At 47.3% G+C, this 70,684-nt stretch overlaps 2 protein-coding genes across 8 annotated transcripts; one reads left to right on the top strand and one right to left on the bottom strand.

The window, feature by feature from the left end:
- The first annotated feature begins 34,589 nt into the window (after positions 1-34,589).
- Ppp1r1a (protein phosphatase 1 regulatory inhibitor subunit 1A) lies at positions 34,590-41,440 on the top strand. Its single transcript, XM_057791352.1, has 7 exons — positions 34,590-34,810; positions 37,867-37,927; positions 38,803-38,840; positions 39,153-39,216; positions 39,776-39,931; positions 40,774-40,880; positions 41,332-41,440. Exons 1-7 carry the CDS (start codon positions 34,727-34,729, stop codon positions 41,335-41,337), a joined length of 516 nt encoding a protein of 171 aa, XP_057647335.1. The 5' UTR covers positions 34,590-34,726; the 3' UTR covers positions 41,338-41,440.
- A 153-nt stretch (positions 41,441-41,593) lies between these two features.
- Positions 41,594-69,572, bottom strand: Pde1b (phosphodiesterase 1B). Of its 7 annotated transcripts, none has more exons than XM_057791345.1 (16): positions 69,476-69,572; positions 68,936-69,058; positions 51,770-51,883; positions 50,486-50,668; positions 50,250-50,316; positions 49,835-49,954; positions 47,745-47,885; positions 47,298-47,398; positions 47,083-47,208; positions 46,864-46,965; positions 45,646-45,766; positions 45,322-45,403; positions 45,024-45,132; positions 44,475-44,605; positions 43,869-43,991; positions 41,594-43,425 (listed from the first exon to the last, which is right to left on the bottom strand). In XM_057791345.1, exons 2-15 carry the CDS (start codon positions 69,043-69,045, stop codon positions 43,888-43,890), a joined length of 1,611 nt encoding a protein of 536 aa, XP_057647328.1. In that variant the 5' UTR covers positions 69,046-69,058; positions 69,476-69,572; the 3' UTR covers positions 41,594-43,425; positions 43,869-43,887. The 7 variants fall into 7 exon arrangements, with proteins under 7 accessions (XP_057647328.1, XP_057647327.1, XP_057647329.1 ...); XM_057791344.1 differs by lacking the exon at positions 69,476-69,572 and adding an exon at positions 69,155-69,404; XM_057791346.1 differs by lacking the exon at positions 69,476-69,572 and adding an exon at positions 69,155-69,404 and having other exon boundaries at positions 49,835-49,951.
- Between the last annotated feature and the right edge of the window lie 1,112 nt (positions 69,573-70,684).

The following is a 70,684-nucleotide window of genomic DNA, read 5'->3' as shown; positions in this document are numbered from 1 at the left end:
CAACAGCCAAGAGTGTTGTGCACTCTTTTCATCTGCATTTATATTACATGAGACCATGCCCAAAGTGGGCTGGTATCTTAAAGGCTATTGGCTGAAGGAGTTCCCAAAACATCTCCACCTTTTGTCTAAATGAGAGAGTTCTAAGTCTAATACAAAACTATATACAATAAGAACAAATATCAAGTATCAACCAGGGAAAAGAAGAAGCAAAAGCATACATAAAAATCAGAATTACAACAAGCATGAACAACTTCAAACAAAAAAACATATGCTAAATGTTTCAATAGTTACATTATCCTAAGGAGTCTAAATCTTATATTAAAAATCACTTGACTAAGTCATGAGAAAAAAGTAAATATGACTATCTAGTTTTCAACCCCATTAAAGACTGAGGAGGGAAATAATATTACCTGAGTAAATAGGAATGCTATCAGGCAACTTCCAAAAGGTGAAAGAAATAACAGAGACAATCGGCTACCTGAGCAATCACCCAAAGTCTCATTTGCAACATTATATGACAGACCATTTTCAGAGGCAGGGAAATTTGAAATGCTGTCTTGGCAGGTTTGGCAGTCTTTGTGCTTGTATCCTGTTTGTGCAGTTTGGACACCATGCATTTTGTCAGTAGTCGAGGCAGGGGCAGTTCTTTGACCAAAGGCCAGTTTTGCCAAGAAGAAAACAAGCTCTAAGTGGAGTGACTTCGGTGCCCAACATTCTCTCAGGAATAGACCAGTGATGCCAGGGCAATCATGTCTCACATTAACACATTCCTAAGCTATTTAAATACCATATTTTACAGTTCTTTGAAGTGTTTGAAGATTACCTATTTATGCAAAATACAATCTCTCTACATCTAAAGAATCTGACTAGTCTAACTATGGGTATGACAAACTTGGATAACTATTGACCCATAATTCTTAATACCTATATATCTTAAAGACAAAGGCTTCATATTTAAAAATTAAGCAATCTTTAAACAAATGTGCAGTAAATGAGGAAATGACCTCAAAATGTAATCTGTGTGTGTGTGTGTTTGTGTGTGTATGTATGTGTATGTGTATCTTGGTCAGGGTAAAACTTTATAATGAACTATGATAAATATATTCTAAAACTTCATCAATATATGAAATATCTTAAGCAGAGGTAGAACCATGCATGCATACAATGTGACGAAATAGCTTTTCATAGATGCACAAATATTGTAAACAGAAATAGGAGCATATTCAATATAACAAGTATAATTTGAATTTCTATAATAAACAAGAATCTATACCAACGTAAATTGTCTATAAATAATATCTCACAAGTAATAATCTACTCTACCTATTACCCCATTCCATCCAATCCTTTTTTTTCTTTATCAAAAGAGATCCCTGAGCCTACTTCATTGCCACCCCCAATCCTATACCACTTATAACCAACCCCTAGTAATGTTTCTAACTGTGAGGACAAATTTTGTTGGGAGAGGGAACATTGTTTTCTAGAATTACTTCCAGCTGTCACAAGGGTAATGTTATTTCTATGGGACCCTGTAAAACTAAAATGATGGTTAAGTTTTAAGATTATTATCTAGTACAATTGCAGACAGTCTCTGAGTAGTTGATAGGGTTTTTCTGAAATTCTTATTTGAAGTTCTGGCCAGAACATTGTAAGAAGGTACACCATCTCAGCTAGCCAAGTTGGAATCATCTTGAGCAATTTTAATCCAAAACCAATTTTAAAGTGATGCTATCAGAATAATGACATTGTATCAACCAGGTTGAATTGTTCCTGTGGGGCCCTGGAGACTTCAAAGAATAGTGTCAGGAAAATTTTTTGTTCATTGTGGAAAACTTAAATGTTATTCATATAGATATATATTCAAAAAAAGGTAACAATTGGTATTGGGAGACATGAAATTTTGTGAAAGCAGAGTTTTGATAATAGTAGTCCCTATATCTTCCTTCTGTCCCATATCAGGTGGCTCCTGATATAACACAGAAACTCTGAATTTTTCTTTTAACAACATGCTTGGATTTAGAGAAGGATAGCCACTATCCAAGTCCAAAATGAGCTTTGATTTTTTTAATAAATGACAACTACTATTATATGTTCATCAATAAAATCTTACCCTGCAGAAGATATTGGTAACATAAGTCAGATTTCTCTTTGCTTGGTGATACTTTCTGGATAGCTATCATTTTTTTCTTTAAGCATCTAGATGTCCAAGATCTCTTGACATTTTGAAGATGAGTATTTGCCTGCAAAGACAAGAAGAGAACCCTACCCCAACCCTTATAAGGTTTCTTACAACTTATGGATTGTCATCTCTGTGGACGAGCTATCATTTCTCTTTCTCAAGAGGTTTCTCCTTTACAAACCTAATCTTTATTAATTTTGATGGTATCCATAGCTTTTCTTCTCCTGTGGAAACAAGAGCAAAGCCCCTTCCCCAATGTAGCATATCTCCTGGTTTCCATTCTGAGATCAACACATCCTTGAAATACATCAACTGATTTAATTCCCCTCCCCCTTTTGACTAAATAAGAGAATTCCAAACCCAGTATAAAACTATATACAATAAGAACAGATATCAAGTATAAAAATTAGAATTACAGCCAACATAAACAATATTAAGCAAGAAACATATGTTAAATGTTTCAATAATTCTTCTATCCTAAGGAATCTAAGTCTTGTATTAGAAATGGCTTGGCTAAGTCATAAGAGGAAAGAAATTATGACTATCTAATCTTCAACCCCATTAAAGGCATAAGAAGGGAGATAATATTACTTGAGTAGGCAGGAAGTGCAATCAAGCAACTCTCAAAATGTGCAGTAGAGGAGAGAGACAAATGGCTACCTGGACAATCACCCAAAGTCTCATTTGAAATGTTGGAGCAACCAACTTTGGATAAGGCCTAGCGTAACTAACATACTATTTTCAGAGGCAAGAAAATTTTCAAAATCATCTTACCATGTCTTGGCAAGGTTTGGCAGTCTTTTTACTTATATTCTGCTTGTTCAGTCTGGATACCATGCATTTTGTCAGTGGTTAAGGCAGGGGCCATTCTTTGACCAAAGGCCAGTTTTGCCAAGAAGAAAACAATCTCTAAGTGGAGTGTCTTCGGTCCCAACATTCTCTCAGGAATAGATAAGTGCTGCCAGGAGTAATCATGTCTCACATCAACAGAAACATAAGTTATTTAAATGCCATATTCTACAATTCTTTGAAGTGGCTGAAGGTTATCTATCTATGTAGAATACAATCTCTACATATCTAAAAAATCTGATTTGTGGTGGCGCAAATGAATGCAGACAGATTATATAGATATATACAGCTTTAATAAGGAAATAGACTTACAGGACCACAGGTTCCCGCGGAGCACTGGAAAAGCGGAGCAAAAGAAAAGGGCTGCTGGGCTCACGCTCGGCAGATTTATCCGTAAACATTAGCCCGAGGCGAACACGCCCCCAATGGGTGGGGCTATGTCCCTACATCTCACCCTTTTTTCTAAATAAGATAGAACCAAACCAAATACAACTATATACAATAATAACAAATAATAAATATAACAAACAATATTGAGAACAAAACTTTTGCTAAACATTCTATCTCAAGGAGTCTAAATAACATAGAGAGTAACTACAATTATATAATCTTCAACTCCGTCAAAGATCTGAGAAGAGAATAAATATTACTTAACAATCGAGAGATATCCAAAATGTGCAACAATTGACAGAGACAACTGACTACCTGGGCAATCACCCAAAGTCTCGTTTGCAATGTTGAGTAAACCAACTTTGGCTAAGGCCTAACATAACTGACATACCATTATTAAAGGCAAGGAACTTTCTTAGGACTATCCTACCCTGTCTTGGCAAGAAAAGACAATCCTGTTTCATCCACTTAGGGATATTCTGTATCTTTGTCAGAAGTTGAGGTATGGGCTTTTCTTAACCCAAAGGCCAGTTCTGCCAAGAAGACAAGCTCCCAGTGGAGTGTCTTTGGTGCTCAACGTTCTCTCGGGAGTAGAGTGGTGTTGCCAGGAGTAATTGTGTCTCTTTGGCACAGAAATTTTAGGTTAGATTAAAAGCCATGTTCTACAGCTCTTCGAAGAGGCTGAAGATCATACTATCTATACTAAATATAATCTCTATGTAACTAAAAGACCTAATAAACTTAAAAATAAATATGACAAACATATAATTCTCAATACCTATCTAACTTTGAAGACTAAAAGAATAAACAACTGTGCAATATATGAAGACAATGATCTTCAACTGTAAACAATGTCATAGTATCAGAGGTAGAAATGTACAATGTAATATGGTAGATGTATCAATACAATATAGACAAAGTTATAAGCATACTCATACAAAAATAGAGGTAGGAACACTCATATTCAATATTCAACATATCAATATACAAGAAACAGTACCAGTACAATTTTCTATAAACAGTAATTCACAAATACCAATCATCCCAAAAAACCAGTTACCCCCTTCTTCTTCCTCTTCTTCTTCTTCTTTTTTTTTTCAAAAAAAAAAATATCACCCCATCCCCTCAACCCTAAACCAACCATTAAAAGATGTCCCCAACCCTGAGGGCAAACTCTGTTGGGAGAGGGGATGTCGTCCTCTAAGATTGCTTCTAGCTGACATGGGGGCGACGTTCTTCTTAGGGGGTCCTGTGAAAGCAAATGATGGTAAAATTTCCAAATTAACCTTTGACCTAAGAAAATTGTAACTAGTCTCAGAGCGTTTTGAGAAGGTCCGACCAGAGTGTTGTCAAAAATGTGCACCATTCGAAATTGTCTCTTGTAGTTGGTACCAAAAAACAGGTCTAATATTAGCGCTTTAAAAAAAAAAATTCATGACGTCATAAAAACCAGATGGAGTTGATGTTGTGGGGCCCCATCTTCATCCTGGAAACTTCAAAGATTACTGTAGGAAAATTTGTTGCTTGTTATGGGAAATTTAAACATTAACAACAAGGACATATACTGACATATAAAGAAAGACACAGATATGAGGAAAAGCAAAGAAAGTTTAAGACATATATATATATATTAATACTTACAGAACAAGTCCCTCCATCAGTAATTAAATATTAGGGGTACCTTAAATTCTTTGAAGATGGGTGTTTTCCTGTGGAGATAAGAAGAGAACCCTGCCCCCAACCTATCTGTATTACTTACCATCAGTATGATTGCCATCCATGTGATTGAATTGTTATTTATCTTTCCCAACTGGCTTCTCTTCATCAAAACGAACCTTTATCAATTTTGATGGAATCCACAATTTTTCCTCACCTGTGGAGACAAGAGCAAATCCCCTTCCCCAACGCAGCACATCTCCTGGCTTCCATTGTAAGGTCAGCACATCCTTGAAATAAACTGGTTGATTTAGTTCAGTAGACTTTTCCATTATCCAATGTCTTTCTGCAGCCGATGTTCCCTTCTCATTAGCGTTGAGGAAATTCAAGGTTAACAAAGCATTATGTAACCTATTTCTGGGGGTGTTTTCCACCCCTTTCTGTTTGTTCAACATATCCTTTATAGTTCGATTTGATCTTTCTATGACTGCTTGACCTGTAGGATTGTATGGTATACCTGTAACATGCTTGATATTGTAATAATCAAAAAAACGTTTCATTTTCCTAGAGACATAAGCAGGACCATTATCTGTCTTTATTTGTGTAGGTATACCCATGATAGCCATGACTTCTAATAAATGAGTGATAACTGAATCAGCTTTTTCTGAACTTAAAGCCGTTGCCCACTGAAAGCCTGAATACGTGTCAATGGTGTGATGAACATATTTTAATTTGCCAAATTCTGCAAAGTGGAACACATCCATCTGCCAGATTTCATTCCTTTGGGTGCCCTTTGGATTAGCCCCTGCAGGCAGTGGCGTTTGGTTATAGAAAGAGCAAGTAGGGCATTTCTTTACAATCTCCCTAGCTTGTTGCCATGTAATAGAAAACTCTTTCTTCAAACCTTTGCTATTAACATGATGTTTTTTATGAAATTCAGAGGCTTGTAGCACACTACCAATCAATAATTGATCAATTTCTGCATTACCTTGTGATAGAGGACCTGGCAGACCCGTATGGGATCGGATGTGTGTTATGTACATAGGGCAAAGCCTGTTCCTAATCAAATCTTGCACCTGGATAAACAAAGAGGTTAGTTCTGTATCATCAGGTATAAATTCAGCAGTTTCAATATGTAAAATAACTCTTTCTGCATATTGTGAATCAGTAACTATATTAATAGGTTCTTTAAAATCCCTTAGCACCATAAGAATGGCATATAATTCTGCCTTCTGGACAGAATCATAAGGACTTTGTTCCACCTTACCCAAGTCTTCTGATTTGTAACCTGCCTTCCCTGATTTATTGGCATCAGTATAGAACGTACAGGCTCCAGTTATTGGAGTATCACGGACGATTCGAGGAAGGATCCAAGAAGTTCTCTTTATGAAGTTAAGCCTCTTGCTTTTTGGATAGTTGTTATTAATGTCTCCCAAGAAATTAGCACAAGCTCTTTGCCATGGTTCATTATCTTCCCATAATTTCTTTAGTTCATCAGCAGTGAAAGGCACTATAATTTCTGCTGGGTCTATGCCTGCTAGTTGACGAAGTCTCAACTTGCCTTTTATAATTAACTCAGAGACTTTTTCTACATAAGTTTTCAGTTTCTTACTTGGTTTATGTGGTAAAAAGATCCATTCCAAGATAATATCATCTCTCTGCATTAAAATTCCTGTAGGGGAAATTTTTGATGGTAGTATGACGAGAATACAGTCGAGCTCTGGATTTACCCTATCCACATGTGCCTGTTGTAATTTTTCCTCAATCATCGTCAGTTCCTTTTCTGCTTCAGCTGTTAATTTTCTGGGACTGTTTAAATCTTTGTCACCATCCAAGGTTTTGTTCAAATGAATTATTAGATCAGGTGTTATCCCAATAGCTGGCCGTAGACTGGAAATGTCCCCTAATAGTCTTTGAAAGTCATTAAGAGTCCGTAGGCGATCTCTCCGAATTTGTGCCTTTTGTGTCTTAATTTTTTGTAAACCTATTTTATAACCTAAATAATTAACAGAATCTCCCTTCTGAATCTTTTCAGGAGCAATTTGCAATCCCCATTTTGGTAAAAGTATTTTTATTTCTTCAAACAGTCTGTTCAAGGTATCCATGTTTGAATCGGATAACAAAATGTCGTCCATGTAATGATATACTATCGATTTGGGAAATTTCTTGCGTATTATTTGCGATGGTTGATTCAAAAATATTGGCACAGGGAGGGGCTATTTAACATACCCTGGGGGAGGACGGCCCAGTGGTACCTCCTCGAAGGTTGAGAATTATTATAAGTAGGCACTGTGAAGGCAAATTTTTCTCTATCTTCTTTTTGTAAAGGTATAGTGAAAAAACAATCCTTTAAATCAATAACTATGAGAAGCCATCCTTTTGGCAATAAAGAGGGCAAAGGAATTCCAGATTGCAGAGGGCCCATAGGTTGAATAACCTTGTTGATAGCCCTGAGATCTGTCACCATTCTCCATTTACCTGATTTTTTCTTAACCACAAATACAGGAGAATTCCAAGGGCTGGTAGATTCTTCTATATGTCCAGCATCTAATTGCTCTTGTACCAACTGTTCTAAAGCCTGTAACTTTTCCTCAGCTAAAGGCCATTGCTTTGTCCATATTGGTTTCTCAGTCAACCATTTTAAAGGCAAGGCTGTTGGTATCTCTGAAGGGACATCAATTGCTTGTTCTTGTACAGCCCGAATGGCCGGTTTTCTCCGTTTGTAATATCTTTTAATATTATCCCCAGAAATATAGGCTCTAGAAGTAGCAGGAATGTTAATTTGGGTATTCCATTGTTGTAATAGGTCACGACCCCATAAATTCATTGCAATATTGGCTACATATGGCCTTAATTTTCCTATTTGTCCCTCTGGTCCTATACATTCAACCCATCTCGTGCTCTGCCTTACTCGAGATAGGGTTCCAATTCCCAGGAGCTGAACATTTACATTCTGAAGAGGCCAATATGGATGCCAAGATTCTGGGGTAATGATACTTACATCCGCACCTGTGTCCAGCAGGCCAGTAATAAAAATGCCATTTACACACACTCTCAGCTTTGGTCTTTGGTCATTTATAGAAGTTTGCCAAAACACACGGAACTCATCTTTCTGATCATTATTGCTTGTAACAATAGGCATGGGGCTTTCTAATTGTCCTGACGAGTCACGTTCTCTGTAGTAACTGGAAATGACTGAACCATGTTTGCCATGGGGGCCTGTGAGGCCCCCCCTCTCACGTTTCCCGTCTGTATCAGGTTGCCTTTTCTATCTCTTGTAGACCTGCACTCATTCGTCCAGTGTCTGCCCTTTCCACATCTTCTACATAAACCTGAAGGCTGAGTCCTCCTATTTCTGTTATTTCTAGAAGATGCATTATTATTATTTCTGAAAATCCGTTGTCTACAATTCCTTTTCATATGACCCATTTTGCCACAATTAAAACATTTGGTATTCTGATGTCTCCTTTTACCATTGGAAATTGCTTCTTCTACCCATGCTTCAGTGCCATAGTCAAATGTATCAACATCTAGTGTATGCAAGACCCATTCTTCTAATGGCGCTGATCTGAGCTTTAAAGGTCCCAAAATCCTTTTGCATTCCACATTTGCATTTTCATAAGCCAAAGTCTCGATCATTATACGTCTTGCTTCTGGGTCAGATATCCCTATTTGTACAGCTTTAGTTATTCTTTGTAAAAAGTCAGTAAAGGGTTCTCTCTGACCCTGTTTAACTCTGACAAATGATTCCATCCTCTGTCCTGGGTCTTGCACCCTGTCCCAAGCCCTTAAGGCTGCTGTAGTACACACGGAGAGTATGTTTTCATCCAAATTAGCTTGTTCCTGAGGCTCAGAAAATAGCCCCTCTCCCAAAATTTGATCTATGGAAATCTCAATTCCCTTTGCTCTTTCCTGCTGTTCTAAAAGTCTAGCCTCTTGCCTGAATAAGCATTTCCATTTCAATTGCGTTCCACTCTCAAGGACAGCAGAGCTCAGTTGAAACCAGTCAGAGGGCGTGACTTTATTCGTGGTGGCCCAAGATCTTAGCATCTCTTTAACAAAAGAGGCATTCATTCCAAAAGTCATTACAGCCTGTTTAATTTCTTTGAGATCATTCATACGGACAGGTTCCCATGTATCTTCCTTGATGACCCTAGGGTTTCTGGAACCAACTACTTTCTCTGTTGTTACAACTGGAAAGGCAGGTAGAACTGTAGGTAGAGCTTTGTGGGAATTGTCCCGGAGGGATTTACCCACAGATTTAGTTAAAATATGCCTTTCTACCTCTTGCTCTTCTTCCTCAGAATTTAGAAATTCCTCAATCTTTTCAATTCTATTCACCATTGCCTTCTTTAATGTCTGAATCTCCTGTCCAGAATTATGTTCTAAAGCCTTCATTGAGGATTCTAAAGTATGAAGTTTGTCCATTAGAGATAACGTCTCATCTTTGGACATAATTTTTATAGCATATACCGTGCCTTCTTGTATAGATAATCTTTCTGTCAATCTGTCATAAGCTTTAGACAAAATCCGATTGTCACATTCAGCAGTTTTGATTCTCTCAGTTAATGTTTCAGTTCCTACTGAAAGGGACTGAAGCTTACGATCCAAATCAGCTGTTCCTTCTTCCATAGTAATGAATTTCTCCTTAATATCAGCCGTTAATGTTTCAGTTCCTACAGAAAGGGACTGAAGCTTACGATCCAAATCAGCTGTTCCCTCTTCCATAGTAATGAATTTCTCCTTAACATCAGCCTGTACCTCTTCTAAATTTTTTTCAGTTTGTCGAGTTGTGTTAAACAAAGATCTGTTCTCTGCCTGGAGAACTTCAAACTGATTTTTGAGAAGATTGTTGTCATTCTCAATTGTTTTTAAGCGTTCAACCTCGTCTCGTAAAGACTTTATCATATTTCTATTATCAAACCATACAGTACCAAGGAAAACTACGAATCCCAGAAAGATCCATATCTGTGGGCTGACAGACACTTCTTGTAAAATCTCCCACATGGTACAACTGAAAAGGCTGTTAAAGTCTTGAATGGTAATGTTTTCAGACATTTTTCTTATTTATAAAAGAAAATTATGTACCTGTAATGAAGTTTTCCTGCCAGTGGTGGCTAAAGAAATGCACCTGAGTCCACGTGGTCTAAGCCAGAGCCGGTCTGAAACAATTAACTCAAAACAAAAATTATTGTACTGCCTGTTAAGGGAAGGGGTTGGTGGCTTTTGCTTCAAAACCGCAGGTGCTTCCCTTAAATCAGGCAGTGAGGGTTTGGAAGAAGCAGGGAGCTATTAACTGCTCTGTGGGGGGTCGCTGCTCTGCGACTGTAGTGGCCTGGAGTGGGGGAAGGGAAAGCGAGCAGGGAGCGCGCTGTAAATCGCCTTCCTGAGCTCAGGCAACTAGCCGGGAAAGGTGGAGCTTGCGCCCCCCCTGTGCCGGGTCGGGGGCAAAATAGCCCGACGTTGGGACGCCAAATGTGGTGGCGCAAATGAATGCAGACAGATTATATAGATATATACAGCTTTAATAAGGAAATAGACTTACAGGACCACAGGTTCCCGCGGAGCACTGGAAAAGCGGAGCAAAAGAAAAGGGCTGCTGGGCTCATGCCCGGCAGATTTATCCGTAAACATTAGCCCGAGGCGAACACGCCCCCAATGGGTGGGGCTTTGTCAGTGGTTAAGGCAGGGGCCATTCTTTGACCAAAGGCCAGTTTTGCCAAGAAGAAAACAATCTCTAAGTGGAGTGTCTTCGGTCCCAACATTCTCTCAGGAATAGATAAGTGCTGCCAGGAGTAATCATGTCTCACATCAACAGAAACATAAGTTATTTAAATGCCATATTCTACAATTCTTTGAAGTGGCTGAAGGTTATCTATCTATGTAGAATACAATCTCTACGTATCTAAAAAATCTGATTAGTCTATGAGTATGACTAACATGAATGACAATTGAACTATAATACTTAATACCTGTATAACTTAAAGATTAAGACTTTACATTATAATACTAGACAATCTTTAAACAACTGCACAGCAAATGAGGAATTACTTCTAGCTCTCATGGGGGCAATATTCTCTCTATGGGTCCCTGTAAAAATTAAAATGATGGTCAAGTTTCAAGATTACTGTCTGGTACAATTGCAAATAGTCTCTGAATAGGCGATAAGGTTTTTCTGAAGTTCTTATTTGAAGTTCTGGCTAGAACGTTGTAAGAAAGGTATACCATTTCAGCTAACCAAGGTGGAACCATCTTGAGCAGTTGGTCCTAAAACTGGTCTTAATTTAGCGCTATCAGCATAATGGCATCATATTAACCAGATAGAGTCATTATTGTGGGGCCCCATCCTCTTCCTGGAAACTTTAGGGATTAATGCAGGAAAATCTATTGTTCATTGTGAAAAACTTAAACATTACTCATATAGATATATATTCAACAAAAGATATTATATAGACAAAATAAGTATGAAGAAAAGTAAAATATTTCCTAAAATCTTTCTTCTTTCTGTCCCATACCAGATGGCTGTTGACATGAGACAGAAACTTTGAATTTTTCTTTAAACAACATGCTTGGCTTTAGAGAACAATAGTCATTGTCCAACTCCAAAGTCAGCTTTAATTTTTCTTCAACAACAATTAATTCTTTCTCAGATTCAACTGTTAATTCCCTGGGACTATTTAAGGCTTTGTCACTATCAAGGTTTTGTTTAAGTGAATTATTAGATCAGTTGTTATCTCAACAGCCAGTCATAGACTGATAATGTCTCCTAACAATCTTTGAAAGTCATTAAGAGTCTGCAATAGGTCTCTCCTAATTTGTGCCCTTTTTGTTCTAATTTTCTATAACATATTTTATAACCTAAGTGACATAATCTCCTCTCTGTATTTTTAGGAGCAATTTGTAATTCCCATTTAGGCAAAACTTTTTTTACTTCTTCAAACATTTGTTCTAAGGTATCTGCATTTGAATCAAATAGCAAAATCTCATCCTACCCAAGCCTCAGTACTAATCAAAAGTCTCAGCATTCATTGTATGCAGGATCCATTCATCCATTGGTACCGATCTGACTTTTAAAGGCCCAAGCATCTTTTTACATTCTATGTTGGCATTTTCAAAAGCCAGAGATTAAATACTTGTCTAGCTTCTGGGTCTGTACTTCTACTTCTACAGCCTTAGTTAATCTTTGTAAAAAAGTTTCTAAAAGTTTCTCTCTGGCCCTGTTTAACCCTAGTATATAATTCAATTCTTTTTCCTAGTTCCTGAGTCCTTTCCCAAGCATTTAAGGCTGCTGTGTGGCATAGGGACGAGGTGTATTCGTCATATAGATCCTGGGCCTGTCAATCTGAGTATAGCCCTCACCAAGAATTTGATCTTGGGAAGCCTCAAATCCTTTTGCTTTTCCTTGTTGTTCTAAAGATTTTGCTTCTTTTCAATAGTAGCACTTCCATAGCAGCTGTGGTCCATCTTCAAGGACTGCTGAAACTAACTGAAGCCAATTTGTGGGGTTTCCTTATTGCTTGAAGCCCACATTTTCACCATTTCCCTAACAAATGGTGAATGCAAGCCATAAGATACTAGTTCTTGCTTGATTTCCTTTAGATCACTCATACCTATAGGTTGCCATTTACATTCCTTGAATACTTTAGGGTATTTAGTACCAGATGGCTCTTCAGAAGATATTTCCAGATAAGCAGCTAAAACTCTGAGTAGGTCATCCTGGATTCTGGCATGTACTGGGGAAGCTAAATTCTTTTTTTTTTGTACCGTCTCTCCCTGCTCATCAGTTCCAATAATTTTCTCAATCATTTCAAATCTTTTTACCACTGCCTTTTGTGAAATCTGAACCTCCTGTACTGTGTGCGGTTCTAATATTCTCATTGATTCATTTAGCTACTGGTCCCTATTCTGCATATATGATTCCAAGGTATGAAATTTGTCCAGTAAAGATAACATTATTTGGATGGCATGCACATTGCCTTCCTGGAGAGATACTCTATCCATTAACCTATCATAACTTTTTAACAGATTCGGATTGTTAAATTCAGCAGTATGAATTCTTTCAGATAATTTCTCAGGACACTTTGACATGGATTGAATTTTGTCTGTCAAATTAATGTTATCCTTTTCAATGGTATTAATTTTTTTCAGATAACTGTTCATTATTAGTATATAAAGACTACATCAGGGGCTGGAGAGATGGCTCAGTGGTTAAGAGCACTAGCTGCTCTTCCAGAAGTCCTGAGTTCAATTCCCAGCAACCACATGGTGGCTCACAACCATCTGTCATGAGGTCTGGCACTGTATCCTGGAAAGTGTATATATAATAAATAAATAAATAAAAAGAAAAAAAAAGACTACATCATTTCTAAAAGTGCCTCATTCTTGACTCTGTTATCAAACTATTTTCTTAAGGATATGATGTGGAAAACAGCTAATTCCCAAAATCAAATAAATGGCTATAAGGGGAAATCACATAAGCCTTGTAGAATACCATCCATAGTATAAGCAAAATGTTTATTAATTTCCTCGATGATAATATTGTCAGTCATCAAATAATTTTCAAATTTATCAATTTACTTACCTTCCTTAAGCAATTTCAATGAATTGTGTAGGTGTAATGATCTTTATTGGCCAGCAGGTGTGGTAGTTGCAGTTGCATGGCAGAGAGACACTGTGGAGAGATGTGAGCATCTGCTTTGTTATTGCACATTGTTGTCTACTTAGATACTTCATTTAACAAATTAAGAGTAGTTATTAAGGAAAATTAAAGTGATTCCATACACAGAGAGGGTTTTTTGGTGGCTTTCAGTCAGTTGCAAGCCACATGAAATGTGCGCAGCCAGCAGGTGTAATGCTGTGGAGACTGTGATGTGGAAAAAAGAATGTGGGCTGCCATGGAGAAAGTTGGGGTCCTAGAGAGTGGCAGTTGGGCTGTGGGTGAGAAACATGCCCTGGCTGGCAACTGGGAGCATGGGGTTGGCCGGGAGGGGAGGGTGTCCCGGTAAGCGTGGACTTTTCCCATGTTGGGTGCCAAATGAAGAGAAATGAACCAGAGGGAGGGGAACGCAAATGAAATAATTCCACACTAGCTCTGAATAGGGTACAATAAGTTGTTCTTTATTAAAGGGGAACTCACAGACCACAATGAGGAACATCTGTGAGGCATGCCCACCTCCACATACTCCTCCTAAGGTTACCATCGCTGCTCAGAGGCTTGGGTTAAGAATCTTCCTTGCTTAGTCAGGCAATTATAATAGAAGAAACAATAGAAAGTATCTCAAAGACAGCCTTCTCATCAGTTCCAAACACACACAGAAGCTCTGGGTTCAGTAAGAATCATCTTGTTTGTGCCAGAAGCCATGAGGCAGAAATGAGGTAACGTGAGAGGAGAGGGAGCCTTGGCTTCCTCAGGAGTGTCCTTTTCTCAGCCACAGCTTTTTAGCATTCCTTGGCATGTGAACTAAACCTCCAGGGAGAGGTTGATCTGGGTATGAGTTTACCCTACAGTGGGGAAGCATGCAAGTTGACTACTCTGTGACCTTGTAATATCTACAGATTGAATGTTTCTTTCCCTTTAGTACTAATACAGTTATAACTGTTAAGTATTTTCTTAAGATGCCAAACCTCTCCACCATCACAAATAATTCTAATCAAACCAAAACAGACCGAATTAAAAGATGCCCATGTTTCATGGAGTGCTCACAGATAACCCCAGGAAAACATGAAGAGAGGAAAAGAGACCACACTAAACCCGGAGATGTGTTCATTCTTTAGGGACAGTTTAAATAGCCTATGGGAGTGGTCTTAACCTTCCCTGGGAAGGGGTTACTGTTTTGCAGTCTTTCTTGACCCTCCCTGGGGAGAGGTCACCATTTGGCGGGCTTTCTTGGAGGTGGAGTTTGGACTGAGGCTACTTTCAGGAGAGGAGCTTATGCCAGGAGCTGAGGTGAAGCCCCCAGTCAAACAATTCAAACTTTTTGTATAAAGGGGTGTTAGGGAGCTGAGGTGATGCTTTCAACCAAACATTCCAGACTTTTTTGGATAAAGTGGTGCCAGCAAGCTGAGGTGAAGCCCCTCAACCAAACATTTTAGACTCCTTGGGTAAAGGGGCGTCAGCTCAAGTCTGGCTATTTCCTGTGGGCATGGAGCAACATGGGAGAAGGGAGAGCTGGGAGTTGGTGGGCTCACACTCAGCTAGAGGAGTGGCTGGAGCAGCATCCCATTTACTGTCATCCTGGAGACCTCAGGCAGCTGTTTCTTGAGGGAGATGAGAAGGCAGATGGCTAGGAGAAAATATATTGCTATTATTGGCCCTATGAATAGGGCTAGCCATGGGAAAAGTCATTAACTGCCAGAAAGAATGGGACAGAGACGTGCCCGGGTTGTACAGGAGAGGCTTGGGTGTATAAGTGGGACACAATAGCAGATAAAACCAGATTTTAGTTGGTAGGTGTCCTTGATCCAGGAGAGTTGGTACCAATAGTTCCAGGAGCTGGTGCTGGTTCTGGCGTTGTCTGGAGAGCACTTTGTAAGTTGTTCTTGGCCCAGACAGCAGGAGGGACCTGTAAAACATGCATTAAAATGAGTGGTGTTAAAATGAGCTCTGGAGACTATTAGTTTTTACCAGACCTGATTTCTGATACAGCAGCATAACTTTTTCCCAGGAACCAACAGGTATGTGTGAAACAAATGGAACACGAATGTTTTAGAAGACGTTAAAGGGACTGGGAATGCTGAACTTATGAAGATACACCTGGAACCTGTTAATCCTGGACTATTAAGCCTGTTGAAGAGGCACACCTGTCTGTGTTTTAGCTGGAAACTTAACAAATGAAGTAATGAGCTACCAGTACCTTAAAGCATCAAATGCCATTAGACATTTGGGGGATAAATGAGCAGAAATTAGACAGCTTTTTTAGCTATACAGGCAATCCCAAGTCTCTCCTTAGTCCTTGGCGAATGCCAGTCTTAGAAACAGTGCTTGCCATTAGGTGCTGAGTCTAGAAGGCCTGAAGATTTTCCTGGGCGGGGGGAAAGAGTTAGTCTACCTGTCTTGGCAGGATGAGAAGATTGATTCCCTGGATGTCATCTAGGAGCTGAAGAGATGGAAGGCTGCTTTTTCCTGTGAGAGTGGTTTTGCCAAACCCAAAGGCAAGCCTCAAGGTGGAAGGTCTTTTGCAACCATGTATCTTCTTGGAGGAGCTATAGGATGCTGTGGGAGCTGGTATATCTCTGTGTTAGAAGCTCTTTTGTTAAATGCCATACTCTCGTCTCTGTAAAGAAGCTTGAGAATTGGGTATCATTACCTGTTATATTTAAACTAGACATATAAGCTAAATTTAGACATGTATTTTACCCAGTTAGTTACATCTTACCAATGCTAGTAAATGTAAGAAGATTAAAAGGAATATTTTAAGAAGTCAAAGAATACTAGTGCACATGGGTGGTATTCTTACCCAAGGTGGCAGTAAGGTCAAAACAGAGTTTACCCACATGTTTGTATTTTTCCAGAGCTGTTGTAATCTGGAGTTATAAGCCTTACAGATCTTAACACACACACACAGAGAGAGAGAGAGAGAGAGAGAGAGAGAGAGAGAGAGAGAGAGAGAGAGAGAGAGAGAAAACAAGCATATTTTGAAATGAAACACACATACTCATAAAGACATAAAACAAGCATACTGTGGCCACATTATTCTAACAGATAAGCAAATAAAACACTTTTAGGAACCTGTGTCAGCTGACCAACTTAAAAATCCCAGTGTGGGTAGGCGGCAGAAGCCAGGGAAGCACACAGGTGGTCCCATTAAGGACCAGATTAGAAGAGGGGACAGAAACATAAGGACAGAAGAACTATAGGGTTTTAGAGTGGAAGGACAGAAGAAAACAGATCCGGACCCACTGTAGAGAACAAACAGCGAGAGGAGAGCAGCTAGAGAAGCAGGGAGGGGAGTGCGGAATGGGAGTGCAGCGGGAGCACAGCATCTAGAAACCATGGGCTGTTGGAGCCTTGTCTGTTTTTACATTAGGTGTTAGCCCCAATTTAAAAGGATTTTTGTAAAAGGCAGCCCAAGGGCATTTGAGGATCCAGCTTTGAATGGCAAGAGCCCATTTAGAGCCTATGCCAAATCTTGAGACTAAAGCCTGTCGCAGTGCTTGCACCAGGACAGGGCTCTTGAGTCAAAAGCAGGGGGGTCATGAGAAATGAGTGGCAGATGTCTGGTCCCCTCAGTCCCACCTCAGCAAGGCCTGGCTCACCGCTTGAATTGAGCATCAGGCACGATCATGACTCCCACGGGAAAGCCCAAAAATTGACAAAAAACAAATGCAGATGGGCCCCTGGACTCTAGCAGCATGTACTGAAACGGGAACTCACCAAGATGAAGCTGATCTTAAACTGGCAGAGAGCATGCATGAGAAGGGTGTTTTCCAACATGGCCTGTCCCCCTTGAGCCCATGGGAAAAACAGCCCCCCCCACCTCCAAATGTTAAGTATTTTCTTGAGACACCAAACAAACCTCTCCACCATCATAAATAATCCCAATCAAATCGAATCAGACTGAATGAAAAGACACCCATATTTAATGGAGCGCTCCGGGGTGGCCCGGGAAAACATTGAGAAGGGAAGAGAGACCATGCGAAACCTGGAGACCAAATGTTCATTCTCTGGATGGCAATTTAAATAGCCTGTGGGAGTGGTCTTGACCCTGGGGAGGGGTTACTGCTTGGCGGGCTTTTTTGACCCTCTCTGGGGAGGGGTCACCGTTTGGTGGGCTTTCTCGGAGGTGGAGTTTAGACTGAGGCAACTCCCAGGGGAGGGAGCTTATGCCAGGAGCTGGGGAGAGATCCCCAGCCAAACAGTAACTTGATCTGTTTCTTTAGTGATAAATTTTCTTTAGATGGAGTTTTGACTTCTTCGTAACTATGTGGCATGTTTTCTCAAAGCATGGGCAGTATCCCATAAAAAAAATTTAATTGTGTCCCCCTGCAACTTACCCAAAATAGTGGCGTTTGGTCGTTAGGCCTGGCTATTTTCTCCGTGCTAGAGACTGCCAGTTTTCTAGGTCACTTGCTCCCTCTAGCGGTCTTCCTCTGTTGTGCACAACTGTTGAATTCATCTTCCCTGACTCAGTAAGGAATGTTTTAATGGCTTCTAATTTCATTCTTAAAAGTGGGCATGGGCATACATTTTTTTCTTTCATTATTATTTCAGTCATGGTCACAGGTATCTAAGAAGTCAACCTCTCTCTCAATAAAATATTGTCTTTGACCTGGGGGTATATCTCAGTTGTAGATCTGACAAGGCTCTGAGCTAGAGCTCTAACACAAAGAGAAGAAGGGGGGGATGGGAGAGGGGCAAAGAAAAAGAGAAGGGAGTGCAGGGTAAAGAAGGGAAGGGCAAGAAAGGAAAGAGTGAGGAGTCAAAGAGAAAAGAGGAGAAGGGGGAATCTCATCTCCACCCCCACACACACTCAGTCAGCAGAACTGCCTTGTCTCCATCCTTTCTCCCACTTTTCTCACTTTAGGAGCAGTCCTTGTGTCTCACACAGACCCCTCGTCCCCTGGTTTCCTGAGTAACCCTGATTCCTAAAGATGATGAGGCAAGCACAGGCCTCCCTTTATCAAATCCTTTGGGTTTGGAATAACCCTGCTGAGCCTCTCTCCACTTTAGCCACAATGACATTTCCTCCCTGAAAGTTTTTTCTTCCTCATTAGTCACACACCTCCCTGTGGCTAGTCCCTCAGAGGCCTCTGAAGTCCACAGTCCCAAACAGAGCGTAAGGAATTGACTAGTCCCAGCCAGCTAAAGACCATCTGCTAGTAAATAATACACGCTTGTGATCAGGCCAAAAGGAACATCCCTCCACAATTCACTCTAAGGTCCTAAATTCAGTTCAAGGCCAAGCAGACAACCAACGGCTAAAGACAGCACACTGAAGTCACAACCTGCCACGGGTGTCTCCACGTGGAGTCGGGGCAGCTTTAATTCAGCCTCAGATGCAGCTTTTTAAAGCCTTTACTATCAAAATGTTCTGCACAGGAGCCCCAGGTCCCAAGCCTGTCTTCCACCGTGGAGGCTACCACAAGACCCACAGCACATCTTCCTCCACACGTGAGTCCACCCAAGAGAAACACCAAAGAACAATTGCAGAAAGGAGGTGGAGATTTCATTTTCTTAATGGCAGACCAGTGTCAACAAAGCCATAGCACCCCAGACTCTCCAGTCACGTGAAACTGGCAAGTGCCACTGAGATCCAAAGAAACCTCCTTGTCCTCCGGCATAAGCCACTAGTCAAAAAAGCAAACAGCAGTGAGGAGAAGATGGGAGGGAAGCCCCATCTAAGCCTGCACCCTCTTCACAGAGGGCAGAGGGCAGGATGCAGTCACTGCTGTTAATGCACCAACTCCACCCCCCTCATAAAATGAGGCCTCATAAAACTAACAGCCATCCCTCTTCCCAGCTGTGAGAGCACCACAGTCGTCAGGAGGGAGCAGTCAGCAGAGAGAAGACCCTTTCCTCTTGTCTTAGTTTCTAATTACCACAGGTCTACAGCTCCTGAGTCCCTGATGGGTCTCACCAGGCTAAAATCAGGGAGCTCAGGCAGGACTACAACCCCTTCTCAAGGACCATCTGCTCCCCAGTACTCTCCAGCTTTGAGTAGCCACTCACATTGCTTGGCCCAAGGCTTCCATTTCCAAAGCCAGCAGCATGAGCCAAAGCCTTCTCATGCTGCCACCACTCCAGCTGTCCCCCTGTCTCCTTCATCTACGTTGAAGAACCCTTGGGATCACTGCAGGCCCATCTGGATGGTGGAGGACCTTAAATTCTAGAATCTTGCACTCTGTCCACAGCCTCCTTGCCCTTCCATCACCATTGCTCTAAGAGTTTAGTGAGTATGACTTGATCCTGACCTCCAACTCACTGATCCTGCCATTTTTCCAATATAAGTGATAACTATATTTTATCAACTTCCTTGTTGCTAGTTGTTGCCGTGTGATTAGGAGTTAGCCCATAGGAGATGAACACATATTAGGACAATGCAATAAATGTGAAATATTGGGCTGGAGAGATGGCTCAGAGGTTAAGAGCAGTGGCTGCTCTTCCAGAGGTCCTGAGTTCAATTCCCAGCAACCACATGGTGGTTCACAACCATCTGTACTGAGATCTGGCGCCCTCCTCTGGCGTGCAGGCATACATGGAGGCAGAATGCTGTATACATAATAAATCTTTTAAAAAATGTGAAATATTTCCCATCAGTTCATGTTTTTTAACAGTTAGTTATGGTGATATTTTGTTTGTGCTTTAACAAAGCTTGCCTGAAGATCAGAGTGTGGAGCTAACCACACTAGTTAGCCACAGAGGCCAGGCAATGGTGGCTTAGACATTTAATCCCAGCACTAGGGAGGTGAAGGCAGGAAGTGATATGGCTGGGCGGAGAGGAGTCAGTATGAGATTTTTTAGAGATGGCATTCATTCTGAGGACTTGTAGAGACAGGATGCCCCATTCCGTTTAAGGATTCATAGAGACAGGATCTTGAGCTCATGGTTATGAGGATTTCATAGAAGTAAGAACCAGTGGTTGGCTGCTCTGCTTCTCTGACCTTTCAGCATTAACCCCTATCTCTGACTCTGGGTTTTTATTATTTTTTTTTATTTTTTTTTATTATGTATACAATATTCTGTCTGTGTGTATGCCTGAAGGCCAGAAGAGGGCACCAGACCTCTTTACAGATGGTTGTGAGCCACCATGTGGTTGCTGGGAATTGAACTCAGGACCTTTGGAAGAGCAGGCAATGCTCTTAACCACTGAGCCATCTCTCCAGCCCTGGGTTTTTATTATTAAGACCAATTAGAACTCACCCTACAGTTGGTCCCCAGCTGATAGTGCTTTTGTGAAAGATTTGTGGAGTCTTTAGAAAGTAGAGCGTTGCTGAAGAAAAGGGTTCACTAGGTTGGCCCCACTTCCTGTCTGTTCTCTGCTTGTTCTTCCACTAAGACGTGAGGAAGTCGATTTCTACTGCAAACTCCTGCCACCATTGAGTCAGCTGTCCCACACTTTCCCTCTACGATGGATTGCAAGCCAAAAGAAGTCCCCTCTTACACTCCAATCCAAAATAAATCCTTTCTCCCTTAAGTTGATTCCTTTGTGTGGGAAGTAAAAGGCATGCTTGTGTGTGTGTGTGTGTGTGTGTGTGCACAGGGAACATGCATGCATGTGGGTGGAAGCTAGACAACAGCCTCAGATGTCGTTCTTTGAGAACTAACCAACCAACATTTTTTTTTCTTTGAGTCAGGATGTCTCACTGGGACCTGGGCTTTGCATATTTTGCTAGAATGTCTGACCAATGAGAACCGGGTTCCTCCTGTTTCATCCTCCCGAACACTGAAGTTACAAGTACGTACCACCACACACGGCTTTTTACATGTGTGCTAGGAATCAAATTCAGGTCTTCATGTTTGCTTAACAAGCATTTTACTACTGACTGGGAAATCTCCCAGGTCCCCTTAAGTTGTTCTCTTTGGGTATTTATTTGGTCACAGCAATAAGGAAAGTAACAATACAGGCAAATTATAATTTGCTTCCTTGACAGAAAAGAAATCTGTCTTCCTGTCCTTTCTAAACCCTCCATCTACCTGAGTTGAGAAAAAGCTGGAGCAGCCCTCTTGGGACACATATTGGAAAAGAAAAATGCATAAGTGTTTGGACAGCATAAATTGGAGTTGATGGGTTATTACATTTTTTAATGAGAACACAAAGTAACTTAGGGAGGTATTGTTGGAGGCTACTCGTTCATTCCCAGCCACTTAGACCCAAAATAATTGCTCAGAAACTATATTAATTGCATACTGTTTGGCCAATAGCTTAAGCATATTTCTAGCTAGCTCTTATATCCTAAACTAACCCATCTCCATTAATCTGTGTATCACCACGTAGCTGTGGCTTACCAGCAAGGTTCCAGTGGGCTCCGGTGGAGGCATCTGTCTCCTACAGTGGCTAAATGGCTTCTCCCTGACTCTGCCTACTCTCTCTCTCTCTCTCTCTCTCTCTATATATATATATATATATATATATATATATATATATATATCTCAACCTGTCTATATTCTGTTAAGCCATTGGCCAAAAGCACCTTTATTCATTAACCAATAAAACAACATATACAGAAGGACTTCCCACACCAGGGATGCAAGTGGATCTGAGATCAGTTAAGGGGAGAAGTTGGGATGAATAATCAAAATGCATAGTATGGACTTTTCAATGAATTACAAATATTTTAAAAGACACAAAAGATTGACAGTCCTGTGGTGTGGGACAATTGTCTATATTCTGTCAATTATATTTTAAATAAACGCTGATTGGCCAGTAACCAGGCAGGAAGTATAGGCGGGACAACCAGACAGGAAGTAGAGGACGCAGTGTGACACGGCCACAGAAGACACAAGATGTGACGGCCTCGCTGAAAAAGGTACCGAGCCACATGGCTAGCATGAACAAGAATATTGGGCTAATATAAATTATGAGAGTTAATAAGAAGCCTGAGCTAATGGGTCAATCTGTTCATGATTAATGTAGACCTCTGTGTGATTTCTTGAGACTAAACAGCTGGGGAACCTGGCAGGACAGAAACCCCTACAACAGTCCTGAGCTTTAATGGAACTGCTATTTTACCCCTGTTTAACTTCTAGTCTTCTTATGCCATGCTATCAGGACCTCATTACTACATCTGAACTTAATATCCTTGTGCACCTCATCTTCGTATTTCACTAGATATCACCACTCCATTCCCAAGCCACATACTAAGGAATCAGTCATGATTTCTGCCTTTCCCTCAATCCCATACCAGTGTTTCCCGTCTAACCTAATGCCTCTACTTCTACTTTTCTTCTTCTAATCCATCCTCCATTCAGTATTTAATAAGCAATATTTTTGAAGTATATATAAGATCATACCAGACAGCTTGTAGATTAAAGCCCTTAGGTGATGCCCACTTGCAGTTCAGATAAAATGTAAACTCTTTACCCGCATGGTTTTGCTCCCGGCCTCCTCTGTTTCCATTCTCCTCAGAAACACTCTACCTATGCCAGCATCCTTTGATCTTTCCTGCTCAAGTCTCTTGTCCGCATCATTCTTTTTTTAATTTTTATTTTCTGTGTCTGGGTATTCCCTGCATGGGAATTGCTGGGAGTTGCACTCAACTCCTCTGGAAGAGCAGCTAGTGCTCTTAATCACTAAGCCTTCTCTCCAGCCCCATAGCAGTGTTGAGGGTATAGTGAGGAGAGCTGCCTTCTGTAAACATTCTTACTGCTGTGTGCGTAGCTGCCACCCTCTCCTCCTTCAGGCCTCAGCTCAAATGCCATGCTTTTGGAGAATGCCTCCCTGGCTATACTATTCTCCATCAACTCACCAGAGGTTTTGGTCATCACATGCTTATCTGGTGCCACTGAACCTACTATGCTTTGAAATTATCTCTTTTACATATTTGTTTACTAGTTTGTATACAATTTTTTTCGACAATAGAAATATCTACTCCATTGGAGCTCATCCATCGCCATTCCCAGGAAACCTGGGAACTAACTGGTTGTTACTGCTGTCTATTTTCCTCTTGCACCCTGAATAGTGATTATACGGCACAGCTGGAGTCCAGCAGATTAATTTCAATTGAATTCATGAGCGAAATGAATAAGTGAATGGATGGATGATAAGTCTGCTGCTCCTTTCCCAGCAAGCAAGGAACAGAAAGAGACTTTAAATGTCCATTAGCTCCCTGTTGAGGAAGGGACAAGGTCCTCTCCTTTGGTGAAAGTGGCCATAAAGAAGGATGGCAGATCAACCTGACCTGTCATGCTTTGTTCACGCCCATAAGAGGCCCGCCCCCTTATAAATGGGGGAGGCATATGGGAGGCAGGGGTGGGAACCGGAGGAGAAAGGAGGGGGAAACTGTGCTGGGTATGTAAAGGAAATGAAAATTTTTAATTAATTAAAAAAGGATGGCAAATAAGAGGCTCTCAGAGTGGCTGGGACAAAGGACACTGAGAAGGACTGGGAAGGACTGGGAAGGACACTGAGAAGGACTGGGAAGGACTGGGAAGGACTGAGAAGGACTGGGAAGGACTGGGAAGGACTGGGAAAGACTGGGAAGGACTGGGAAGGACTGGGAAGGACTGGGAAAGACTGGGAAGGACTGGGAAGGACTGGGAAAGACTGAGAAGGACCCTGTTTCCACTCCTGGCCTCTGAAGGGTTGGAGGAAAGCTGAAGAACAAAGAAAGAGAGTTGCTCAGAGAACCTGCTGTAGATTCTGAAGTCCAGCCACAGTGAAGAAAACCTGAAGTTATGTTTCAGGAGGGCTTTTCAACACATGTGTATGTGTATGTGTGGATTCAGGATCTTATAAAGTATACAGTCCTTCTCCCACTCCTAAACTTTTGTTGTAGAATATGGAGTTCCAGCATGTGGGGCAGAAGGAAGGACAAAACAGCCCATAGACCTGTACTACAGCAGGACCCTCCCCTGACCTGGAGAGACAGGACAGCAGGCTGCTGGCTCCTCTCCCAGTCTCGGGAGTCCTTTTCCTTCGGTGGACTCACAGGATCTTTCAATCATCCGCCATAGTTTCAGAACCACCCACAATCCCAAAGCTTTAAGTTAAAGGAGGCTACCCTCCCTCCCCCACCACCCAGCTTCTGCTTGGACATTTCCAGTTAAAGATCTCTTCAACACAGGCAAGATCCTCCAGACTCTGGTAGTTCCGTGAGCTAGTCTCCCTCTCAGCCATGCCAAACCTCTCTCCTCCTAACTTGAACCACTGATTCAGTCTGGTATAAAGCACAGAAGAATTAGTTCTGGTTTACATGTGATATTCCTTGAAATATCTGAGGATAATTATCTTTTAAATAATAAGTGCACCATTTCGGACTGGAGAGATGGCTCAGTGGTTAAGAGCACTGACTAAGTTCAATCCCCAGCAACCACATGGTGGCTCACAACCATCTGTAATGAGATCTGATGCCCTCTTCTGGCATGCAGGTATACATGCAGACAGAATACTGAGAATGCTATATACATAAGTAAATAAATCTTTAAAAAAAAATAAGTGCACTGTTTGTCAAGCTCTTAATATCAAGTGTTAAGAGTTTTGTGGGCCTTATCTCACTCACTGCCTGAAACAATCCCAGGATGTAGGAACTATCCCCCATTCAACAGATAAAGACACCGCTCAGAAAAACAAATTCCAGCCTAAGGTCGCTTGGCTACTGGAAGAATCAGAATTGTCCCAGAGCCAGTCCAACTCCATGGACAGTCTAAACTCACCCCTTTTATTTATAATCTAGCCTCCAGAAGCTGAGTCTCCTTCTCTGCCCACTAACATCAAACCTGAGGGTTTCTTCTCTGGAATTTTTAAGCTCCAATCCTCTACAATAACATCCAAATTCAATAAAACCATTTCAGCCAAGAGCCTCACATCCTGTTCCCTGGCACTGGAAAATGACAGCTTCCAATAGTTTTCCCACTGCACCCCAGTTTCCCTCGGCCGTCAACCAGCTCCAGCAACCCCATGGCTTCTGTCTCCCTCCTCCCACCTCCCTTGCTACATCTCATTTTCCTCACCTCCCAGGACTTTCTCAATCTACCCCGTCTTAGGTAGGAATTTTTCTATTGCTGGGAAGAGACACTATGACAACAGCAACAAAGAAAACATTTACGGAGGTGGCTTTCAGTTTCAGAGGTTCAGTCAACCATCATCATGGTGGAGCGTGACAGTGTGCAGCAGACGTGAAGCTGTCAGAGGTTCAGTCAACCATCATCATGGTGGAGCATGACAGTGTGCAGCAGACGTGGAGCTGGCTACATCTTGAACAGAAGAAAGCAGGAAGTGAACGGAAACTGACCGAAACCTGAGAAAAGAGACACTAAAGCCTGCCCTCACAGTGACACACTTCCTCCAACAAGACCACACCTACTCCAAAAAGGCCACACCTCCTAATAGTGCCATTCCTTTTGGGGGCCATTTTCTTTCAAACCAGCACAGCACTCCTCTTACTCTCATGTTCTCCTTCCCCAAAACCCTACTCATTCTAAAAGGAAAAAGGAAAGGAAGGGAGGGAGGGAAGGAAGGAGGCAGAGAGGGAGGGAGGGAGGGAGGGAGGGAGGGAGGGAGGGAGGGAGGAAGGAAGGAAGGAAGGAAGGAAGGAAGGAAGGAAGGAAGGAAGGAAACTCTACTTTGATGTCCTCTGTGCAGTTTCTCCAGCTGCTCCTCCCTCTGTGCTTTCATGCCTCTTACCTCTCTCTGACCCTGACGCAGCCATCATGGCTGCAGTTGTCTCGGGCCCCCTCCCCAGCAGTCTCTGTCAGGCCCCCTCCCCAGCAGTCGTCTGTCTCGGGCCCCTCCCCAGACAGGCTTCACCAGAACCGTTGAGGTGGCTTCTACCTCTGTACCCTCACAATGTGGACAGTAGTTGTCGGTGTCTGATGTGGATTGATTCACTTTAGATACTTCAAGTGAGAGAAATGTGATCAGACCAGAAATTCAGGAAGCAACATCAGGGAACCTGCTGAGATTTCAAAAGAGTTGAGCCCCCAGCCCTGGAGGCACCTGGCCTCCTGAGACTGGAAACTCCCCTCAACAAGAGGGAAACCATGCCTGGCACTGAAAAACTAGCATAATCCATAGCTACATTTTAGTTAGATGTCTTTATATCATTGAATAAGTGTAGTTCTCCCCCCTTATCAATGAAACCTCTCTCTACAACAGACAGACCATTGTAAAAAAAATCACAACGGACCAAAATGCAGAGTTGTGGAGCCCAGCCCTAACTGATACATCTGCAACCCACCTCCTATACTTAAGGTTCAAGGAACATTTTAGAAGGGAGTGGAGACAGGAAGTTCTAAGAGCCTGAGGAACAGAAGTTTATTGTGTCTCCTAGAAATGTCAGGGAAACTACACCCATGAAGTCTCCTCATCATGACTACCTAAACATGACCCAAACAAGGACGCTAACTAACATGGAAGGGGAAAGGCCCTGAGGTCTCAACACCAGACAAGGACGACAAGCAACTAAGGAACATTGAATAGAAGAAATAATCTTCCCCAGAGAGCAGTACACCAACTGGTTATTCAAGACCAATGGTCAACTCTAAAAACATATACATACGAGTAACATGTCTCAGGGCTTCTATTGCTGCAACGAGACACCACGACCAAAAGGCAAGTTAAAGAGGAAAGGGTTTATTAGGCTCACACTTCAGCACTGCTGGTCATCACTGAAGGAAGTCAGGGTAGGAACTCAGTGCAGGATTCTAGAGGTAGGAACTGACGCAGAGGCCATGGAGGAATGCTGCTTGCCGGCTTGTTTCCCCTGACTTGCTCAGCCCACCTTCTTATAGAACCCAGGACCAGCAGCCTAAGGATGGCGCCATGTACCATGGGCTAGGTCCTCCCCCACTGATCACTAAATGAGAAAATGCCTTACAACTGTATCTCATCTGGAGCTGGAGAGATGGCCCAGAGGTTAAGGGCTGCTCTTCCAGAGGACCCAACTTCAATTCCCAACAACCACACAGTGTCTCACGAGTGGACCTTATAGAGGCATTTTCTCAAGTGGGTCTCCTTCCTCTGATGACTCTAGCTTGTGTCAAGTTTTTTTTTGTTGTTTTTGGTTTTTTTTTGTTTGTTTGTTTTTCAAGACAGGGTTTCTCTGTAGCTTTGGAGCCTGTCCTGGAACTAGCTCTGTAGACCAGGCTGGTCTCGAACTCACAGAGATCCGCCTGCCTCTGCCTCCCGAGTGCTGGGATTAAAGGCGTGCGCCATCATCGCCCGGCCTTGTGTCAAGTTGAAACACAAAATTTGCCAGTACATAGTATTATAAAGACTTAACAGATTGTATTTATGCATTATATATGTATGTATATGATATATATATATATATATATATCAACAATGAAAGAAAAAGAGGCCATGAATTTGAAAGACAGCAAAAAGATACATTGAAGGCACTGAAGGAAGGAAAGGGAAGGGGAAATTATATAATTATAATCACAAAAAAATTAAAATTATTTTTAAAAGATATAATTCCAAGTCAGATAGTGGCCATGCACACCTTTAATCCCAGCTCTCAGGACACAGAGGCAGGCAGATCTCTGTGAGTCCGGCCTAGTCTACCAAGTGAGATTCAAGACAGCCAGGGCTACACAGCACAATGAAATCCTTTCTCAAAGACAGAGAAAAAGAAAACAACATATATGTATATTTCCAATGATTCCTAGGAAGGAAACTGAATTTGAAACAAGATCTGCTGCCCTCTGCTGGCCCCTCCATCTCTGGGCTGTTTTCTTTACTCCTTGTCTGAGAGGTGCTGGGAAAGACAGAACCTGACAGCCCTTGCCCCAGACATAATGGGAGCAGTCTCGGGTACTTTTGTAAAAGAGAATGAAAATTAAAATTTCAGCTTGTCACTATATTAGGCAGACTTTGTGTGGCTGTAAACAAAACGCCTGTTAGAAATAATTTAGGGATTTTTCAAAGGTCTGATTGATTCTGGCCTGAGCGAGGCAGAACAGCAGCATATCAGCAGGAATGTGTGGGCAGGAAGCAGGGTAACGACAACAGAAGGGGCCAGAGCAAGATGTAGCCCCCAGGGCATGCCACGGGGACCTACCCTGACCACATCCACCTTCCAAGCTTCATCACTTTCCAACAGTCTAATCATATATTTTTAGACTTATTTATTCTTATTTTATGTGTATGGGTATTTGCCTGCATGTATGTCTGTGTGTGGTGATATTGTTTGCACTGTAACAAATAAATCCTATTTGATTATTTGACAGGAAGGAATATTGCTGGGCGGAGAGATGAATATGAAGCGGGAAGAGACATGAGCTTGGGCTTCAGTCTGAGGTTTTGTAGAGACAGCATTTAGTCTGAGGACTTGAAGAGACAGGGTACCCCATTCAGTTTGAGGATTTCATAGAGGTAAGAACTAGTGGCTGGCTGCTCTGCTTCGCTGATCTTTCAGCTTTCATCCCCAATATCTGACTCCAGGTGTTTATCATTAAGACCCGTTAGAATTCACACTACCTCTGTGCACCACACATGTGGCTAACACCCACAAAGGCCAGAAGAGGGCATTATATCCCCTGGAACTGAAGTTACACATGGTAGTGAGCTGCTATGTGGGTGCTGAAAATCAAATTCAGGTCCTCTGAAGGAGCAACAGGTGCTCTTAACCACTGAGCCATCTCTCCAGGCCTTCTACCCACATTTCGAACCCATCTGATGGAGGAGGGTCATCTGTCTATATGTTACTTTCATTGGTTAATAAAGAAACTGCCTTGGTCCTTTGATAGGACAGAAAATTAGGTAGGCGGAGTAGACAGAATTTTGGGAGGAAGAAGGCAGTGAGGTGAGACAATATAGCTCTCCTCTCCAAGATGGACACAGGTTAAGATCCTTCCTGGTAAGCCACCACCTCCTGGTGCTACACACATTAATAGAAATGGGTTAATCAAGATGTGAGAGTTAGCCAGTAAGAGGCTGAAGCTAATGGGCCAAGCAGTGTTTAAAAGAATACAATTTGTGTGTTGTTATTTCGGGGCATTAGCTAGCCAGGCGGCTGGGAGCCGGGTGGCGGGAAGTGGCCCGCAGCTCCATCAACACCCATCCATGATTTAAACAATTGATTAGTCCAGAGACCCCTCACAGACACACCTTGAGATGTTCACAATCCAGCCAAAATGACAAGATCAGTCATCACAGGCAACAAAATGCTGTAGGTACAATGCCAAATCATCACATAGAGAGTTAAAGGGGATTTGAAGACTTGGTTCCCGGGTGCCTGGGGCATCTCAGCAAGACAGGAGGGGCATTTGTGAGGAAGAAAGAACAGCATTCCCAGTCCCATCCTCTTCTTACCCCTTATCCTAGGCCTCACGGGACACAAGTACCCATTTTCCCCAGAGCTGAACATGTGGCCCCTGAGAAGGACGTGTTCTCAGAAGGAGAGAGGGGGAACTGCAGCCTGGAAGAACAAACCGCTGTGAAATACCTTGGCTCTCAGAGTTTGTCTGGCAAGGTGAGAATGAGCCTGAGACCCTGGGAGCAGAGCTCCTCATGGGTCTGTCTCAGGCCCACAGCAATAGGGCTGCCTCAAGGGCAAAAGGATCCTGGCTGCTGAGGAACTCCCTGCTTCTGTCCTTCCACTCTCTACCCCTAGAAGCATCCTCTTCAAGACCTGTAGACCTAGACCAACCCCACCAGGGTCCTGAGCACTTCCAGACACAGGAGAGAGACCCAGAATCACTAGCCTCCTGGGCCAACCTGAGCACAACTAAAATATCTAGGATGGCTGTCCAGATACTGGCCAGACCTTCTCACCAGCTACTACAAGATAAACATGCCTGTCCCCCAGACCTCAGAAGGGAACCAGATTGCTGATGTCATCATTGGCTAAGAGTGTCCAGATAAAACTGCCTTGGATTTGCTATGGGCACAGAGAGGACACAGAGAGATGCACAAGAGGGACGCAGACCTCATGAACATAGACACAGAAACTGAAACTGTGCTGTCACAAGCCAAGAAACATCTGGAAGTAACCAGAAAAAGCAGGAAGCACTCTTCCCGAGTGCCAGGTCCTTCTGACACCTTTACCTGGAACCTCCAGACTCCAGAAATGAAGAACCCCACTGCTGTAAGCCCCTCTGCTGGTTGTACACTGTCCCACACACTCTAGAAAACCATGGGACCTCCAGTCACAGCAGAGATAGATGGAAAAGGGGATGCAGAGCAGGGTTGGAGCCCAGAGCTCTCTGTCAAGCTATAACTTTCAAATGATCCCCACCCTCCCCTGCTGAGAGCCCCAGGAGAAAGCTGGCATCTGCTCCCCAAGCCACCTAAAACCCAGGAGGCCTTGGTCTGCCTCCTTGCTCCTGGTAACCTACCCTCATCCTGTCCTGTAGCTAGGAAATTTTCGATCATCCTACCTCCTGGTCAAAATCATTAGATTTAATCATTAACGGGGGGGTGTTAATTAATAGGGTAGAATGATTACCCATGCTGATGTGGACACAGCTGGATGTTAAGAACAGCTGATCTGACAAGCATGGGAGACGCAAGATCTGACTGAAAAGAGGCTGGAATGTACTCCTGGTATATCACCCACCCCCACCAGGAGTTCTGAAGGCATCAATAGCCCTTTCCTATGCCCTGCTTTGACAAGCACCAAAGAAGAAAACATTTCCAAGCATGTAACGGATATAACCCATTTGGGGACAACATAAGCCCAATCCTCTCTCTAATATAACAGGATTGCCTCTTGTTAAGCCAGTTTCAAGGCTGAGGAAATTGAGAATTTGAGAAGCTACGCAACTTGTTTAAGGTCACAGACACTAAGCGATGGAACTAGGATTTGAGCCCAGGGGGGTATTACCCCAAGGTAATGCTGACCACCCCACCCTACCCCACCTCATCCCATGTCTCTCTCTCTCTTTCTCTGATTATCTTGGGAGTTACAGCATCTTGTTCCCCTACTTTTGTGACAGTTCACTCTGGTTATCAGCCGCTTGGCGCTTAGACTGAATGAGGTCCAGAAGCAGACACTGATCTGTTCTGAGTTCTGCCGTACCTGCAGCTCTTCGCAGAGTGCTGGCATGTGAAATGTTTGTGGAAAGAGTCAATCCAACCTGGAATATGGTTGGGGCTAACCACCCTATGGGCTGGTCTTCTGTAGATGACCATCTGGGTGCCCATGTATTTCAAGAAGTCATCTGGGTCAAGTCCTGCCACTGCCCCTCCTCAAGCTTGATGCCAGTTAAGTGTTCCTGGTTTCTAGCCCAAGGGCTTGAATAAGTGCTCCTGAGTCTCTTCCACAGCTAGTGGCAGCTCTGGTTGGTGGAACACTAAGGCACTTTGGAAGAGAGCGTGTTGAATGAGAGTTCACGCCAGCCCCATCCCAAGAGTACCAGCTGCAAGGCTGACACCAGGGCCTGGCACAATTGCACTGACAGGATTTTTCACAGGCAAATGGGCCTTTGAAGCTCCTTCTTCCAGCACATCACAGAAAGCATGCATCTACACCAATGGGGCGAAAACAAGGTGTAATCCATTAACCTAGAAGGTAGCACAGACAGCATAGTGGGCCATCAGGTGATAGCATCACCATGTCACACCTCTGTAAGCTTAAATATCCATGAGCCAGAAGTGTGCCCTGGAGTAGTTATGACTCTGCAACCCGGGATGCAGTGGAGGGGGTGACCACTTGGGCACTCTTCACATAGACATATATATGTGAGCAGAGAAAGAGACAGACTCAGTCCCCCTAAGCTAGGAGCCCTATCCAGGCAGGCACAGGACCTCTGCAACTAACTCCCTGCCACCACTGCTACACAGCTCTCCAAGGACCCCTCTTATCATCCCCACTAAGCCTCTCTTGGCCCCCACCTAGCCTAGAACTTTCAGAAAAAGGGAAGTCAAAATCTGGAGACTTGAGACAGAAACACTGAGGACAGTAAGGCACCCTAGGAATTCTGGGGCTAAATTTTGAGGGAAAGGAATCTAAGTAAACTAGACCACCCTGCAAGAGTGGAATCTCATAAGGGACCAGACAGAGGAACCCTCACACTAAGGTTCTGCATGGAGACAAGCCAGGAGGCCCCGCACCCCCAGCACTACATCAGATGTGGGCTGCCTCTGGGTCAGCTGCCTTACTCCACCGACCCTCAGCAATGAAGCATGGAGATTCTGACACCGCAAAGGAGATGGGGGTGAGCTCCAGTCAGAGGTGGAGATTGTGCCTTCAGTCCTGGACAAGGGGACAGAAAATGATTCTCTTTAGAGGACACAGTGTCCCTAAGAGTGTGCGTGGGAGGGAGAAACAAAGAGAAAGAGGAAAACAATGAGTAAGGCACCCATGCCTTGTCTCCGAGGTTAGGTGGCTTCACCACTTCTTCCGGAACCCCTGCCCTGGGATGTGCCCCACTATCCAAACAGAGCAAAGAGGCTGTGAGAGGGGGCAGGGTGAGGAAAGGCGTTTCCAGAGTCTCCGCTACAGTGAACAGCAAATGGAGGGCCCACTGCTGAGTGGCTGCAACCTGGCCTTGCCCTGGAGAAAGCTGAGCCTGCCAGCTGTGTAAAGAGATCCCTAGGGGAAAGGGGGGGGAGAGGGAGGGCAGCTATTTTTGGAGGAAAGAGGGGAAGGGGCCATGGAAAGCCTTATAGAGGATCCCAGACTGAGGGTTAAAGCTGCCCCCTAGAATGGGGGGTGGATAGGTGACCAAGGCCCCATTCTCCTGGAGCCATGCCTAAACCTGGGAGGACCCTGCCTCATACATAGATCTAATCTACATGGGAAGTAGAAAAAGACAAGATCTCCTGAGTAAATTGGGAGCATGGGAACCTTGGGAGAGGGTTGAAGGGGAAGGGAGAGGGAGGGAGGGGAGCAGAGAAAAATGTAGAGCCCAATATAAATAAATAAATAAATAAATAAATAAATAAATAAATAAATAAATAAGATCAGAAAGAAACTGCTGTCATGGCCCTGCCGTGTGCCTCTTCCAGCACTGGAGGCTTTTCTTCTCTATCTCTGTCCCCTGTGCCTCCTAAATCCATCAGGGGCCCCTCCCCAGTGACCCCACCCTAGTACAGGGCACTCCAGCTCCTATGAGCATCCTTTTGTCCTCACTGGTCCCATACCAAGGCAGTACGTTCTCCTCGTGGCCTAACTTCCACGCTCCTGTCCCAGCAAAGCATTTCTTCCTTCGGCCAACAGGGAAAGTGGACACCAGTCATCTGTAAACAGTCCTCCCCACCAGAGGGGCACCCTTCTCCATCTCCCCATCTCATCCTCAAGCTCCCCTTGCAAGCCTTTCACCTACTCTGCAGCCCCATAGTGTGGCAAGCAGAAAGTGAAATCTAGTTCACAAGCAGGATTGGCTTTCACCCCCAGGCTCCTTCTTTACCCTAAATGGCCCGCTCTTTCCAGGCTTTTGGCCCTCTCTCATTCCAGCCGCGCTCTTGAGACCCTCCTCAGCCTGCCCCTCCTCTCCCTGTTCGGGGTGTTCCCAAAACTGGACAGGATCCAAAGCCCATACCTGCCCTCCAAGTTTTCACTTCCACTCTAGAGTTTTCCTCAAGGAAAAGTCCTCTCTTAGTCTAACCTTAATCTCTCCTGCTGCGTGCCTAAATGCCCTTTCCACCTTTTCTCTTTATGAAATCTCCTTTACATCATAAATACCATCTTCCTCTCAGACTGCGCCCTTCCACTTCCCCAGACCCTGAAACCTGCCCCGGCTTGAAGAAGTTCTTGATAGCCCCTTTTCACATCTACCTCCTGCCCAGAGTCTAGGATACCTGGATGCCCGCCTGCCGAAGGACTACGATAGCGACCCGACCAGGTCTGGCTCTCCAGTCTGAGGGGCCGCGACCTGCGCAGCCGCCAGCGCAGCCACGACGGGGTTAAAGCCCAGGACTTGGGGAGGAGGGGGCCGGGAGGGGCGATGCGGAGCCAATCCGCAGCAGCACAGTCCCCGTGCCGAGTGGGGCGCGCCGAGTCGGGAGCTGCGAGCCGAGCCTAGCGCCCGGCTGGGGCCGGGGCTGGAGCGCAGCGGAGAGGGAGTGCGCCCTTCCCAGCCCGAGTCCCGCCGCCGCGGTGCCCCACGCCATGGAGCCAGATAACAGCCCACGGAAGATCCAGTTCACCGTGCCGCTGCTGGAGCCGCACCTGGACCCCGAGGCGGCCGAACAGGTATGGGCAGGGCGGGGCAGCGGTACTCAGCGAAGGACTAGGGACCGGGTCTTGGAACCTGAATCCTTGCCTAGACCCCCTGCCTGGCACCGCACCCCTCCGGGGATGCACTCGCCCAGTTTAGGGGGGAGGGGTCCAACCCCTCCCCCAATGGCGGAGCCTCGTCTCCCAGTCAGTGCGGGTCCCTGTGCGGGTTGTCTCCGAGAGCGTCGTTTCTCCCTGCCCTGCCTTGGAGACACGATCCCTCCCCCGCTGGCGACCTTGCGTCCCCTACTCTCAGTCAACCCCCGGAGTTTCCCGGCTGGGTGTTGGCACTGACCGCCGGGAGAGAGCACAGGGCGGGGGGCGTCAAGTGTGAAAAAAGAGACAGCTCCGCCCCTCCGACTCATCCGCACTTGGGCTCTGAGTGTGGCACCCAAGGGGATGGAGACAGCGATGGAGGAGCTTTGAGGCGAGGGCGGGGGTCTGCAAGCTGATGTTTGTTCCCTTCTGCAAATCGGAGCACGTGGGTCCTGGGTCTAACTCCTGCCCTTTGGAGTAGGGAGTGGGGGTGGGATGTGAGGCTCAGTGCGATCGACTAGAGCGTCTAGGGCTGGGGTCCAAGCTTAGCCACGAGCAAGTCACCAAGAGAGCTTGGCTCACCGGGTGGGAGTGCAGGGCCCTGGCCCAGCCTCCTGGCCTGGCCTATTTTTAGCTCAGAGCAGCCTGGCAGAGGCGGCAGTGTGTGAGTGAGCAGTGTGCTTCAGCGTCAGTGAGCGTATGGAAAGGCTACTACTACCTGCAGCCTGTCTCTTTGCGCATTCCCTGGCCATGTGGAGACCAACTCCGCAGGAGCATCTAGCTCTCTCCAGGCTAGGGCTGCAGTGAGACCTACTCTGAGACCTCTGGGGATGGGCAAGAGGGAGAGATGTTTCCACGTTGCTTAGGCTGATTGATAGAATTGGGTGTGGACAAAAGGGGACGGCACTTGTGCTCTTTAAAACTTCTGCTCCTCCATGCAAGGGAGGGCCAGGTACCCGGCCTTCCAGCATCTCCAGAACTCACCTCACACACCTGAGGGAGAGGGGAGGAAAGGGGGAGGGGGAAGGAGGAGGAGGAGGAGGAGGAGGAGGAGGAGGAGGAGTTGTTCCATGGGCTCAAGAAATAGGACTATGCCCTAAGACAGGAGATTGACTAAGATGACTTCTGACCCAGGAATGGAAGCTCAGGAGTGGGAAGGAATCAGAGGTTCTGAGAGCTGCCTCGCACTGGCAGACAGGATCTGACACCTATTTCTGTTTGGTGTTGAGGTGGGAGGGAGGAGGGCAGGGGGCAAAATCTGGGACTCTGCCCACTCTTTTCTAGTCTTCAGAAATCTGTCTCCTGGGCCTAAATGTTTGCCCCCAGTCCTTCCTGCTGTGTTACCAAGTGCGTAGACAAAAGTTCCAAGCATAGCAGGAGCTCCTACCCCAGCCTCCAGGGGGTGGGGGTGGAGAAAGGGTGGGAAGCTAAGGGCTCAGCAGAGTTGGGAGTGGGGGCTGCACCACGACCTTCATATGCCCTTGAAAACTAGGAGAGCTGGGGGCAGAAGCAGAAAAGAGACCTCTCTGTTGGGTACCTAGGACTCAGGGAGTCTGGCTCTCCTCCCTTCTAACAATATCACAGTTCTCAAGTGCCCAGGGTCCTTCAGATCCTTGTTTAGGGCAAGTCTGTTAAGGGACCTGTTCAGCCCCTTGGGCTCCCAATATGGTGCTGTTAAGTCACTAATCCGCATTCCACCCAGACTCAGTGACTTCCACTCCTCTCCAGTGACCATCCCAACCCCCACTAACCATCTCACCACATCCCTACTCTGTCAGAAGGCAAGGAGTTAGATCCTAGCAAAGAGGGGGTCCCACTGCTACACACATAAAGCATCTTGTACCAGGAACAGCCAGAGACAATTCACACTTAATATCTAAACACACACACACACACACATGTCTGGCTCTACTGGGACCTTGAAACATCACTAAAAGCAGATGTCACTGATGACCCCTGAAGCCCCCTTCCACACATGCCCTTTTTCCTTTGGGAAGAGACCCTCTGGCTCACACAGACCCTCCTACCATTCCCACTTTCTAGGCATCCTGTCACCTCCAGTTACCACTGCCAGTGGTGACGATGCCAAGTGATAGATACAAACACATCAAAACCTGATCATTTGGGTCCTCACTCCTTCCTGCTTCCCCGCAGCTGTTTCCTTTACCTGAGAGAACTGCAGGAGCTTGGAAGGTCTTCCAAACCTTCCCCAGAAAGGGAAAAACTACACCTCCCAAGAGTCAGTGGAATTCAGCAACAGTCAGCTTAATAGCCAGCGGGACAACAATTAACCCGCCAGAGGAGGGAGATGAGAGCTCAGCTGGATCCTTAGCCACCAGTCAGCTTTATACCCCAGTTTCCCCTGGGGCCTGGCCAGGACGCTAGCCAAGACCCCTCCTCACGTCCTGTCCACCATTGGGACCACTTCCCCTGTTCCCTAACTAATCAGAAAGCCAGTGTGTCCAAGGCTAAAGAAACCTTAGAGTGTTGAGGAGCTGTGGCGGTCAGGGGAGAGGTGTACTCAAACCTTCCTTAGAGTGTTGAGGAGCTGTGGCGGTCAGGGGAGAGGTGTACTCAAACCTTCCTTAGAGTGTTGAGGAGCTGTGGCGGTCAGGGGAGAGGTGTACTCAAACCTTCCTTCCTTCACCATGGGAGAGCCTAAAGGAGCTCTTCCGCAGACGGGTCCGAGCCCATCAAAGGTTAATGTCTGCTTAGGGACTGGACTGGAAGCTGAGGGAAGTCCTCTGACCTCATGTTACTTCTGAACATTGATCCAGGATTGACCAGAAGACAACAGAAATCGATGCCCAGAGTGGACAAAGCTTCTGAAAGAAAAGCCGAGTAGGGCAAGAGTGGGGTGGGAAGACAGGCCAGGGAGGGGTCGCGTAGATGGCCCAGGTGCACTCCACGCGGTAACATGACCTTTAGAGATGGACAGAGTTGACCTGAAAGGTGTTCCTGGTGCACTTCAACCTCTTCCTCCTCCCCTGACACAGATTCGGAGGCGCCGCCCCACCCCTGCCACACTTGTGCTGACCAGTGACCAGTCATCCCCAGGTAACCCTGGGGACAAGTGCCGGGAAGAAGGGGGTCCTTGTAAGAGGGTGGGTGCTAGAGAGGAAGGACAGACCTGGGGGTAAGCGTTCACCCCAAGATGGGGCTGTGCTAGGAGGGGAGGGCACCACCTGGTCCCTAAGTCTCCCAGGAACTGGATGGTCAACTAAGCGCAGGTTGCTGTGACAGCAGCCTTCTAGGTTTCTCCAGCAACTGAGATGTCACTGCCCCCACTTCCAAAGGCAGTGACAGCTGTGAGGGGGAGAGACCGCCTCCATCAGCTGGCATCAGGTCCCGGGGGAGGGGGGGGTGAAACAGCTCAGGGAGAAAATGGGATTCTGGTCACCAGAGTCCCCACCAAGGTCTGGAGACAGAACAAGGTCTTGGAGAATGTCAGAAGAGCTTGGTAAGTATGCAAAACAAGTAACCAGGCTAGTCTGAAATCTGGGATGCCCAAGTCTCCAGCTTCCCCCCAACTTCCGTGAATGATGCACATCTGTGGGCCTAATCAGAACGAGTTTGGTATTCTCTCTCAGGGAGCCCTGCTCCTGGGAAAGCTCAGCTCTGGCTTTGGGGGTGAAGAGGAGGGAAAAAAGCAGAAGGACCCCAAATCTGCCTTCACAAATGTCAAGGCTTGAGGCCAGGAGACAGGCTTAGGCTACAAGGCCTGAGCCTTGGCAAAGCCAAGCAGCAGTACAGGGGGATCCAGAGAGAGCAGGCTTCTGAGACAGCTCAGGATGCAGGTGACTATGGAGTCCCTTCTCCTTCAGAACTCAAGTCTTTGGGGACTCCCAGGATTTCCTGCTCTTATCACTGGCTTTGTTGTTGTTGTTTGTTGTTGCTGTTGTTGTTGTTGTTGTGTTTCCGATTTCCCTCAGAGATAGATGAAGACAGGATCCCCAACCCACTTCTCAAGGTGAGCTGGCCCCTCCTACTCAGTCCAGCCTCAAAAGTCAAACCCTGGCCCTCTAGATCTAGGGTGTGGCTCAGTGAGAAAGAGCACCCACTTGGAGATACAGGCCCTGAGTAAGCTCCCCAGAAGCCAAAGCAAAAGCCTTGTTCCCCACCAGCAAGGCCTTTGATGCTCATCTCTCACAATCTCCATGCTCAGCCTGGTGGAATCTTCTTTCTCCTGAAACCCACCTGCCCTGACCTCTAGTCCAAAAGCATGCCAAGGCAAAGGGGGTGGGGGAGGACTGGCACCTATCCAGGTTCTGTGTCTTCACAGTCCACTTTGTCAATGTCTCCACGGCAACGGAAGAAGATGACAAGGACCACACCCACCATGAAAGGTTTGGCATCTCCTTTCCAATTTCCCTTCTGCCTGAAGCTAGGGAGAAGATCTAGTAGCCCTGTGCCGGGAACCGCTGGGAGGCCACTGGGTCTGCCTTTATTTGAATAGAGCTGGGGCTATGTGCAGGAGTCTCTTGTAGCCTTGGTGAAACTGATTCATAGCCCAAGCCTGAATGCCACCTCCTCACTATGGTAGATAAATAGCACGTGACCTCATCAGCACAGCACATGGAAGGTGCTATATTCCTTGACTCCAAACTGAGGCCTCTCTCCTGCCCCTAGGGAGACCGTGGACAGTAGTACGTTAGGAGTGTGTTGTGTACATGAAGCCTCTTTCCCTCTCCTACTTGCCTTTGAAAGAACATTTATGCTCCTGCTTTCATGTCTCTCCTTATTGCCCAGTCAGTGTTCCTCCGTTTAGGATCTCATCACACTGGAAATTCAAGCACCCAGAAATGTGCACAGACCCATTGGTGGGGCTACTGAATTTGAAAGAACCCCCAAGGGAGATTTTAGGCAGTCATAGTCAATGTTTCCTCCTTTCTCCATGCCCCCAAGAGCTCCAGACCATGGTTGAGCATCACCTAGGGCAACAGAAGCAAGGAGAGGAACCTGAGGAAGCTGCTGAGAACACAGGGACCCAGGAGTCCTGCCCACTTGAGATCCCAGACACAGGCTCAGCGTCAAGGCCGGGTACTCCTGGGATAGCACAAAGTATGTACAAGCCTGGGAGGTGTGTTCCCCAGCCAACTTTACCCGCTGAGGGAAGGGGAGGAGTCACAGCCTGGGAGAGATGGAATAGCAGGCCTAAGGCTCAGTCAAGGACATGATGTATTCCACACATCACATTTGAATCCTTTGTCTTACTGTAAGCTACCATCTTGGACCACAGATATCTTCATGTGGCTGGGAAATGAGGAAACCCCACCAGGTTGAAAACAGTATTTGGCCCTGCAACAGAGCCAGGGCTATAGTCCCACCTCCACGACTGGCCAGTTCACCGACAGAGCTGGTGTCTGTTTCACTGGGGTTGCCTTGGAGTCTTCCAGTGAGTCTGGTTCCTGCAGCACGGGAACGCAGAGCTGATGGTGTTAATCCACAGCCACGGTTCCAGATTGTTCCAGAATTCCTACCATTTCCAGCTATGTGAAAGTGACATATACTGTCTGTTCTGTATGTCATGTAACACACTACCTGGCAGAGCATCCTGCAATCAAACACGTCATTTTTTCTGCAGTCCAGTGAATGGTTACACTGAGTGGGGTCAAAGCAATTCATGTCAGGCTTAGCCTCACCTGAGTTTATACTGTAATTTTAGTTTTAACTTTTTAGAGGGTTTGGTGGTTTGGTTTTGTTTTGACTTTTCAGTCCCTGGCTACGGGGGTGAAGAGGGGGGATGATAGTGAGCTATCATAGTAACTGACCAGAGGCAGTTAGATCTACCCTACCAATGGCAGGGTAGATCTGTACCCAGTGGGTCTTGGGGCCCCTTCTCAGCAGCTGCAGTCCCTGTATAAGGGCTGGTTCTCCCTCCACCACCCACTTTCCCTCCCTAGAGCCTGCAGCATCCACCCCCAAGATTCAGGAGCAGTGTGGTGTGCAGCCCAGCACAAAGGACCCGTCAGCCCCCTTGCCACCAGCGGATTCCCAGGGAGCCAGCTTGGTAAGCCCCATGGGCTGGGCTTTGGGCCAGCAGAAGAGCAGGTTGTAGGGCCTAGAGTTTAGAGCCAGAGGTGTAGACAAAAGAGCAGCTTCATTCAGTCACTGAAAATTTAACCTTTGTGGTAAGAGGTCAAATATCTCTTCTGACAAAGAGAGACGGGATTAAGTGGCTGCAGGGAGGATCGAATGGAAAGTTTGCTATGTATGCCTTCTGGAACAGGTGACGAAAGTAGGCCAGGGATTTGATTTTATTTTTTAATAAAGGGCAGGCAGGTGGAACCAAAGTATTATGGGCTGAGAGCAGAGATACTTCCCAAACCCTGCCTAGGAGAGAGAGGGCTCAGATGAGATTAACAGCAGCCGCTGCCTCTGAAGGTAGCGAGTTGGGCTGACCAGAGGGAAGGATGACCCCAAGGCCCGTCGGTCACCTTCCCTTTCCTCCCCTGCAACAGGTCTGAAAGGAGTTGGTATCCTGGGATCGCCACTGCGGTGTGGAAACTCATGGACACTGGATGTTCCTTAATCTCTTGGTTTTAAAAGTGATAAATTTGGTGTTAGGTCGTTGGTGCTCTTCTTTTTTCCAGCCTGGGGTTCCTTCCTTAGCTCTTGTCTGCACTCCACAGCCCCTGCTCTCAGGACTGACTAGGGGAGGAAATAGGGAAACTGACAGAAACCTAGACTTTACGTTCATAAAGAGAAATGGGAGTCCTGGAAGTCAGAGATCACCTCAGTGCTTTCTTTCCTTACTGAGGAAAGCTCTGCCCACACAGAAGGTTGCACTCTGGGAGACTGCAGGTCTGAAACAGAAGCCCTGTCAAACTGGGCGCCCTGTGCTGTTTCTCCCTCTGCTGGACATAAGTGGGAAGCGCACCTTGTCTCTAGACCCTGAGAAGAAAGTTTTTGGAATTGTCTGGCCTCCATCCCATTCTGTGGCCACTATTCCTTATTCCAACCTGATAGGACAGACTGTCTGAGAACTCAAGTGTCTATAAACCCAATGGACCACCTCTTGTCCTACATCCTGAGGTCAGGGTAAGACTAACACCGTGCACAGGTAGAGAAATGGCTTCTGATCCCAGTCAGGCTTCTCATGATGCTGATTCTGCTTTTCCCAAACAAATTCAAGAGAGAAAGGAAAAAGGCAAGATTCCTTCACCCTCTTTGCTGCATCAGTGCTCCACAGCCAAAAAGAGCATAGCCTGGTGGTGCCGCAGATAGCCTTCCCCTGGGCTTCTCTCCATTCTCAAGGAGAACACCCTGCCAGAGTTCTAACTCAGAAGATGACACGTGAGAGAACTTTTGCCTTGTGAACACCACACACATCCAGCCAGTCTCCCTTCTTTATTGATCTCTGGCTATATCAGGGGCCTGGGAGACCAGAAGCATGGGGAGTCACATGCGGTTCAGAGTGGCAAGTCTAGCGACCATGGAGATGGACTTCACGAGAACAGGGCCCACTGCACAGATGCATGGCTGGTATTTACAAGAAAGGAGGAGGCAGTCAGCTGGACTCGGCCTTTTCTTGGATGAGGTGGGGCAAGGAGCCTGAGGAAGGAAGAGGCTCTGCCTGGCTGCACTTGCCCTGTATGCCTCAGGCAGCAACAGCCCTGTGCCCTTCCCCTTTGCCTTCCACCCACGAGGGGCCCAGGGACAGGAATCTCTTCGTGGGCCAGTTCTGGGAGAAGGAAGGCAGGAAGGCCCCACTCTGGCCACATGGATTGATGGGTCATACCGTACCCCACTTGCACCAGGGCCAGCTGTCCCCTCCTTCCTTTGTTCATACACAATGAAGGAAGATCTCAAAGCATTTACAGACATTGGTCGGATGAGAGCCTCTTAGTCCCCGGGGACAGAAAGGAGGCAAAGGGCCAGAGACCCAGGTAGGGCAGGTGACAAGCTTCTCAAGCCCAGACCAGCCCCAAGTTCTTAAGGACCCCGGAAAGTCTTCCCGCAAGCATAATCCCAAGGCTCCTGTCCTCTCTCAGCCACTGCCTGGGCAGAGGAGAGAGGGAGTTTGCAAGGGAGCAGTGCTAGAACAGCAAACGTCTGGGGTCAAGAGGCTGTCCCCCACCTCATCCTGCCCTTCCCATGCGGGCCCTTGAAAACTGCCAGCTTCCTTGGGAAACGGAAACCCAGACCTGCCAGCTAAGATCTGGGGTGGGGGCTGTGGGAACCCCCAAAATGTATTGCTTAGAAACTTGGAGGCAAGAAGGATGGGGAGGGCCAAGGGGGCTGGCATCTGACCCTCCCCTCCAGGCCATAGGAAGCCTGTAGGAAGCTCACCCCTCCCAAGTAGCCATCTACCCAGGAAGGGAGTCCAGAGGCAAGGGGTGGGCACAGTGACCATTGGGGGCCTATGGTTCCCCAGGCTTGTGTCCCAGTGGGTACTGGGTGGGGAGGGGACCTTCCCCTACCCCACCAGCTCCAGCATTGGGCTTTCAGGTGAGCTATCTCTCCCACGACCAACACACTCCCTTGGAGCAGATAGGGGAACCAGTCGGATGGATAGTGCTAATGACATCAAAGACTTTGGACTCGGTGAGGACCTGTCGAAAGAAGGAGACACTTCAGTGTTCTGCTCTTGAACTTTATCTCTTAACCTGATCTTCCTTCTCCAAATCCCACCCAGTCCTCCCTTGGTCCTCAGAACAGCTAGTGGCCAATGCCTGTCAGATGCATGGCAGCCGATGGTACGAGCGGGGCTGAAGTAAAGTCACATTTACTCTCTTGCCCCACCGAACCTTGTACCTAGACTGCTGCCTGCTCCATAGTCTCACAGCCCGGCACATGTGCCATCCTGTCTGCTGCTCTGTCCTTTCTTCCTTCATGAAAGAATATGGGGCCAAAGAAGGTGACAGGAGTCCCTTGCTCCCCACCCGTGCCCTGGCTCTGTCCTGTGCCTCCAATTCTTCTCTCCTGCTGAGCGGAGCCCAGAGATGAGCCACCTGAAGCCACGCTGGCTTAGCTACCCTCCTGCCTCCTAGCTCACCTGGCCAGCCCCCAGCTCCCTAATCCAGATTCCCGTTCTGGTTGTGCTCATCTTCGGCAGGGGAGGGTGGGGCCTCTTCCTCACAGGGGGATAGTTCGTCAATGGACATCTGGTTGGTGATGCCTGCAGAGGGTCCAAGGAAGCTGACGTTAAGCCAAGAAATAGTTTCTCCAGAACCAAGGTGCATGTAAAGAAAAGAAGAGGCCTGGCTCACCTACTACCTCCTCCGATCTGAGCTACCTCCACCCGCACACATAAAAACTCACAGCCCCTGCTCACAGTGCAGCAGGAACCACCAAGTAACTCAGATCTCCAGGGGCACCATTTGCAGACAGCCAATGTGCAAGGAGCCCAGCCATGGCACACACAGAGGGTCCCAGAACTCAGAACACTGTGGCTGTCCCTGTCATCTCTCCAGCTTCCACTCTAGAACAGCCCAAGCCACTCAACCCGTCAGCCTTCGTGTGGCCTCTTATTTTAGTCTGACTGACTCCATTCCCAACTCGAGGAGTCAAAGAGCTGCCTGGGGCTTAATGCAAAGGGGCTGCTGTTGCTCCACCGGCCCTAGAATGTTCACAGACACACACATGCTCACATAACACCCACCACTTGCTGCCCGTTCCTTCCACTTCTGTTTGTTCTCCTGAATGTGCTTGGTCCAGGTGCAGCGGAAACTGACCACATCGGGGTTGGGGTCTCCCACGTCTACATCTAAAGAAGGCTGGCGCCACTGGAAGCTAGAAACAAGACCCATTCAAACGCCCAGTTCCAGAAGTGAGACCCAGCCCTCTTCAGAATCCGATTCTTAGCCCTCAGCATGGAGAAGATGGAAGACCAGAAAGGCCGGAGTCCTTTTCCCTCTTCTAGATACCCTCAAATCCTTGTCTGACTTCCCATAATTGTAGCCCTCCCTCTCCACACTCAGTCTCCTGGTAGAAGGAAAACAAGATTATCTGAAAGACAGTTTAGACCCTTAAGGAAAAAAATGTAGGGAGCCAAGGTGTGAGCTAGGCTCAGTCTTCTGTGACAAGAGAGGGGCTCTCAGACCTGAAGCATCCTGCCTCCCTCCCTGCCTGCCTGCCTACCCTCCCTCCCATCTAGGCTGAAAGAATCATCTCTGTGCAGCCAGGACATGGTTACCCCAGCCACAGTCACCTAGGCTGACTTTTAGACTTGGAATCATCATCTGCCAAGGGCTGGACACTCTTCTCTGCCACATCAGTCAGCACAGAGAAGGTGGGCTCCACAATGAAGTCGATGAAACCTGCAGGAAGGGAGCAAGCAGCACAACTGTCGCAGTTGGAGGACAAGGCAGACACAGGACAGCCTGGTTGTGAGGCTGCAAGTGGCAAAGCCTAGAGGATGACCTGGAGTGAACTCCCCCGCTGGGACAACCTGGGGACAGTATCTGTGTGGGCCCAGCCAGCCCCTCTCCTTGTCCCCCTGGACTCACCTATCTGGGACTGGGCCACCAGTGTGGAGGTGCGGTCACACAGTGGCGAGAAGGGCAGCCCCAGCTCAGCCTCCTTGTCGCCCTGGGAAGAGAAGACGCCTCAGAGCTGGGAGGGCTGGGGAGATAAATGGCTACAATGGGAGAAGGGGATGCTTTGACCTGGAAATGAGGGGTGAGTGGAGATAACCAGTGTCCAGCTCTGTGGGTAGAGACGACCCCACAGACTTGGGATCAGTTCAGGAGTGAAAGGTAGCCGGGTGGAGCTCTGGAGTAGGTGTGGGAAGCTCGCAGATGGGGATAGGAAGGCTCCATTGACAGGGTTACCTGGCGGAAGAATTCTTCCATTAGGGCCTTGGTCCAGCGGCTGTGGACTGACCACTGCTTGGTTGGATGACTGATGTCAGCAGCATGAAGCAGAAGAGATAGGGCCTTGGACTTGTCAATCCTGATTAAGGCAGGTGTTAAAAAAGGGAAACTGATCTTCTAGGAAAAGGAGACCTTGGCCAGTCTCCAACTTCCAGTCACACAAACACTCCTTTTTCACATAACTCTAAGCAGTCTACACACAAGCAAACTCATCTATATGTATAGACATAGAAGCACAGATCAGTAGCTGAGAACCCAGGCTCTTAGCATCAATGGGCATGAATTTGACTCCCCCTCATCTCTACCACCCACAATTGTGAGACACTAAGCAAGTTACTGAAAACATCCATAATTCATTTTCTTCAAGCCAAAAGTGAAAATAACAAGCCTGTCACATATTGAGTTGTTCTGAGAATTAAATGACTTATAACAAGTATTTCTGACACATAATAGGTACCAGGGATGTTATGTACAATGGCCATCATCATGATCCTTGCCATTAACCCCCCAACAACTGCCCACAGTGACCCCACAATCCCCATTCAGACGCTATACACAGGTCAACACACACCTTCAGGACACTGAGCCCATTCTCTCTTACCCACACTTATACATTCCCAGTCACTTCTAAACAGCATTAGAGAGAATTATAACATTTGTTCTGTCTTCATTTTTGTTCTTTTTTAACCTCACACAACTCTCCCAGTGGCCTTCTAAAATAGGAGTTAGTGTGAAGGGAGGTACTTCATGGTTATCATTTTAGATAAGGACAAGGGTCTAGAAAAATACGAATATATTTCCCAACATTCCTGAGTAATCCTGCCCTGCAGCTACAATAAAAATTCCTATCCACGCCGGGGCGGTGAGGAGGCAGAGGCAGGTGGATCTCTGTGAATTCGAGACCAGCCTGGTCTACAAGAGCTAGTTCCAGGACAGGCTCCAAAACCACAGAGAAACCCTGTCTTGAAAAACCTATCCAGGCTCCTGGCCAATGCTCTCCATCAGACCTGTTAGACAAATCCAAAGCCATGTTCACAAACGCCACACACAGCCACATACACTCAGATAGATGAGTGCCTGGAGTCAGGTAAGAACCTGGAACACTGCTCAGTGTACACACTGATTCACAAGACCCTCCCTCTGGCCTGGCCCTGCCTACACCCCTCCACGTGCTACCTTTCCAGCTGCTGCAGAGCTGTCTTCATGGACTTCACTTGCTGGAAATGGCAGGACATGTCTGTGGCCAACACCATCTCAATAACCAAGGCCCGAAGTTCTCTAAGTGGACAGACAGAGAAGAGACCGGTCCTCTCAGCACTGGGCAGGACTAAAGGATATGGGGAAAAGAAGGCTGGGATAGGGTTTCAGGGATGCCACATGCTGTCCTGTGCTCACACAAACTCGTCCTTGGTGAGATTGATAAAAATGTTCATCTCATCGTCCTGCATCATTCGAAAAACAGAGCTGATGTGGTGGTTCTCCAGCACTGAGCGGTCGTTGTACAGGATGGCACATTCAGACCTGTGGAGCTGTATGTCACGCCCAGCCCCCTGTAAAGGGCTCCGCCGGCAGCCTTGACCCCTCTGCCCTCGCCATGCCCTATTGCTCACTTGGTCTGGATGTGGAAGCTGTTGGTTGTGCCTGTGTGCTCATAGTCATGGATGGCTGCAGCAAAGATGATGGCCAAGACCTCAATCTCTGACAGGCAGTGCTGGGGGCGAGGAAGAGGAGAAACTTGGGCTAGCCCTCTGCCAGTCACTGCCCAGACACCCTCACAGCTACAACATTCCATCCATCATCAGAGCTAGCCATGTGTTTCAACTCTCCTCTGTCCCCATCAGTCATATACCCACTATACCCCATCATGTGTCCCCAACAGTGCCCAAGAAATATTGGTACACCTAAGGATTCTCTGGACAAAGTTAATGCATTTGACTCTGCAGGTGTTGCAGGCACCCCATGGAAGCAGGCACCCCGAGGAAAAGGACACTAAGAGAGCGGCCAAGGCTTCCTAGTTCCGGATCCACAGGATCTGAACAGCATGACCAGGCACCTACCACCATGCCTGTGCGGAGCAGGAAGCAATGGACTGTCTGAGTCACATCAGCTGCATGGATCTGGTTGTGGTAAGGGTTCTTGTATTTCCCATAACCTGTCTCCAAGGCCTCCAGAAAACTCATCAGGAACACAGTGGGAATCTGCAGGAGAGGGAAGAACGGAGATATCAAGGATCTACAAGAGTGAAGAGACAGGCAATGGCAGCATTCTTTACATGGTAGTCAGGTAGAATGATGCTCACCTGTAACCCCAGCACTTGGCTAAGACAGAAAAGTCTCAACCCCACTTCACCCACCTACCCTGCCCAAAAACAATTGGGTATGGCCCAGAGAACTAACACAGGCTCTGATCATTAGAGATGGGCTCAGATTCAGGCTCTACCACCTGCAGCCTGTGTGACCTTGGGTAATCCCTATGCCTCCCTAATTGCAAAATAAAGATAATACCACCTACCTGGGATTTAATGAGAAAAGTACAAGGCATTTAGTAAGTACTCTCTGAAGAGTATCTATAATTATTATTATTTCCCTGGAGATTTCTAAGAAAATGAAAGAAAGCCTCCCTCCTACCTTCCAACCACCTGCACCATCCCCAAAGCCACAGAGAAGGCTCAGAGCAAAGGGAGGTAAGAGGAGCTGCAGGGCCCCTTGCCGCAGATGTGGAGCACCTGCTCTGAGAAGCCGTCCCTGACCACCTCCATCCACATACGCCAATGAGCAGCCCACCAGGCCCACAATATCTACAGACATGCGCACACACCCAGGACAGAGCCACTCTCAATTCTGTCCCTGACTACAGATGCCCTTGGGTATCTTTGCCTCCTTCAAGAGACGTCAAGGCTCCCAGACGTCAAGGCTAGGATCTTCACCTGAGGCCAGGAAAGGATCCAGGACTCAGGACTTGGAAGGCTTCTGCACAGTGACAGTAGAGAAGACCCTAGCTTCCCCCGTCTCTACCCCTGGAGGGCTGTGCCCCAAATTCAGGGAATTTTAAAGGACTGTTTCCATGACAACTACTCTTGCTTTTGCGTTGCCATGGTGTCCCTAGAGGGAAGGGAAAAGAAAGGAGGGAACAGGGAGGGAAAAGACCAGGGAGCTTGGGAAGGAAGCCTGACCAGGACCCAGTGGACATCCCTTTCTCTGTGTTGTGAAGCAGTCAAACAGGCTAACTAAAGCCAACCCAGGGCAGCTGCTCTTGGGACTCCCAAACCTCATCCATCCACACAGGTAAGAAGCTTGCAGAAGCTGGTGTCTGAAGTACATCTAAAAATGACAGAGTGGACAGGAGCTGGGAAACGGACCCTGCTATTCTTGGCCTAAGGAGGGGTCTGGAGGGGGCAAGGAAAGTTCAGGAGGTAAGGCCTCAAGAAGGTCGGGAGGGGAACCCTGTTGAGCAGTTCAGGGCTGATGTGGCAGTTCTTAAGAGGTGTCAGAGAGGAAGAGGGGAGGAACAGGGAAAGGCTGCACGGACAGAATCCCAGTGAAGTAAGACAGGCTCACTAGGATACCCCACACACACCTTTACCACTCAGCCCAGGCCGCTCCAGGCCTGCTACTTCACCTTCAATATCTACTGGCCACCCCAGGTGAGCCTCTCATCAACCTTTCACACACTCCTCTTCCAGAGGTGGGTTCTGAAGTGGGTTTTGCTTCCCTCCAGATGAAGGATCTGGAGCAGCCTTCTATCCAGATCATCTTCCTCTGCCTAGCACACAGCCCTTCCAAACTCTTCCCAGAGCTTTTCACACTGGCCTGTCCCCTCCCCAAGAGAACAAATGAGAGACTCTAATCCCAAAGGATGACAGTACTGGGCTCTAGATCTCCAGGGTCCACAGACAAGAGCAGAAGGGAGGCAATTGGCAGATAGCCCAGAGGGGACAGACCGTGGAGGAAAAGGGCATGGGCAGTGTCCCAAGCTAAATGCTTGCAGGCCTAGAAGCATTCACTCCGCGAGTGAAGGGAGAGTCTGGATTACAGCAGTTTCAGTAGACACTGGGACAGGGCGAGGGAGCTTGGAGTCTGCTCATTGGGAATCTCTCTGCCAGCACAGAGAGGAGTAGAGAGAGCCAGCCTACAGGGTGCTGCCCAACCTTGAAGCGGCTGATGAGGCTATGCCGAGTCAGCAACTCAAAAACAATGGTCCTCAGCGCGTGGTCATCTGCTGCCCGGTTCAAGGAAAAGACATCAAAGCACCAGAGGTCCAGGTTCTGCTGAAAAACAATATACTAAGCGGGAAAGCCCCCTCCAGAACTCCCCTGCCATAGGGAGATTAGTCAGACTTCTAGCAAAGGTAGATACACGGGTTTCTTTTTTCCCAGATGTCTCTCAGTATCAGGGAGACAAAAAGACAAGGGTTTGTCTCTGGGTGAGCAAAAACTGTTCAAAAGAACATGAAAATGCTACTTAAAAGGGAAGTAAAAAATCACAGCACAAACAGAATCTGGAAGTCCCAATGGCTATATCAACCTCAACCTTCTCTTCTTTCCCAAAAAACCCAGGGGTCACCTTGAGACAGTTGTGGACTGCAGGAGAATATGTGGGGCCCACAGCAGTATATGTTCTCCGGAACATCCTAAAAAAGACCATAGAGGATAAATCAAGTATCTGGCCGGGGGAACAGAGCCTTAGCCAACTGGGGCTGTGGAGATAGGTCTCGGGGTGAGTGGGGTCATGAGAGATCAGGCTGGCTGGGACAGAGGGCACGACAGAGATGGGGAAAGCCGAGTACTGGCAAACCTCACCGCTCCACGAAGATCCCGGCCTGCACAGCATGCACGATGCTTCGGAACTTGGGCTTCTCTTCTGCCCTGCGACCTTTGGCTCGGGTCTGCTGGGTGAAGGTGGAGGCCAGCCAGTCCCGCACCTCTGAAGGCACAGCATCTGACCGAAGTTCCCGAAGCTCGTCCTCAGTATCCAGAATTTGCCTGGGACCAGGGGAACATCACAGAGGAAAGAAAGCAAGTGTTTCCATACTGGCAACCCAGTACCTGCCGCACCCATTTGTGACTTCCCCCGGTCCTCACCTTCCCTTCCCTTTACTACAGTGCTTTGTGTCTAGATTCCTGTGCAACACCTCCAGCAGTGAAAGAGCTCAGGGCAGAAAGCAGTGAAGTCACTATGGACAATGAAACACCACGTTCCAGGGATGCTACAGGGCAGCACAGTCATCAGAAATAAACTGCAAGGTTCACATATGAAATTAATTTTTTTCTGGTATGGTAGAAGTAGGAAGACCAGAGTTCAAGGCCAGTCTTAGCTAGATAGCAAGTTCAAGGCCAACCTGGACTATATGAGGCCTTGTCTCAAATAAACAAAATAACAAAAAAGAAATTTTCACTATTCTAGTAGCTACATTAAGCTGGTAAGGGGCTTGGTAGATGGCTGAATGGTTGAGAACACCTGCTATTCTTGCAGAGAACCAGGCTTCAGTTCCCAGAACCCCGCCTGTTATTCCAGTTCCAGAAGATCCCACACCCTCTCTGACCTCCGTGTTGGCAGAGGCATGCATGTAGTATACATACATACATACATACATACATGCACATACAAGTAAAATTAATATAAATAAATCTTTTTCAAATTAAAAAATGTTTTAAAGACTGGTACATTTAATAAAAAATTTTATTTATGCTAATTCCTCCAAATTTTTTTCAAAATAAATTAACATATAATGAGTGAATGACGTTGTGGGGAGGAGGGTCTGTCTGTAGGAGCCAGGATGTAATTTACAGACACATTTCAACTCATCCCTGCACACTACAAGTTCAAAGTCATCCCTCCTGGCCAACACAAGTCTAGAGATGTATTCCATGTAGGTTTGAACCAGATGGTTTCTAAGGTCCCTGGCATCCCTGAAGCCACCACTGTTCTTCCTTTTGTTCCTCCAGTATTGGGGATCAGGCCAGAGTGCCAGGAAAGTGAGACAAGCCCCCCACCACTGAGCTCCACCTCAGCCTCTCCCTGTCACTCAGCTCTCCCCAGCTCCTCTCTGGAGTCTGCCTATCTGACTTCTTCAGGCCTCTCACCGTGTCTCGTCGATGTAGACAGCCTCCAGCAGGGAAGCTGTGTATTCCAAGTTTTTCTTCAGCTCCTCGATGTTAACCTCCCCATTCTCCAACTGCTTCACCATGAAGCGCAGCCTGCAGGGTATGAGTGCAGATATCCTATTTAGACACTATAGCCCAGTCAGGGGTTCCTCAATAGGGGGCTCTTTGCAGAAACACTTTCAGTCTCCGAGCTGTTAATAATTCTAACACTAATGATAACAGCAGCCAGTGTTTTTCATGCCAGGCTATGGCTTCTGCCTGTGGTAAGTTTATCTACTGCCCCTACAGTGTTAGCCTAGGCAGGTAGCAGCCCCAGGAGCGATGTTTCTGGAGATGATTTGTTTCACAGTCTCAATATTTCCCCATGAGAGAAGGCTTTGGGATCAACACCAATCAAAACAGTCCCCAGGATCCTTTCATTGTCTTGGTCAAGACAGAAAGGCTGAGCACATCCACAGCCCCTCCATCCTGGCAAGGGCTGGCAAGGGCAACAAAGGCACAGAACAAAGACCAATCTGAACGCTTTTGCCTGGCCTCACTCCACGCAGGCAGAGCTAATGGATTATGATTCCAGAATCCATCAACCAGGACAAAGCAAGTTAACCCCTGGCTGCCCAGGCTCACACCACAGATAACCTCTGGCAGAGTCACTGCACCCATGTCCTGTCTCTGCCTCTGGGGTAAAACCAGGCTCTCACCCTTTTGATGCCTTCCCAAGGGGACAGATCTTTCATCCTTTGCAGCTTTGGATTCTGGGGGTGGGGGTCACTGATTAACTGAGAGGTTTCTTGGAAGTCTAGCAAGAGCAGCTCTGCATTCCAAATGAAACTCTCTGGCTCTAGACAGTGATTTTGAAGACAGCAACTCCCCACTCTCCCAACACCCCTCCCCCCATCACACACAAGCTCTCCTGTTCAGGTAGGAACACCCGCTCCCCGTCCCCACATCACACACAGGCTCCCCCATCACACACAGGCTCTCCTGTTCATGTGGGGTGAGAACACCCCACTACACCCCCCCCGCATCACACACAGGCTCCCCCATCACACACAGGCTTCCCCCCCCATCACACACAGGCTCCCCACATCACACACAGGCTCCCCACATCACACACAGGCTCCCCACATCACACACAGGCTCCCCCCCCCATCACACACAGGCTCCCCACATCACACACAGGCTCCCCCCCCCATCACACACAGGCTCCCCCCCCCATCACACACAGGCTCCCCCCCCATCACACACAGGCTCCCCCCCCCATCACACACAGGCTCCCCCCATCACACACAGGCTCCCCACATCACACACAGGCTCCCCCCCATCACACACAGGCTCCCCCCATCACACACAGGCTTCCCCCATCACACACAGGCTCCCCCCATCACACACAGGCTTCCCCCATCACACACAGGCTCCCCCCATCACACACACAGGCTCTCCAGTTTAGGTGGAGTGAGACAGTAGCTAGAACAAGCATCCCACTGAGAGGGGCTTCAGAAACCCAAGGTCACCCTGTGAGTTGGGGAGGAGAAGAGAATGAGTCAGGGACCAGAGGCTGAAATTAGCAACAATTCCCAGGGATGCTGGGGAGGGTAAACAATGGCATTCCTGAACAGAATCAGCTCTAGAATCCTGGGGTCTCAGCAGCTTTGAAATAGGGATACTGAAAATAGCCCCAGGAAGTATCCCTGGCCAAGTCTCACCTCAGAGCCCAGCAGTCCTGGCCCACACTTGTCTGAGAGTAAATGGGGCAGAAGTGAAAGGGACCAGTCTAGGAGTGGGGAGCTAGAGGGAGCAGCCCTGTGCCTCCGGAGTGGGCTCTTGCCTACCTCATCACCCAGGCCCACTGGCTCCATGTGGAAACAGTTGTCAGACAAGGAGGGTGGGTTTAGGAAAGCTCAGCCCACTCTGCTTCACAAGGGAAGATGAGCAGAAAGGGACTAGATATCTTGGGAAGATTTCCCAGCCAAATAAGCAAGAAAAAGCCACCAGCCAGGATTTGCCAGGATATCACAGAACAAAAAGGTAGTTTTTTCTTTCCTCTCTGTTCAGCCCCTACTACCCAGGGCTTTGGAGTAGGCACACACATAAAACAGAAGGGAAGACCTCTCCTACTGCCTGTGGTTCACCTCTCCTCCTATTCCCACCCTCATAGGCTACTTCACTCAGGCCCCTTTCAACCAAAAACAGTGTCCCCAGCAATCAAAGCCCACCAGTCTTTCCCAACCAACCCAGAGGAAAACAAATGAACAGCCACAACCATGGCGTTGTATTTGCATATATTTGCATAATGCTAACAATGCAGCCTAGAAAGGATTGCAAACTACATTTCCAATGCACAAGCCCAACTCCTTGGAATGGTTTACCACAACGTATATTGAGGCTGGAAACCAAGTTCAGAGTTCACATCCTGCATTGCACCCTTGGGCAAGTGACGAGTTTTGTGTGTGTGTGTGTGTGTGTGTGTGTGTGTGTGTGCGCGCACACGCACGCGCGCCTCCATGTGATGCTGGGAATCAAACTAGGGTCCTTTCCAAGAGCAACAAGTGCTCTTAATCACTGAGTCAACTCTCCAGTCCCTAATTCTTAACCAGTATGCATTAAAATGTGACCTAGAGGTAAAATAAAAAATAAAATGTGGCCTAGAGGGACAGGGGACATGGCTTAGTGGTTGAGTGCTTGCTACTCTTCTAAAGAACCCGAGTTCAGTTCCTAGCACCCCTGTTCCTCCTGCTCCAGATATTCAACACCCTCTGCTAGCCTCCACCGGCACCCACACACATATGGTATACACATGCCATGCACAAAAATAAATACAAATGCACATGAAAATAAAATATTTTTTTAAAAGCAGTCTAAGCCAGGCAGTAGTAGCACTTGCCTTTAATATCAGTACTTGGGAGGCAAAGAGGTGGATGTCTGAGTTCAAGTCAAGCCTGGTCTAAAGAGTGAGTTCCAGGACAGCCATGGCTACACAGAGAAACCCTGTCTCAACCCCACTCCCTCCAAAATAAATAAATAAAAGTGATCTGGAGACAGCAGATACCAGCATCACCTTGGGTCAAAATGTAGACTCCAAAGTTCACTGCATGTTTGTGGAACCAGAGGAAGGCATGCATTTTTTAAATGTATTACTCATGTGTGTGTGTTGAGTGTGTGTGGATGCAGGTGTGCTATGGCACATGTGTAGACCTTCACATGAGTCCTGAGGACTGAACTCAGGTCATCAGGCTTACTCTAATGCTCTTTACTTCCTGAGTCATTTTCCTGGCCCAGAGACAGGAGTTTTTAATAAACACCCTAAGTGATTCTTAAACACTCTACTCTAGAGCTTCGATCTCAACTGAAAAGTGGTGAGGCAGTCTCACAAAAATATTAAGAGAAATAAAGGAAATAAAATGTGCAACAAGCCTGGCGCAGGCAAGGGGTCCCCATAAATACAGCCTGAATGGTATTTATGTGCCAGCATAGGAGTTCCCACTCTGCCCCAACAGCAGTACTTCAAACCCAGCAAGCACCTGCCTGCTCAGCCCCGGTCTAGGAGAAGAAATACAGCTTAGATGAAGGAGCTAACAGACAACGCTAGTGAATACAGTGTCTCCACAACTGAAAACCTCATTTGATTCTCACAAGCATTTTAGGAAAGAAGGAAATGCCTTTTGCCCAAGGTCAAAAGACTTGTCAGTCTCAGGTCAGCAAAGCCCACAATGCCCACTAAAGTTAAGGGGACCCATGTCCCTACACTTTGACGGTATTAGGGCAGCACAAGTCTTACAGTGCATGGGGCATTGCACCAGAGTCCCAGTCAGGTCCACCTTAAGTGTTCTGGACCTGTCAGTGAACTCACAGGACATGGCAATTATCAGTGTGACCTCAACTGTGCCTGGTTTACCTTGGTCTCCATACTCAGAGCACACAGTAATGTTCAATAAAAGTTCATCATCTAAGGGCGGTGGTGGCGCACGCCTTTCATCCCAGCTCTCAGGAGGCAGAGGCAGGCAATCTCTGAGTTCCAGGACAGCCTGGTCTACATAGTGAGTTCCAGGACAGCCAGGGCTACACAGAGAAACGTCTCTCCAGAAAAAAGAAAAGACAAAAAAAAAAAAAAAAAAAAAAAAGACATTGAGAAGAGTTGTAGAAAACTAATCAGATGGAAGGCACCTGCCAGAGCTTACACGATGACACTCCCCAGACAGGCTGCCGAAGCTCAGTGGTGAGCCCTGGGACAGGAGTGACTGAACCACTGAAGTCCCGCTTCTCTGGCTGCCATCGTACCCAGGAACACATGCAAAGCAACATGATCCAGGCACCAGAAAGAGGCAGGGAGGGGAAAGATTAAAGAGTAAATTTGACAAAACAAGTAATCCAAGTAGATGAGCTGGACTCAGGCAGCTGAGAGGATCCAGATGCTTAACTGCCCCCTCCTAAAGTCAAATACACACACACACACACACACTATATGCTAGGCAGCAAGGCCTCTTTTATCTCAAAGTCCTTCTGAGCAAAGACACCCCCCCCCCAAGCCTCACTGGCTACAGAGAGTTCTTCTCTCTACCCACAACACTAGTCCAGCCCTGTGTTTCAGACCTCAGAGAACTGGCCCATGAAAAGCCCCTGGAGAATAAGACAAGCCTCCAGGAAAATTGAAGTTTCCCAGAATTCCTTCTACCCCTTCATACCCATTTCCCCATCACAGTACCCTCTGATCTTGACCCTCAGTAAGTCCCAGTATCCCCTGGCTTTGGTTGGACCAGAAGACTCTGGAAACAATAGCCCTCACACAAAGAGCCCAGCCCATTCCTATGGGTCACAATGTGACTGGCAATCTGAGGATTTCCAAAGTTGCCTGCCACTACTTCCAGTACCAAGATGCCACAAAGATCTTGTAGGTAGGGAGCTTAGAAAAAGACTGCTTCAACCCAGGTGGCTGATAAGAAGACAAAGAAAGGGCTGGAGTATAGTCAAGAGTTCAGTGGTAAAGGACCGGTGTCCCCTCCAGGCCTGGTATGCCCCCCACATCCCACCTGCAATCTCAGCACTTGGGAGCAGAAACAGGAAGAATGTTGTCATGAGCTCAAGGCCAGTCTGGGCTACAGAGTGGGGGAGGGGGGCCACAGGACAGGATGGGACAGAGAGAGAGAGAGAGAGAGAGAGAGAGAGAGAGAGAGAGAGATTGAGAGAGAGAGAGAGAGAGAGAGAGAGAGAGAGCGCGAGAGAGGGAGATGGGGGCTGTGGGGATGCGGGCACGTGAGGTCTTAAGGATCCCAGGGATCAGGAGGGAGAGAGAGGAAAGCCCTTGAAGATACCTGTCATAGAAGTAATAAACAACAAAGAGAGTGGAAACAGGAGCTTTCGCAAGCAACCACCCCTCTCCTGCCCCCCTTCTTCTGCCTCCCCTCTCTTCCTGGCCTCTCCTCTCCTCTCGCACCCCCCTCCTCCTTCCCCTCTCCTGGCCTCCCCTCTCCTCTTGCCCCCCATTCTCCTTCCTGGTCCCTCTCCTCCTGCCTCCCCCCTCCTCCTGGTCTCCTTTTCTCCTGACCCCCTCCTCCTGCTCCCCACTCTCCTACTTCCCCCCACACCCTCTTCTCCTGTCTCCCCCTCACCCCCTCTCCTCCTGTCTCCCCTCTCCTCCGGTCTCCTCCCTCCTACTGGTCTCTCTTCTTTCTCTATCTGTCCCCCTCCTCCAGCCTCCCTCTCTTCTCTACCCACCTCCCATCCCATCTCCCACTCCACTGTCCTCCTGCCCCCTTTCTCCTCTCCCTCTCCCTGGCACTTACCTGAGGATGGGCCCCTGGAGGTGACTCCTCTGGACAGAAACAGGGTTTGCCATGGAAATCAAAGTTCTCTACTTCAAAGTATCAAAAAGCTGACCCCAGGGCCCAAGGGCCCCTACTGGGGAACAACTCCCTCTTGAACCCCCCAGAACTTCCTCTTCCAGGTCCCAGCAAAACTGAGCAGACCAGAGAGCACTTTTTGATCAGGGAACTGGAAAGGCCTGACTGGGGGTGATGAGGCAGAAACCTTAACCCACAGGAACTGGGTGAGAGGCCGCGGGAAAAGTTTCACATCTGAATCAGACTGAAAACAAGAATCTGCTGTCAGAAGAGTCCCAGAAAGGCCAGAAATAGCACAGGCCAGCCCCTTGCTCTGAGGAGGTGGGGCTCCTCTTTGGGAAATAGGGATTAGCAGGCAGTGTCCGGAGGAGGCAGGGACAGCGACCATCCTGAATCTGTCACGGAGAGATCTATGGTAGGAGTGGAAGAGGCCCAGCCGAAGTTCAGAGGGGCTAAGCAGATCCAGCTCCTGCAAATCTGGCTTCTAGGGCCATTCTCCCAGGAGCCTTGGTTCACCTGAGAGAATTCACAAGGACAAGATGAACTCCCCAGAGAATTAGAAGCAGTTGGGAAGGGGCTTGCAGAAGCTAAAGGCCAGAGAAGGTTCACAGGTAGAGAAGAGCGTCCCACTCCACAGTGAATGAAAGTTGGGGGAACTTGTTCAAAGAAAGAATAGAGGTGATGGGAGGGGCCTGGCAGTAACAACAAAACATACCTGAAGCTAGCCAAATTACTCCTAGCCCTGATTTTCTCATCTTACATACAGAGATTGGGGAAAACCGTGAATTAGCCAGAGTGAGGTCAACACAGGAGGGGCAAAATGGGGCTCCCGGGAGAGCTTAAGGACCAAGACCCCCTCTTCCATCTCCGTGACTTCCAGGAAAGAGCCTGGCCGCTGCAACCAAGTAGACTGCGTACACAGTCCTAGCAGCTTCCCGATTGGCTACAAGATGACATCACAAGTGCTTTGGGGTCATGATTGGTCTACTGGAGCTTAGGCGGGGCTAAGGAGGAGGTGGGCGTGCTGAAGCCAAAAGTATCCTCATTTCTAGGGTCTCCTAATAGGCGTGGACTGGAGAAAAGGAATCACGGGGTTGAGTATGGCCCAAGAAAGGGAAGGGAAAAGAAAAGAAACAAACCCAGAGCTTTGGTTTTATGACGGGAAGTCTTTCCCCTCCTTCCCTACTGCTCGCTCAGAAGCCAACAAATTAAAACACCGTTACTGTGCCAAGGCCTTAAAGAAGTATAAACAAACGAAGTTTAGGGACCTGCTGTTTCTCAGCGGCTCTGAGCTCTGGGACAAGTGAAAGTGGGCTTGGACTGCGGACAAGTAGCAGAGGATGGAGACACACGGGTTGCTCTCTAGAGGTCTGGCGGCCTAGCAGGGCTGCTGCGGGGCGAGGGGACCACTCTCTGCGACCGGCTGGCTTCGCCATCCCTACGTGGCTTAGCACTTTCAGAAAGAAAAGACTAGACCCAGCATCAGGGTCTCAGGCCAGGCCATTTGGCTTGTTTTGCACGTGCTGACTCCAAAGGAGGGGGTGGGGGAGGCAGGTGACAGTCAGCTTTACTCGGCCCCCAAGAGCAGTATCCTTCAAGCTGCGCTAGCTCCCCTTCCTGCGTACCCTGTCTCCTCAGCCTACTCTTTCCCAGCTGCACGAAAGGTGGCTGCACAAATGATTGCTCACCCCATACCATTCCCGGTGTCACCTGTTTGCCCTATGATTATAAACGGATCCTAGTAAAGAGAGACTTGGGCAACTACAATCCCTTTCCTGGGGAGTGGGATTCCTATATTCATCCAGATGTTGTAGAATCCACAAGAAGTCCATCCAGTATCAAATTTCTCTTCAGTTCTTTTTTTTTAATATTTATTTATTTATTATGTATACAATATTCTGTCTGTGTATGTCTGCAGGCCAGAAGAGGGCGCCAGACATCATTACAGATGGTTGTGAGCCACCATGTGGTTGCTGGGAATTGAACTCAGGACCTTTGGAAGAGCAGGCAATGCTCTTAACCACTGAGCCATCTCACCAGCCCCTTCTCTTCAGTTCTTAAATGTGTTATTTTTATCAACATATGTTAATAAGCTATTTTATGCTATTATGTTAACATAAAAAGTTACAGGTTTCATTACGATACTTCCATATTTTATGTGCCATTTTGCTTTGGATTTGCTTGTTTGGGGGTTTTTTGTTGTAGTAGTGTTTTTGCTGCTGTTTGAGTTTTTTGAGACTTTATTGTTTGTTTGAGACAAGGTCTATCTCCAGAGGCCTGGAACTGACCAGGCCGACCTTCAATTCACAGAGATCCGCCTGCCTCTGCCTCCTGAGTGCTGAGATTAAAGGTGTGCGCCACCACACCTGGCTTTATGGTTTGCTCTTGTTCACCCCTCTCCTCCACTGCCCTCTCCCATCCTTCTTGACCACTTTTTACTGGGTCCTCTTCCCCACAAATCACCCCCACTGGCTCGCATGCCTCGTGCACTGCAGTGCTCTCTCTTCCCCTTCCCTCCCTTAAGGTCTCTTCGGTCCTCTTACAATGACCATTTTTACTTCCATTAACCCTTAAATTTTGTTTTGTTGTTTGCTTGTTTGTTTTTCAAGACAGGGTTTCTCTGTATTACAGTCCTACTTGTCCTAGAACTAACTCTTGTAGACCAGGCTGGCCTCGAATTCACAGAGATCCACCTGCCTCTGCCTCCCGGGTGCTGGGATTAAAGGCACTCGCTGCCAATGCAACCCGGCTAACCCTTAAATGTACAGGTAGACAAGCCCAAGCTCAGGCTTCCCTGTTGTGCCCACACCCAACTTTCTCCACCTTGTACTAAGGACTAATCATTGGCAGAGGGGACAAAAGTTGAGTCTGATCAGATAAAATGAGAATGGGAACGGCTCGGGCTGGGGGAGAAATGATCTTGCTGATCTCAGGGATCCAAAATCTCAAAACCTGGTAGGGGAGCAGCTAAATATCATTTAAAAATTATATGAGTACAAACCAGGAGAATTTGCCCTAATTTTCTTACTATAGACCTTACTGTAGGACCATGGGTAAATCTCTCTAAGTTCTAGTTTCCATGTTTAAATCTGATAAATAGCACGTGCTTCCAAGAAATCTAGTGAGGGCCTGATGGGGTCATTACGAGAAGAGCATTTTGGGACTATACAGCAGTACATCCATGCAAGACACTGCAGGTTTCGTCCAATCCTTTAGTTAGTTTTGCAAAGATTCATTGAGAGACTTCCATAAACAAAGTCCCAGATGGCCACTAGTACCAGGACCCAGTTTCCTCACAGTCTGCAAATGGGGCCTGAGCTACTTGTAGAAAACTCTCGTCTCTTCACATGCTAGGGCTTCTCTCTCCTCTGTAGTCCACAGGGGCTGGAAGACAGCAGAAGCAGAGGCAGGGGCTGTGCAGAACAAGGAGCTGCAGAACCCAAGAGCAACCAGAACTTTGCCTCACACCGGTTCCCTCACTCCCTGGTTCCCATTGCTGTCTGGGCAGCCCTAGTTCTGACAGCTGCCTGGGTAGAGTGGCGGGGGTGGCTCTAGAGCTAAAAATAGACCCCAACGGGCAGAACTGGGGTGCCATTCTGGAAGATGACAAAACTCAGGCTGACATAGTAGCCATGGCAGCCATGGGAGATCTCTAGGCTCTGGAAAGAGAAGGGGTTCAGGGAAGGGGCAGAGGTACTGTCAGCTCTTTTCCGTCCTGGTGGGTTGTGCTGTTAGCCCAAAAGACCAAAGGAAATGAAATAGAAGTGTAGAAGGTCCTGGAAGGCAAAGAGGGAAAGAAATAAATGTGAGAGGTGCTCCAGAAGATGGCCAGGATGAACACCGAGCCACGGAGCCAAAAGATCGACTTCTACCTTGCCTGTGTATAAAAGCAGCTCCCCAGTCTCCGAACTAGAAACCATTTCTAACAGGTGCTCTTAGCAACAGCCCGGCACAGCTCAGACCGTGCATGGAAAGATGCAATTTAAGCAGCTTAAAACTTAGATCAGACTAATAAGAACTCAGGTGGCCCAGTACCTGGCCCAATACAGCACACAAATGCATCACCTTCTCTCTCGGATGTCAGCCCTTGAGAAAGGGAATAACTGGGAGAGGTAGGCAATAACATGTAGTGAACGTAGATGAGAGAGAAGGTGTCAGGACCCCTTCCAGAAGAATGCTTCTCCCACTCACGTCTGCATTGACATCTCTCCCTGCACTGTAGAGTTCTGCTTATTCACCACCTCCACAAACCACCCCACTAGTCTGCTAGACCACATCCCAGCAGATGTCCACAGCAGATGCCCCGGTTCGAGAGGACTGACCAGAAGCTTAGAACAGTCTGAGATGGGTAAGAACTGTCAGCTTGGCAAGAGATGACTATAGGTATGTGGGGCAGCATAAGGCTGGGTCAGCTGGATTACAGTCTGGCCCCAGTTCTGACCCTACCCTACCAAGACTTCCCTGTAGCCCTGGGTAGCTCTTGCATCCAGGGCCTAGCACTGCAGGCACTAGGGAAGCAGGGTATCTGGACCTTGTTTCCCAGGTTCTAGAATTCCTTCTTTCTGATTGGCTCACTGCTTCCTCCAAATCAGCATTTGCCAGATCTTACAGGAGGGTAGCTTCCTTTTTTTTTTTTTATCAGAAAGGTCACTTTCTAACATCTGTGAATGTTTCTCAGGAAGTTCTCCTGTATATCTACCCTCAATCCATTCCACAGCAATCAAAACAATAGCCAACTTTGTTGACATTTCAAAGGCAAGCATCGTCCAGACTGGAATTCCTAAAGCTCTGGCTTGATACAGAGATGCTCCCGGCTATGGAACTTGGCAAGTGTGCTCACTCGTCCCAGGCTGAAGGGAGTTTCCAAACAAGGTGGACATAGAGGACAGAACTAGGGAGAAGGTGCCAGGCTAGATGCTGGATGGCTGATAAACAAGGGAGCAGGAAGCTGAGAATGGAGAAGAAAAGGGGAATTTCTGAGGCCCCAGATCCTATCAGTCAAAGGTTCCCTAGGCACCCGACCCAGAAGCCCCACTCCTACCCCAGCCTAAATGATGCCAGTACCAGCTGGCAACCTCATGGCCCACTGCGGCTACCGTAATTCTTTGCAAATCTGACTTCTCATTGCAGCTGTACAATCAACTGACCTGAGAGCCCAGCTCAGCCAAGAGCAACCCTAAATACTCCTGACCCTTCTCTCAGCCCTAGCCCCAGGCATCCCTGGACACATCTTGGCCTTCTTCTCTGCCAAACCCCATCACAACCCCCTCTGGGGATTGATAAGGTCCCAGATGCTGAGGCAGAATTCTAACCTGATGTTTTCTTCCCAAGCAAGAATAAGCACCACAGATAGAACAGGAGCAGGGGGTGGTGAGAGAGAGGACAAGAATCACTGCAAGGCAGAGAGAAAGAGAGGGGGGGGAGAGAAAGGCAGGAGAGAAACTAACACACTTGGAGAGTCCTGCACCGAATGCTTAGCAACCACTTCTCTCTTGCTCATCCCATCTCAACTCCCTCCCAGCTCTCTTGAACCAGGCCTTCTCCCACCCTAGGGGACCATCTCTGCATCTAACACCTTCCAGCCCCCGAGTCTCACCTCCACCCCACCTGCTGCCCTCGTTCTATGCCTTTTTATCTGCAGCTATCCTGAAGAGACTTGGAAAATAGCTCCTCAACTCCCATACCTGAGAAAATCAGCCCCTTGAGATTCAAAGGCAATTACTTGGCTTCTTCCCTGGAGGACCTGAGAGGATGAGGTTGCTGATCAGGCAAGAGACATCCTGCAGAAAGCAGGAGTTGAGGCTGGACAAGGCCCCAAAAAGGTATCTTGCAGCCAACTCACCCTACTGTCTCCACAGCAACACCTAGATACCCCCACATGCAAATTCTCTGGCTCCCAGCCAAGAATGAGGTAGCGTGGGAGGTAGAAGACAAGAGGGCAAGAACAGGGGGGAAACGAATCTAGAAAAGAAGGGGCAAAAGGGAGGGAAGGAAAAGAACAGAGGCCTTACATCTTTCCTCAACCGTTCCTCTGAAGACTTAAAGACATAAGACCTCGTGTAAGGGTTTGGTGGCGGCGAGCTGGCTAGTTGGTCTACTGACTTTAGAAAGAGAGTCTCATGTAGCCCAAGTTGACCTCACCCTCTCCCAGATGCTCAGAATCTGGGTGAGTACTACCACGCCTGGTGTCAGGATGTGTTTTCGTCCATTCTAGTCTGAGACAGAATGAGAGGGTAAAGATCGAGAGTGGTCCAGGCTTTTCTCTGACTGGATCCCACCTGGCCTTCCGGGCCTATTTCCCTTCACTCAGGTGAAACCTCCTATGGAGAGCCACTTTGTCTCCCAGCCTGCCTCCCGGGGCTCGGGGCTCTAAAGGGCTTACAGAGCGCTTCTAAAATAAGAAGTAAAGGAAATAGAACATTAGGGTAACAGAAGAGGGAGACCACTACAGCCAGGGAGGAGAGGGTCCTAAGCCTTTTCTGGGGATGAAGGAAGAAGAGCTGACCCAGGAGTGAGAAATTTCCCCATCCAGTGTTCTCTCTTCTCTTGGTCCAGGTACTGTGGATATGATCTGCCTGATGATATGACCCCAGGCCGAGTATTTAGGATAAATACAAAAAGCGGCTCCCCAACATACACAGAACCCCATCAGGGAGACCATCGCCCAGAACTACACTTGTTCCATCTCTTTCCAGTTCAGCCATTGGGACAAGGTAACAAAGATTTCGGCTCTCTTTCCCAGCAGCCCACATCCTCCACAGCTCAACTCACTTCCAGCCCCACTAGCTTCTTATCCACTAAGGGCAGACTCACTCATCAGCAAAACTCATCTAAATCATGCTGCAAATATTGGGTTCCAGTTTACTTGATATTCATGTTCCTGCCTCCCAAATCTTCACCTTTTTCTCTCATCCAGTCATTAGCCCTCCCCCCAACTCTTCCTTCACAAAGCAAGTTCCCCACACTGAAAGATCTCCAGACTGTGTCATTTAAAGCTATGATATGGACATTTAAAGCCATTGGTATGGACAATATCAAAGAACAGAGACTCTGGGAAACCATATGAGTTCAAGACCACATAGTGTAGAAATAGCAGAGCGGGAATTTGAGTCCACACTAATCTCCTAATACTTTCTCTGTCCTTCTGCCTCCATGATCCTCCAATTTTGTGTGGAAAGCTCTTTCTTTTATCTGAATTCGAGTTGCCCTGTCTCTGGGCTTCTCCCCTCCTTCTACATCCCAGATACCACTCAGTGCACATTCAAACAGTGCTGGGTAGAAAACAGAGATGATGGGAAAGGCAGTATAAAAACCAAGGAGAAATTCCCTGGGCCTTAGCTAGAAATGAAAGAGTAAGGCTGGTTTAGGGAAGACAGGAAGCCTCCCACTGAGGTCTGAGAGGCCTGGTTCTCCTGTGGAAGGAGCCACAGATCATCCTACGATCCTTAGAGCAGCTCCACAGCTCCAAACACAGAATGGGGGAATGACAGCAAGATACTTCTAAGATCCTGGTAAGATCAGTACTGGTAAGAGCAATACAAGATTACTGAACGGAGCATATTCAATATGATAACCAACGGCAGAATCAATCAATGAGACTCCAGGTCCAGTCCCTCAGCTTCCTCCTGCTGCCCTCTGGAAATCCCCCAGGATTGCCAAAATATTTGAATGTGTCACAAATACATACAAAAGATCACATGTACATCATATTCCATTACTGGTAAGCTCATTCACATCATCTCAGCCGGGCCTAGAACTGCTGGAGGAATTCAGGTAGGAGCATACCTTCTAGCATACTGCTGTCAAACACGCCATTCATAACCGTGAAGGAGAGAAAGACACCATCATGGAGCTATGCCTCCGGCACTCGTTGTCTCTACAGATTTCCAGGTATACATATCTGGCGCTCACAATTCAGTCTCTCGTTCACACAAAATACAGCCTGTGTATCTTCTCTGTAACTCATTCAGTTCCAGGCTGAATTTCATAACTCAAAACACAGCAACCATGCCATCTCTCTTTCTTCCACCTCTATCTCCTGCCCGTACCTCCCTCCTGTGTGGAGGTAAACACACACCACAGAGTCAGAGAAAGAACTCGATTTCATGTCTTCATACACACATAATTCATTTAATGTCTTTCTTCATTCCCTTATAATAGTATTTCTTGAAAGTCTGTGTTATGCAAGGTACCACATGAGACTCTGACGAAACAATGCTAACCTCAAATGGGTCCTTATTCTAGACTCAGCTGTTACAACCGTGAACCTCGGGGTCCTGAAAATGAAGCAGGGGAGAGACAAGAAAAGAAGGCTGTGCCTCCACTGTCCCACAGACAGGAGGAATTTCTATCTGTAAAATGTACAATTGAGAGAAACTAGGGCAGAGAAGAGAGTGATGCTTGTATTTCCCTGGGAGACAGAACTCATATTTGTGTTTTCGTGTGCACATAACCCCCAAAAGAAAGACTTGGGCAAAAACCCAGAGTGGCAGAATTTTACTTCCTGTGTAAGTGTAACAAGATGAGAAAAGGTGGGCCTCTCCTCATCACTGGACAGCTGCTTGAGGGTGGGAAGCATCTCACTCCACCCAACAGCACATCTCCAACACCTAGTGTGCTACCTCTCCCAAGCAAGGCACCCAGACTCTTCGTGAATGAATAAATACATGAGCCAAGGAAGCAAACCAATCATGGTTTTTCTTGATTCAAAAAAAAAAGACTCTGAAAACTCATTCTGCATCTATTATCTCTCCCGCATGTCCCCAACCCCCTCCAGTCTTAGATAAGGACAAATCGCTCATCTTCAGCTGGAGATACTGAAATCAACATGGCCAGACCCTCATTTCTAGACTGCCTTTCTCAGTCTCTTTATTTATGAATCTCCTGAGTTAGAAAAGTTAGAAGTAAAATCCCACTGTTGGAGACTTCCCCAGTTCATATAGCCCCGGATTCTCAGTTGGTCCTTGACAGAGTCCTCGGTGTAGGAGATGGGATTCCTGAATGTCCTTCCCAACAGGAAACTGCCCTGCACAGCTCCATTAGTGGAGCCGTGTGTCCACAGGCAAACACAGCCTAAGAGTCTGGACGTCCTAGAGTAGACTTTAAAGAGGGGGAGTAGGATTGTCGGGTTTGGGGACCAGATACATACAGAGACAGATATGTAGAAATCCTATTTACCTTCATTTCCACTTAGTGCCCAGTCCTGAGACAGTCATGTCTACCTCCCTGTTTCCAGACTAAACGACCTCTTTTAACCTCACCCATGAGAAGGAGGGAGAGCTCTGTTTCCTAGAAAGGATGGAAGGAAGGAAGCGAGCGAGCCTGAAACCCCGGGGTTTATTGTTGTTGTTGTTGTTTTATGTTATTGTTGTTTCCTTCTTTTTGTTGTCAAAGCCTCCTTGATATTAAACAAAGGCAAATCTAGAAAGCCATCGACCTGGGCTCTACCTTTAAATCTTTTTCTGCCTTGAGAAAACAAGACTGAGAATCTACTCCCGAGATGAATCAGCTATCTAGCATTTCGTTGGACCAGATCGCTGAAGTGAGATAGACCAACGTCATCTAATCAATGAGGTCACCGATCCTTGCCCACTGTGTGAGGCCACCTCAACTGAAGCCCTGTGGAAACAAGCTCTGCTGTTCTCTCCCCAGAGCTCAGTACCACCTCTGGGCTCCTCTTCTCTCATATTAGAAAGGGGAATGGCCATTCATTTTCAAGAAAGACTTTTGCTTGGCTAGAAAAGTGTGGAAGGCGATGAAAATGGGGAGATTCACTCTACCACATGGTTCTCTTCCCTGGATGTCTGATGAGGCACGAATGCCATCCTGAGACACTGGAATTCTGTGTCGTGGCCCCTGATGCCTCATCTTCCCTCACCTGCCACTCTCCTCAACCTCAGCCATTGGCAGAGCATGATTTTCTATCAAGACCCACCCAACAGAAACCTATTCAATCCCGTTTCCCATCTCTTCCTCCTAGAACTCATTCCGAGGCTGCACTTCATAGAATCCAGCAAATTGCTTCGGCCAGAGGCAGCAGAGGGGACAAAGGAGCACATCTGGATTTCGAGCCTTGTTGCCCATTGTGTACCGTTCTCCCCAAGGCTTCTGTAAGCAGCAAGCACATAAATCAGACTCACCTGTCCAATATGAGCCATTGGTGAAATATTTAAAGAACAATACAGACACAGGCGTCTGTCCTCCTCCTACCCCGTTCCCTCCCTTTATCAGAATCCAGGAAGAGAAGGCTCAGTGTTTGCTGCTGAGGGAACTGGAAAGAACGGGGTTCAGGGACGGTTACCATTTTCTTTCCTACCTATCAGCCTCTTTTCTAGGGCTGCAGAGAGTCTCTCGGGGAGACGTACATCTTTTCGTATTCTCTGATTAAGAATCAACAAACTGCAGAGATTATCCAATGGCACCTGCCTGGGAGGTGAACATAGTATATGACCAGTCTCTGACCCAATCCTGTTCTGTTTTGAGGGGCAGGAAGAAAACTTCCTTTCCACCCTCAGAATGTTGCGTGGAACGCCTGAGCCCTTCCTCTCCTCTTTTATTCTTCTCCATGTACTCTGGTCCTGCAATAAGGAATGATGCCCATATGTGCTGGGAGATCCTAGGAGATACTATATAAACAAAAAGGCTTTGATTAAGCCAATTATGCTGTTCCTGTCAATCACTTTTCTTCACCACCACCACTCCCCTCTAGCTCACAAGTGAGGGTTCCAGTCACTCCTCCAGGCTCCAGGTGGATCATTAATACGCAGTTTCCAGATCCTGAAGCAGCTAATCCTCTCAAATATAAGGCACCCTCATCCTGCTCCCTGTAAGATGTAGAACTACCAACCCCAAAGAACCCACAGGTTGGCACAAGTATCTCCGTGCACTAGATCCGCATTGGTGTACAGGTGCACTTCACACCTCTGACCCATGGAAACACGTGTACATGCCTGCGATATGTCTCACATCTGCACAACCCTGTTCATGGGTATGTCTGAGTCAGCCTGGCATCTCCTAAAGTCTGCCTGCCTGCAGCCCTTGCCAACCACAATACTGTCTCTTCAAGCTACTGCATGTGTCACTCTGTCACTCAAAGGGCCCCAAACACAAGCACAAGCTTTGCAACTCCTAAACCTGCCCTAACCAACGGGCTTGCACTGCAGATGTGGCCTGGACACGGGTGTCAGGGCCGTGTGCCCCAGAGCATCTACCTGCCCGGCTCTAGTTGCCCCCCTCACACACACACACACACACACACACTCACACAGCGTCCAGGCTCCCCCCTCTCCAGATTCCCCTGGCAGAAACTCACAGAGACCGTAGCTTAATCCACATCTTCTTGCTGGGGGCTGACTTCAGCTCCAAGGGTGATGGACAATCCGACTCCAGCATCTCTGGAGGACTGCGCGGGGACAGCTCCATGCTTAGCCACTGTCTAGGGAACAGAAGGAGGAGACAGCCCTTCTGCTCAGCTTTAGCCCCTTGGCCCCTTGTCGAGGGACTCTCTCCATTCATCCTAGACCCTTCCTACCTGCGGCTGGCGTGGATCAGCCAGGCCGGTGTCTCTGGGCTCAGGCCAAGCTAGTAAAGCTGCAGTGCCTGCCGCTGCTCCTCTTGTGCTGCCCGGCCGAGCTCTGGGCTCCCTCTTCCAGCTCTCCGCGCCCGCCGGGGCCGCCGCCACCACAACCGCCGCCGCTGCTGCTACCTCCGCTGCCGCCACACACAGCCACAGCCACCTCCTCGTCCCCCTCCTCCTCCACCGGCCAGGACCCCCTCCGTCTGCTCCCCTCCCTGTTTCTTGGTCCGCCCGCCCGCCGGTCTAGCGCTCAGCGCAGCCACTCCTCCCCCTTACCTAGAAGCGCAGGGGAGCCGGGGGCGCACACATTCAGGAGCGCCCAAGGGCGAGCGCGCGCACTGGCGCCGGGCACGAGTGGCTGCTGCGTGTGCCCTGAGCAGGAGGCGGGGAGGGGGGGGGTAATGTCGACAGCGCGCACGGGCGGCCCGCAGGACTTGGCCTGGATGGTGGGGTGATTTCTCCCGGGTGTATTTGGAGTTTCTGTGAATGTACACATGTGGTCTTAACCTTCCACGCATGCATAGCTGCCCGCGTGTCTCCTGTGGCCCTTATCTCTCCCTGGGGCACCCGGACGTGGGTGGAGTGAAATCACAAGCACCAGAACCTAGCTAGGCCAACTCCCGCCCAGGCTCCTGTTTCTGAAAGGAAAAGTTCTGGTGGCTCTGAGCGAGGCTGGCATCTTACAGCTGGCCTCAGCTCCCACAGCGGGGGGGGGGGGGGGGGGGGGGGGGGGGGTCTTCCCGACCTGCCCCTGTCGCCCATCCCACAGTTCCTCTAGCCACCCGCCTGGAGGGGATTTCTCCCTCGTTTAAAGCTCTGTGGAGGGGATTTCTCCCTCGTTTAAAGCTCTGCAGAGAAAGCAGCCCCCATGCCTTCCTTAAATACCCAGTAACCTCACACAACCAGGAAATCAAGCCTGATAGCTCACCTCACCGGGCCTGCAGTGGTTCCAGCTCGGCTCATTTTATTCTGCTTTCAAAAGGAGAAATTTAAGGGCTGAAGGCCCAGTACAGAACAGCCTCTCTGCTGAATAAACATTTTGTGAAACAAGAGAATGGGATTTGAACTCAAGACCTGTGTGTGGCAGGGCAAAACCTCTTCCATCCAATCGTGAACTCTTACCGGTACCAGTTCTATTCTTTGTCCTCCCCGAAAAGAACACCTGCTTCCGTACTAGAGAAACTCCCATGCAATCAACAAGTAGAAACGGGTTCACTGACTGCCACTAACAGGTGTTTTGGTTTTTGTTGTTCTTTTGTTTTGTTTTTTAATTTCTAACAGGCCACTAATCCAGGGTTCCAGAATGTGAGTTTGAGTTTGGAAGGAGAGGCAACTGGGAAAGACATACATTCTAAGCTCTTTTCCCAGGGGAAGGAGGAGAAAGGAACAGAGGGAGAGCTCGGTTCCCTTTGTGAAGGAATTGTCTACTCAGGTCAGGGCTTCTTCCTTCAGGGGAATGCACCAGAGAAACAGGCACCAGGAAGT

This window comes from Chionomys nivalis, chromosome 17 (assembly GCF_950005125.1).
Source record: "Chionomys nivalis chromosome 17, mChiNiv1.1, whole genome shotgun sequence".
Classification (NCBI taxonomy): Eukaryota; Metazoa; Chordata; class Mammalia; order Rodentia; family Cricetidae; genus Chionomys; species Chionomys nivalis.
This window is presented reverse-complemented; position numbering and strand designations above follow the sequence as displayed.

Excerpts from the sequence above, each read along its gene's own strand:
- Pde1b (XM_057791345.1), bottom strand. The coding sequence starts at position 69,045 with ATGGAGCTGTCCCCGCGCAGTCCTCCAGAGATGCTGGAGTCGGATTGT. Across the intron at positions 49,955-50,249 it reads CAGTCCACAACTGTCTCAAG|CAGAACCTGGACCTCTGGTG; the intron begins GTGACCCCTGGG and ends ATTGTTTTTCAG. Across the intron at positions 46,966-47,082 it reads CTCACCAAGGACGAGTTTGT|AGAACTTCGGGCCTTGGTTA; the intron begins GTGAGCACAGGA and ends CTGTCCACTTAG.
- Ppp1r1a (XM_057791352.1), top strand. The coding sequence starts at position 34,727 with ATGGAGCCAGATAACAGCCCACGGAAGATCCAGTTCACCGTGCCGCTG. Across the intron at positions 34,811-37,866 it reads ACCCCGAGGCGGCCGAACAG|ATTCGGAGGCGCCGCCCCAC; the intron begins GTATGGGCAGGG and ends CCCCTGACACAG. Across the intron at positions 37,928-38,802 it reads CAGTGACCAGTCATCCCCAG|AGATAGATGAAGACAGGATC; the intron begins GTAACCCTGGGG and ends GATTTCCCTCAG.